We start from the raw sequence: 72,089 nt of genomic DNA on the forward strand, positions 1-72,089 counted from the left end.
AGGAGCATGTCAAGATCAAGATGACTGTACTAATTATTTGTCTGGGACCAAAATATCACTTTATTAATGATACCAATGTTTCTCTTTCTCCCTCAGAATTGTACTAACACTACTCAAGTGCAATGATTGAGTAAACCTAGCTAAGCACGATTTTCTTCACAATCTGTCTTAAAAAATACCGCAGAGGAGATAATAATTTATTATTATAAAATAAAATATTGTAAATTATTAACTCATCTTAATGAAAATGTTGAATACCCTGAATTAGTTCCCAAAATTATTTTTATTACTAATAAGATGCATATATATATACACGCACCAAGTGTCATATCACGTTATCGGGAAACTTTTTTAAAAAGTATTCGTTCATAAATAAATAATCATTCACTCTAGTTTTTGTATTTTAAATTAAATCACCGGTCACGACTAGTTAATCATTAAATGTATGTATCACAGGTTTCGTGATCAAACCGTGTTAAATACCCCAAAACCACAAACCAAACATTGGCCCTTTTCCCCGCTTCATTGATTATAGAAATTATGAGTTTGAATTTTCACGATGAAAAGTTGTTGGTTGATATCAGCAGGTTAGCTCGTTCCCTGTTCGATTTTTTCTTTATTAGAAATAATTCTTATCCATAAAAAATTTGGAATAGAAAATGTTTAGCGTTTTTTGAAATTGTATTACAAATCAAAGTTTATGAAAATTAGTGGTGCTGAATTTAGGAGATATCTTGATTTATCTCATAGATATTTATGAATAAATTTAATTAGTGGATATAATAATTTATCCAATTTTAATCATGGTGCTCCAGTTATCTTTCTAATTGTAGGGAGATTTTGTATCATAACTGATTTTATTTTCGGTAGTGCAAGGTGTCGCAACAAATTTCTCAAAAACTTTTAACAAATAATGTGACTAGTGTATATGACAATTTTTTATTTGCGGATGCATCCTTGTTCATGTGAGATCTCATAATAGCTATATACTACATGATCCAGAATTGTTTTGAAAAAAATATTTAGAGAACTTAGCATTTTTGAATTTTTTTTCTCATTTTAGAATTAAGATAAAACTTGCACATTAAATAAGTAATTATGAAGCCAATTTTAATAACTGAAAAATATAAAAATTAGGACTCTTTGATTTTTTTTTTCTCATTTTAGAGATAAGATAAAACTTGCACATTAAGTAATTTTAAAGACGAATGTAATATTTGAAAATTATGAAAGTTTGGAAATACTTAACTATGCCAGAAATATGACATAATCTATACAATACTATAATAAACAGAATTAGACATAATTTGGTATTTCCTTTTTTGATTGGTTTGGTTATCCCCGTTTATGACCGTCAGATTTTTTTAATCAAGTGATCAGGACCGTTAGATTCAAATACTAAAAGAATATATACTATTCAAGCTTCCGGGTTCGAACCCTGCCAACAACAAATATTTATATTATTATTTATACACTATTAAAACTCTCAGGTTCGAACAACAAATATTTATATTATTATTTATACACTACTCAAGATTCAGGTTCGAATGCCGCCAACAACAAATACTTATATTATTATTTATAAATATATCAATAAGGTAATGTGTTGTAAAAGACATGCATGTACTTTAACAAGACTAAGACAATTTGTCAACCCTAAGCAAGTTATATTGTTATCTTAATCTATATTTTGTACTTGTAACACTTAAAGTCTGTAAAAATGCAAAGGAGCAGACTGAAGTCTTTTTCCTAAAACGGTATCAAGCCTAAGGATTCTATCTGGAAGAAGATCAAGAAGATCATGCCTCAGAAGAATTTTGAAGAAACTTGGAGTTGAATAAATCTGTTTGGAGAAAAATATTTTAAGTCAACATCTCTACAAGTCACAGATTTAAGGTTATAGAAAAGTCATCCGAGAACTCTAGAGAGTACCCGACGGATAAGCAATATTTACTCGATGGATGAGCAATATCTACTCGATGGATGAGCAATATTTACTCGACGGATGAGCTATATATCTACTCGACGGATGAGCTATATATCTACTCGACGGATGAGCAATATCCACTGGGAGTGGGGAAGTCATGAAAGCTACTCGAGAACTTAAGAAGATATCGACAAGCCAATTTAAAGAACTGAAGATTGGAGATATCGACAAGTCATTCCTTCACTAGAGAACTCAGAGTTATCGATAAGTCATAGTGAAGATGTGAAGACTAGAGATCTCGACAAGCTGAAGATCTCTACAAGTCAAACTCAATATGGAATGCTAGAGATCTCGATAAACCTATGTACTTATCGAGATGTCAAGTGTTCTATTAATTCAAACTGGAGATCTCGAAGTACAGTCTCAAAGTACATAATTGCAGATCAGTTCAATATCCAAGATAAACAATCAACAAACAATCCAACAGCTGGAATAAAAAATTTACAAAAATCAGCTTGAAGAGTGTGCAAGATCAGTGGCAAAGATTAACTGACAGAGGAATATTAAAGTAAACACGGGATGCTAAAGATATGCTAAGCCAGAAATGGAAGATTTGATTTTCTATAAATAGAAATGACAAGTGACAGTTTAGAAAAACTAATAGCATGTTTATTATCCACTATGTAAACCAGCAGTTAACTCAGTTATAAAGTTAACACTGGTCCTCTAGTTAGAAGAAATAATTTAGATCAAATCTCTTGTATCACTCTCAAGAAGAAGCTGAGCTCTTTAACATCAAAGAGCTTAGAAATTTTATAGCAAAACAGTCTTAATTTTTAATATAAAAATTAAGTGAGTTTTGAATATTTGTGTTCTTTATTTTATGCAAGTTTAAATTCTGCATGAACACTTTTCTATACAAGATTCAATTTACTTTGATCAACCACTAACTTTCAATAATAGCCTAAAATCAGAAAAACACATTCACCCCACCCCCCCCCTCTGTGCGTGATTCATTACCTAACAAGTGGTATCAGAGCAAAATCTGAAAGTAAACAGATTCAAGATCTTGGAAGAATGAATACACAGAAAATCAGTAGCATCAAAATTCCTACCTTTGACAAAGCTAACTACACTCTTTGGAAAAAGAAAATGATGTTGTTTATCAGGATGGCCAATCTACTTCACATTCAGATTCTCAAGAATGGACCCATCATTCCTATGGTAAGAGTTGAGGAATCTACAGATAGAGACATGGTCATAGCAGCTCATTATGCTCCTAAAGATCCAGCTGAGTATTCAGACCCTGAAAAGGAGAAAGTCTCCCTGGATAACAGCTTATAATTGATATTGATAGAGTCACCTGAAAATGTGATGTACAATAATATTATTAACTGTGACACTGCCAAGCAAATATGGGAGAAGATTGAGATACTCTGTGAAGGAACTGAGGAGGTTAGATCTAATTAAATAAGGATACTGATTTCACAGTATGAGGGATTCATGGCTAAGCCTAAGGAAAGCATTATTGATGTGTTTGAAAGATTCAATAAGCTGATAAATAACTTGCAGCTTTATGACAAATACTATGAAGCTAAAGAAGTGAATCTAAAGTTCTTGCTTCCTCTCCCTGACCATTTGGAACAGAAAATCTCGGCAATCAGGGAAGGGAGAGACTTAAGCAGAATAACTCTGGAAGTTCTATATGAAATTGTCAAAACATATGAACTAGAGATGATTCAAAGGCAATCGTTGAGATCTGGTCAAGGATATGTTGTGGATGGCTCAAGTGCTTTAATTGTAAATAAAAGTCAATCCTTCAATGATGAATTAAGATCTCAAACTTATGTTGCCTCAACAAGTGAGCAGAGAACAAATGATTCACATGAGCAAGTCATACTAGAGTTGGAAAAGGATGAGTTCTACACTCTTGAAGAACTGGATGAGCTAGATCAGTCAATGGCCTATTTAGCTAGAAAATTCTCTAACATTAGAGTAAAGAAGCCAAGGTACTTTATAAATAAAGGACTATCCTTCAACAAAGACAACAGCTGGAAAGAAAAAGGGAAGTACAATTCTGACAGCAAGAGTAGTTACAAAACTGGATCTGTTGACAGATCTAATATAAGGTACTTCAATTGTGATGAACTAGGCCACTTTGCTACAGAATGCAGGAAAGCTAAGAAGGTAAAGAAAGACAAAGCTTACCTTGAACTGGAAGCAAAGTATGAAGCTCTTCTGAAAAAATAACAGAGCAAAGCGTACATTACGGAGGGAAAGAGTTGGGATGATTCAGATTATGATGAAGATGAGGAAGTTGGAAACTATACTCTAATGGCTTTGGAGCAAGGTGAATCATCCTCATCAAAAGCACAGACACCAACTCTTACCACTATTGATTTAAACGTGAATCAATACAAGAAAACTGTTGAAAAGATGAGCACAAAAATATTTCACATTCGCATAAGCATGGTTGCTGCTAATGAAGAAGTTAGCAGATTAACAAAGATAAATAAGAAGCTCAAGAGTGAGAAGCAAGAAACTGAATTGTTGCTAGTTGAGCTTGAAGCTTTAAAACAAGAAAATGCTTATTCAAGAACAAGCTCAAGTGTGCAAATGAAATAGAAGTAGTGTTAAGGGAGAAGCTAGAAAAGAATGAAGTAAAGATGAAATCTTTCAGAAATGCATCTGAACTGGTCGAACAGTATCATTAGAAGAATAAGCCATGTGCAAACATTGTTATTGGCCTTGACTATGATGACATGAGTGACAAAAAGAAAACTGTAGGTGACAAAGGGAAAGCCAAGAAGACTGAGAATGCTCCAACCTTTTTGAAAGAGGTTAATGCACCTATATTCAAAGCATGTGTAGTCAACTTCAGTGAAGAAGAATTGAGTATCAAGGAAGAAATTGCTAATAAAATAAAGAGAAGAAAACTAAAGAATCAGTTCAGTCTTCCAATACTGAAGAGAAACTCATAAACAAACAAAGTCCCAAGACTCATGTTCAAGAAACCAAAACTGAAGATGCAAGAAAGAGAAAGAAAAATAGAAATGGGAAAATAGGGATAAACAAAAGCAATAATTTTACTTATGTTGCAAATGCTCCTAGAAAGAAGTGTGAAAAATGTGACTCTTCAAATCATCTAACTCACCTTTATAAAAAGGTTGTTAGCAAGCCAGTTGAAGGAACTTGCAAATACAATGAAGCAAATTCTAATGATCCTTATTCATTATGTGACAAGTTTGACTGCATTCCTTGTAACATGAAGGTAATGAAGAGTTGACACAAACTGAGAGTAGCCTTAAAGAATCAAGAAATGAGTCTACATCATAAGGAAAACATGCACAACAATCACCGAATTCTGTTTCGTCTAAAATTACTCATTCTACCTCTACTGAACAAGTTACCAAGAAGAAACTACCCAACACTTCTTGGGTTTCCAAACACACTTAAGACTCATTGTGTGCAAGGCAAGTGAAGAAAATCATCTGGATCATAGAAAGTGGATATTCCATGCATATGACTGGTGGTAGAGCCCTGCTATCACAGTTTGAGGAGAAAGTTGGCCCATTGATGACCTTTGGAGACAACAACAAAGGATTCAAAATGGGATATGGCAAGATTGTTCTAAAAATGTTGTCTTTAAATGATGTAGCACTGGTAGCTGATCTTGAAGTGAATCTTTTCATAATTAGCATATTGTAGACAATAGTCTCAAGTCATATTCAACAAAAAGAATGCAGTATTATCAGCATGAAAACCAGTGAAGTTGCTCTGAAGGGAGCAAAGAAAGGAAACTTGTTTGTTGAAGATTTTGACTCAACAAATAAGGATGGTATTTGTTGCTTATTCACCAAGGTATCAGGAGAAATAAACAAGCTCTGACTTAAAAATCTGTCTCACTTGACTTTCAAGAAAATTAACACCTTGTCAAAAAGGAGTTGGTAAGAGACATGCCTAAGATGGAGCTTGCTCAAGTTGAAGTTTGTGAGGTCTGTCAGACTAAGAAAATGAAGAAACTACTCAACAAGAGAATCATGGAAATAGATGCTCATCTCATACACCTGAGTTTGATTGCACACCCTCAGGGGGAGTAAGGGGATCTTCAGATACTGGAAGGAAGCTCAACTTGGGACTATGGTATCCCAAGGGAATCAGTTATGGAGTTGTTGGACTCACAGATACAGATTTTGCTGGATGGAAGGTTGACAAAAAGAGTTCCAGTGGAAGATGTCATTTTTGTCTTTCAAAGACCTGTCTCCTGATATAGCATCAATCTCATTTTTGTACCAGCAGAAAAACAACTAGCTGACATTTTTACTAAACCTTATGATGAAGCAACTTTTACTAGACTTATAAGTGAAATTGGAATGCTCAATTCTTCATCCTAAGGCAAGAACTCAGCTAATATTTTGCAGCAGATTAATCTCCAGTAAATCAAAATTAATTTGATTAAATTGGAAATTAACTGAAATATGAATTATAAATATTTCAGAAATCTCTGCATATTTATTTTTCAAATTCAATTAACTTGGAATTTTTCAAATTCTGAGTAAACTGTTTAGTTGTTAATTTACATCCTTAATATGTAAAATTAACTCAAGGCGGAATTACAATAACCAAAAGTATTTAGAGAACTGAGTTCTCGATAAGTATAAATTGACTTCTCGACAAGTCATTTTAGGACTTCTCGAGTGAGTCATCGATGAGTAAATTTACTGAATTCTCGAGTGACTTCTCGATAGGTTTAAAATGACTTATCGATAAGTCCTTGTAAAGTTCTCTAGTAGTATTCATTCACAGAGTTCTCTACAAAAATAATTTTTTGACTTATCAATAACTCAGAACTGAGATAATTTAAATTGATAAATTATTTTGGTAAAATACCTTTGGAAAATTTATTCTAATTTTATTTTAAATTTATTCAAATAAAAGTTGTAATTAATTCAGTCCACTTTTTGGACAAACTGGGTAATTATTTGACATTTCGATAAGTCAAGTTTAAGTTCTCAATAAGAGTAATTTAAAATGACTTCTCGACATGTACTTCAATTCTCAAATTGACTTCTCGATAGACAAACTCCAAATCTCTATTTTTGAGTTCTCGACAAGTCATCTACTTTTACTATAAATACCCATACTTCTCGATACATACTCTTACTTACAACTTTCGAGATCTAAAGTGACCTAGCTTTCAATCCAAAACCGTTTTATCTCTCGTTTTTCATTCCTTATCAGAAATTTTTCTTACCCATTCATTATCATCAATCATCAATGACCCAAAATATTGCTAGGACATTTATCCCAGAGAAAGGAACCAACTATCTTACTTTCACTGATGCAAACCAAGCTCCTGATAGTTTCAAGGGGTTTGTGAAGCTGCTGTCTGAATCCTATCTTGCATGTGCTTTGACTGCAAATCCAGTACTGTATCTAGACGTGCTACATGAATTCTGGACTACAGCTGTAGTGAGGACTGATGTTAACAATAACTCTCTTTCTTTGGAGGTGACATGCACAATTGGAGGCCAACGAATAGAATTCAATGACCAAGATGTGAATCGAGCCTTGGGGCTTCCAACTGAGAATCTGGTGGAGGTACCAACTCCTGATGAGCTGACTGAGTTCATGGACTTCATCAATTATGGTAGAAGAATCAACCTGTCAAGCTTAAACAGAACCAATCTAAGGAAGGAGTGGTCATTCATCTTTGACTCTATAGTAAGGGCCTTTACTTGTAAAACAACAGGATATGACAATATCTCAAGTGTTGTGCAAAAGCTGGTGTATTCAATTGCCCACAACAAACACCTGAATGTTGGTCTGCTAATCCTGGAAGAACTTGCAACCAGGCTGGTTATGCCTCTGATAGCTAGAGGTAAGGAAATTTTCTTTCCTAGATTTATTATGTCCATTTTAGATAATAAAGTAGCTGACATACACCTACTGAATGGTATAGATAGTACTAAAATAGGCAACTGTAAGCAAGTGTCCAAAATAATATTTGGTTCACTTACTACAAAGAATAAGGTGAATGTAAGTCTGAAAATTACTCCATTTATGTTGGAGAGATTTAGGACTTATCCTTATCATATGCCTGACATGAGATCCAATGCACAATCAAGTACAACTATGATTCATGAACCTGTGGAAGTACAAACACAGGATTACCAACATGGATCTTCTCATGCTGCAACCATTCTTTCACAACCTTTAGAAGCTAGGAAACCAACTACCTCATCTTCCCAAAAAGGTGAGGTCGGTAAAAGGAAGAGAAAGGGGATAAGCCTAGCTGTGATAACTGAGAGTGGTGAGGAGAGTGCTGAAAAAGAACCACCTCTGGTCAAAAGATCCAAAAGGATTAAACAAACTGAGCTGATCACTTTATCCTCCTCTACATCCTCCCAACATGATGCAGTTGTAAAAACAACCAGGAGTGAGTATGCACAGCCTGCACAAGAAGAAATTCAAGTGTATGGTAGGAGAAATAAGGAAGACACACATTGTGAGAGCACATCTCTTGAGCTCCCTCATGTATTCAGGGGGAGCTGCCAACACTCACAACTAAGCAACAATCTATGTTACCTACAATTTGTTCTATTCCAATTCCACTTGAATCTATTTCTCAAGTGCACCAAAAATCAAGTGACTTAGCTCAAGAAGCTTTGTTCACCACCCAGACACCTCATTTAGATGGTAAGAGGCTACATGCTGGGGTAGACCTTGATGACACCATCACAACCATGAGGGGTTCATCAGTCTTTACTGAAGACCTCATGGATACCTCTAATGCACCTTCATGTTCAATATAGTCTTCACAGACTAAAAGGTTTGAGGGTATTACTCCTGGAGGGGAGCTATCTAAATCCTCTCCAATTCAATTGGAGGTTCCTCGTGAAGGAACAACTCCCCTCATAACCCTAGCAGAAATTACCTCTACAGTTGAAGCTAGGAGTACACTTGCCCATTATCCTGCCATAGGAGAGGCAAGCATAGCATATTCAAGTACCAGTGCGTTGCAAGACACACAAGGGTTTGAGGCTGGTGTACATGACAGTATCTCAGTCAAATCCCCTCCAATTCAATTGGAGGTTCCCACTATAAGTGGAGAACAACACATTGTCAAAACCACAGAGCTATCTATGAGTCAAACTGTGATCTCAGTCACAGGAGTTTCTGATGAACCATCCACCTCTCAACCTCAACAACCTCACATACTCTCTCAGTGGCTATAAGACTCTCAACCAACCTCTGTAGATGATCTACTAGTAGAGCAGATCTCTGGACTGGCCAACATCTCATAGCATCTTCTAACTTCAGACATGAGTAACCAAGACTATCAAGCTATCATGCTTGCTTATAATGAAGAGGCCGATGAGCAAAAGGAGAAAATTATCAATGATGCTGAGCCAGATGGGAATGTGGATGCATGGCTGTCTGATGACTTTGCCTTAGAGATGAATCAAGTTCTGGCCAAATTTCGAGAAGAATATGTTACTATTCTGAGCAGCAATGCAAGAGACTTGAATCCAGAAGCTATCTATGATGCCATTATAGATGTATACAAAGCTCAGCTCAAAGCATTTCATCTATTTGGTAAGGCTCTTGAAATCAAACTCACTGGCCATGAAGACAGAATCAGGAAACTGGTGAATGGTAAAATGGACAAGATCATACCATCTCAAGAGCAGATCTCTTCTAAATTCAAATATTTTTCTGAGCAAATGACCAGGATGGATCTTGCCTCCATTGAGAAGGAAGTCAAAAATGTCAAAAAATCGTTCACTAATCTCCATGAAATGATCCGAAACCAAATTACTCATTCAAATGAGACCAAGGTTCAGCTAGATCAACTTCACCAGAGCATATTTAAGCCCTCAGCTTTGCTAATGGAAGGGATCAAAGAGGCTATAGAAGAACACTTTGGAACATCTAGCAACTCTTATCAGGCTGAATCCACTTCAACAAATTTACAAATTCAGTCTCTACAGGGTCAAGTCACAGCATTACAAGACTCCAACTCCTCTCTCACTGCACAAGTTGAGGCTTTGACATCTCTTGTCAAAACCCAACAAATAGATATCCAAACTCTGGTGGATTCCCATAAGCATCTTCAAATACAGAATTCTATAGCTTTAGGAGCCATCATGGGTAAACTTAACATACCACTACATTCTTTTCCTGAACAAGTAAGGCCTGAAATTCCTACTCCCATTCTAATGCCTGCCAACAAGACTAATGGGGAGATAGAGGCCAAGTTGGCACAATCAAGGTCATCTCAACATCAAGTTCAGGGTGCTGGTAAGAAAGCTAAAGAAGTTGATCTTGAAAAGGAGAGTCTTACTAGGTCTGCTGAAGGACCTAGTTTGAGCAGAGAGTTTGAAGAACTACTCAATGCCTTAAAAACTTCTCTCAACAACAATCACTTCACATATAAAAAGGCCCTGGATAAGACAATCAATTTCATAAGAGTGATCAAGGTCAACAAGGACAACTTTATGAAAGATAGGATAGTGGTTAATGCAAATGACTCAGGGACAGACAGATGTATGCAGGTGTCTCTCAATTGCCATGTCTCAAGGAGGGCATCTGAGTTAGATATCTTTATCAGCAAAGTTAGAGTTATAACCCGTGAAGATACCAAGCTACTAACTGCAGTGAAAGATGCTCATGTAGCTGCCTTTCCTGAAGCTTATCTACAGCCAAGTAAGGGTATAACATACATATGTCCAACTACCAAATAATTCAAATTTTTTAATATCCCTAAATAATGTGTCAGGAGCAATGAGAAGCTTATCATGATCCTAGGAACTAGCTTAAAAGCTAAGAAAAACAAGAACCATGATGATTTAGAAATGATAAAGCTACTAAGAAAATATCTGAATAATGCAGAAGTCAACTTGCCCAAAACTCAGTTTAACAATGATGACTTGGATGATGATGAACACAATAAGAATGATCAGAATCTTTCTGGCTCAAATCTGAGTCAATCTAGTAAGCCATCTGGTAGAAAGGGTGGTGAGAAGAAGAAGGAGGATGACAAGAAAGATGAAGAGAAGAAGAGAGGGGAGAGGAAGAGCAGAAAACCTCATGATAATTTAGGAACTCAAACAACCCTAAAAATCCAAATACAACCATCTCAAACCTTACCTCAACCCACAACATCAACTATCTCTAATATCAAACCTTCCCAAACATCTAAGCCAAAATTTCTTTACAGGCAAACTGCCAACTCCCTTCTAAAAATTCCAATCACTTCAAGCCTTACAAATCTCAAGAAAATGACAACCCTACCTTTAGCCAAACCTTCACTAAAATTCAAGCTCAAATCTGTTGGGAGAAAGCCTAAGAAAGTCAAGTCTGTAAAGAAAGTGGAAGTCACTGAAAGGGCCATCTGTAATTGCTTTAAGGAATCTGACTTTCTACCTCTAAATTGGTGCACCTCAGATGAAGACCATTTCCAACATCCAGCTGAGGAAATTGTTAAAATCTGGGTTGTATCCCTGAGAGAAGTTAGAGTCTATTTTAAGGATGGTACATTCACTCTTCTAGACAAAAAGTTAATGGGTTCTTTGACTCTTGCAGAAATTAATAGAGTGTTAAGTTTGTTAAAAGGCAAGGACACTGTTACAAGGACATGGAGATCATCTCTGGTTGAATGGTTGATTGAAAGGGAGGAAACAAAGAAAAGAGACTAGGCTGAAGCTGAAGAAAGAAGAAGAAGAAGAAGACATGATGAAGAAATAGATATGTTTATAAAAAGATCAGAAGAGTTGAAAGCAAAAGGAATGAGTAGAATTTCTAAAGATGGTATATTTCTAAACATCAAAGTTGGTGGATTCTCAAGATTCAGCCTAGAGTATCTGTACCGGGATTACCCTAAGGCAGCAAGGCAAAAACTTGTGGAAGCTCTAAGTGGAACACTCATCATAGAAGAACTTGAAATTCTTGATCACTTCAAGGATAAACTTAGAGAAGAAGCAGATGTAAAAACTGTCTTTACCTGATTCTTGTAATCATGAAATCTGGTGAATCTTATGTTGCACAAGGTGTAATTCTATCAAGCTTTATGTTTTAATTTTATCTTCCATCAGTTTTAAACTTGGGGTTAGTCTTGTTAACATGCATGAATTTGTGTGAAGCAATCTTCTCACAAATTGGGGGAGATTGTTGTAAAAGACATGCCTGTACTTTAACAAGACTAAGATAATTTGTCAACCCTAAGTAAGTTGTATTGTTATATCTTAATCTGTATTTTGTACTTGTAACACTTAAAGTCTGTAAAAATGCAAAGGAGCAGACTGAAGTCTTTTTCCTAAAACAGTATCAAGCCTAAGAATTATATCTGGAAGAAGATCAAGAAGATCATGCCTCAGAAGAATTTTGAAGAAACTTGGAGTTGAATAAATCAGTTTGGAGTAAAATATTCTAAGTCAAGATCTCTACAAGTCACAAATTTAATGTTATAGAGAAGTCATTCGAGAACTCTAGAGAGTACCCGACGGATAAGCAATATCTACTCAATAGATGAGCAATATCTACTCGACGGATGAACAATATCTACTCAACGGATGAGCTATATATCTACTCGACGGATGAGCTATATATCTACTCGACGGATGAGCAATATCCATTGGGAGTGGAGAAGTCAGGAAAGTTACTCGAGAACTCAAGAAGATATCGACAAACCAATTTAAAGAACTGGAGATTGGAGATATCGACAAGTCATTACTTCACTAGAGAACTCAGAGTTATCGATAAGTCATAGTGAAGATGTGAAGACTAGATATCTCGACAAGCTGAAGATCTCTACAAGTCAAACTCAATATAGAATGCTAGATATCTCGATAAGCTTATGTACTTATCGAGATGTCAAGTATTCTATTAATTCAAACTGGAGATCTCGAAGAACAGTCTCAAAGTACAGAATTGCAGATCAGTTCAATATCCAAGATAAACAATCAACAAACAATCCAACAGCTGGATTCATAAGTCTACAAAAAGCAGCTTGAAGAGTGTTCAAGATCAATGGAAAAGATTAACTAACAGAGGAAGATTAAAGTAAACACGGGATGCTAAAGATATGCTAAGCCAGAAATGGAAGATTTGTTTTTCTATAAATAGAAATGACAAGTGACAGTTTAGAAAAACTAATAGCATGTTTATTATCCACTCTGTAAACCAGCAGTTAACTGAGTTATAAAGTTAACACTGGTCCTCTAGTTAGAAGAAATAATTTAGATCAAATCTCTTGTATCACTCTCAAGAAGAAGCTGAGCTCTTTAACATCAAAGAGCTTAGAAATTTTGTAGCAAAACAGTCTTAATTTTTAATATAAAAATTAAGTGAGTTTTGAAGATTTGTGTTCTTTATTTTATGCAAGTTTAAATTCCGCATGAACACTTTTCTATACAAGATTTAATTTACTTTGTTCAACCATTAATTTTCAAGAAAAGCCTAAATCAGAAAAACACATTCAACCCCCATCTGTGTGTGATTCATTACCTAACATAATGATTAAAAAAAAATTATTATAATTTTAAATTACCACAAACCTGTCCAAAAAAAACTAAAACAGAATACAACCCATCTACCATATCATGTAATTAGTCATATGGCTTTAAAAAGTGAAATTGTAGCACCTACACGAGCAACTAAGACTATTAATAACTATGAGAACAAACTACCAAACTTATTAAATATAAGTATTAGACAAAGAAAATTATTACATGCTACCAAAAATTATACTAAATTACAAACTACACATGCAAACTACGAAAGTCCAAACTAATCTCCCATCATAATCCTCCTGCGCCAAGATCTCCTATCCGAGGTCAGGTCATCACTGAGATTTAGGACCCTTAAATCCAGCGTGAGTAGGTCAGCCCAAGTTCGCCTTGCCCTCTCTCCTTCTCGATCTCGATACCACTAAATCCTCCACCCTGTGCACTGGAGCAAATACCCTTCTTCGCCTAATATGTCCAAACCAACACAATTGACCTTCTCTCACTTTTTCTGCAATAGGCGCAACTCGTAATTTATTCCTGAAAAAACCATTTGACAATTTATCCAACATGGAAAGTCCACAAATCCATCTTAACATTCTCATTTCCGCCACCTCTAACCTACACTCTTAGCCTTTTTTATTACTATTATTTTGATATACCGGAAATTATGTCGGGAGGAGCACCCTTTACCCGCCCCTGTTATGTACCGCTATCTCCCTTGCTTTGCTTATGATGTTCGAATCTTAATCAGGTGTGCGTGTGTCTAAGAACGTCTATGATTATGATTATTTATTAGCTAAAAAGTTTACGTAATAATATAATTTAGATATTAGACAAAATATGTGACCCTTTAGCATAATATTTGTTAATAATAATTTTATATATCCTATATCACATATTCTAGATGATATTTTATAGATTCTTTGATCTTGTATTATTAGCTAAAAACATACTTAATTTAAATCTAAATCTAACTCTATATATTAGTACATACTTATATTTTTATTACATTTAATATATGATAAAGTTTTTGTTTTTCATTAATTATTTTGTACTTTAATAATTATGTTAATATACATTTCATATTTATATAAATATTAATAAATCTAAGATAAAATATAATCTAATCTAACATAATATTATATTTTATAATATATATAACTAATGTTTATTAATTTTATTTGGTCATGTATAAATATGTTATTATATTTAAATTATAATATATATTAAATTACGATCTTATTAAATATATTTTATTTCTTTTGTATTTAATTAAATATAAACTAAATCTTGTTGTTAGGCGTAGGTCTTGATCAATGATATGTTTTTTTTGAAACACTCATAAATCTTGTTGAGCTTGTTCTCTTTATCCTTTACGTTTCTAAAAAAATCAGTTGGAGATTTAATTTTTACTGGTATTCTAAAAAACGGAAATTGAAATTATCGATAAAAATATCTTGTAGTAAATAATTGGATAATCGGTATTTAATTGAAATATTAATCGGATGTGTTTAATAAAATATAAAATATTTAATTTATTAAATTAAACATATTAATTTAAGAAAATGCACTGACTAATAGAATTATAAAAATGAATCGATTGAGTATCTTAGAAAGATTAATCAGATAATTAATTGATAAAAATATTGTTTTTTAGAACATAGTTTTTTACATAAATACGAGGAAAAAAGAGTAAAATGCACGAGGCAGGTCACCCAGGCGAATATGCCAACCCAAAGTGCCATTTAATGATCGTTTTTAAATATTTCCCTGGAATGATCATTTCTTTATTAATCTTCCTACTACATTTTTTTAAGAAATTAATTTTCCTACTACTCTTTGAGTATTTGGATAACAGGATGTGTTTTTGAACAAAACAATAAAACTGGACACTGACGTTTCTTTAATACTTAGCGAGACGTAGGGAGAGAGACAGCGAGAGAGATCTCGAGAGAGAGATAGAGTAATAAATAGGAAAGGGGAGAGGAAGGAAGGCGATTGAATAGCTCCTTTGTTTTCTTCATTCCTCTATAAACAACACAACCATTTTCATCTAAATCTCCCTTCACCTTTTGAATTCTCTCACCCTATACTCCACTGCCCTTACTCTCTCTCCTCATTTCTAGAGAGAGAAACAACATCCAAAGCTCCCTCTCTCACTCCTCTTTGTCTCTATCACCTTTCCCTGGTAAATTCTCATTCTACATCCTTCCCTTATTTTTCATGTTCATATGTATATACCTTTTATACATGCTCTTTACTGTTCTATACACTGTGTTGTTTACTGTTCTATATGCATACATAGATGTACATGTTCTCTTGATACTGTTTGAGATATTAGATTTTTTAATTTATGTGAAACTCGCGTGGATTAGGATCAGATTGTTATTATTTTAGGTTTGTGAAGTTTTGATTTTTGTGATTATTGAATTTATATGCTTATATGTGTGAATTTGTTTGGTTTTGGATTATAGGTTGTTATGGGTAAAGGAGGGGAGAATGAAGGTAGGAGAGATGATTCCGGGGCTGATAACAAGTCGAATAGAGTTGTATTTGCTGCGTGGGCGAAAGATGCTCATGAATGTGAGGAGGAGTTGAAGGTGAGACGAGATATTGGATTATCGATTGAGGAAGTTGAGAAGAGGAGACAGGTTTATGGATGGAATGAGTTAGAGAAGCACCCAGGACAGTCGATATTAAGATTGGTTTTGGATCAGTTTAATGACACTTTAGTTAGGATTTTACTTGTTGCTGCTGTCGTTTCATTTGTTTTAGCGTGGTATGATGGGGATGAAGGTGGGGAAATGGAGATCACTGCGTTTGTTGAGCCGTTGGTAATATTTTTGATCTTGATTGTGAATGCCATTGTGGGGGTTTGGCAGGAGAGTAATGCAGAGAAAGCTTTAGAGGCTCTTAAGGAAATTCAGTCGGAGCATGCAGCGGTGATTCGTGATGGGCAGAAGAATTCGAATTTGCTTGCGAAAGAGCTTGTTCCGGGGGATATTGTTGAGCTTAGGGTTGGGGATAAAGTGCCTGCTGATATGAGGGTTTTGATCTTGATTAGCTCTACTCTAAGGCTTGAGCAAGGTTCATTGACGGGAGAGAGTGAGGCCGTTAGTAAGACGGTGAAACCAGTTCCTGAAGATTGTGAGATTCAGGGGAAGAAGTGTATGGTCTTTGCAGGAACCACTGTTGTCAATGGAATTTGTATCTGCTTGGTCACACAAACTGGTATGAATACAGAGATTGGAAAGGTGCATTCACAAATTCATGAAGCATCCCAAAATGAGGAAGATACACCTTTGAAAAAGAAACTGAATGAGTTTGGAGAGGTTCTGACTCTATTAATTGGTCTAATTTGTGCGCTAGTTTGGCTTATTAATGTGAAATATTTTCTATCATGGGAGTATGTTAATGGATGGCCAACGAATTTCAAGTTCTCATTTGAGAAATGCACATATTACTTTGAAATTGCTGTGGCCTTAGCAGTCGCTGCCATTCCAGAAGGTTTACCTGCAGTTATTACAACATGTTTGGCCCTTGGTACGCGTAAGATGGCACAGAAGAATGCCCTTGTCCGCAAGCTGCCAAGCGTTGAAACTCTTGGTTGTACAACTGTCATATGTTCTGATAAAACCGGTACTCTTACCACTAATCAGATGGCAGTGACTAAGCTTGTTGCTATGGGTCTTCAAGGAAATGCTCTCCGGTCCTTTAATGTTGATGGCACCACATACAATCCTTTTGATGGGAAGATACAAAGTTGGCCCATTGGTCAATTAGATACCAACCTTCAAACTATTGCAAAGATTGCTGCTGTCTGCAATGATGCTGGTATTGAACACAATGGGAGTCATTATGTTGCTAGCGGGATGCCTACTGAAGCAGCATTAAAGGTAACATGATAAAACCATGACATTCCGCCCACCTTTCGGATTTTAATATTTCGCCCCGTCCGTCTAAACATTTTACTTATTTTCACTTAAAAAAACTTGAATTGCCTTACTCACTGGCTTAATTTTATTTTACACTTACAATAAAATTTTGTTTCAGGTTCTTGTTGAAAAAATGGGGCATCCTGATGAACTGGATACAAGTTTACCTGAATCTGGTGCTGATGCACAACGTATGTCACTAATGTAGTGTTTTTTCATGTGTTATTGTTTGCATATATGTTTTCTTTCTTTAGTAAACATTCAACTTCGCTTCTACACATTTAAGGTTGTTGCCGAAGATGGGGTGAGATTGAGCGTCGAATCGGCACACTTGAGTTTGACCGTGATAGGAAATCAATGGGAGTTATTGTTAGTTCCAGCTCAGGAAGAAATTCATTATTCGTAAAGGTGATACATATCCTCTCTCCCATCAGTTGTGCTATTTAAATTTGAAACTACAGTAACATATACACAATACTATCTATACAATTTAATCTTTAAACACATGACCTTTTCTCTTCCTGCCACCCTTTTTTTTCAAGTTTGTCTCTGAGTTATCTATACCACATATATTTATTGGATTACCAAATGCTTCATTGCTTTTGGTGTATGTTCTATTAAAGAGTTTTTAAATCTTTACAAGTCTATGTCTATGTATGAGGTCAATGAAGTCATCTTCCATGATACACTTGATCATTGTATACAACTGGATGAGATCAGTTTGCTCCAGGATTGTGTCTTGTTTAAGTATTTTCATTCATATTTTTTTATTGCCTCTGTGAAAGTATTCTGACATCTGTGATATTCCCACAGGGTGCAGTAGAAAACTTGTTGGAAAGAAGCTCTTTTATTCAATTACTTGATGGTTCTGTAACAGAGCTCGACCAGAATGTCAGGAAAGCTATCTTACAGAGCCTTCAAGAAATGTCATCGACTGCATTGCGTGTGTTGGGTTTCGCATACAAGGATGATCTAGCAGAGTTTGCAACATATACTGGTGATGAAGACCATCCAGCTCATGAGCTGTTACTTAATCCATCTAACTACTCATCAATTGAGAGTAAACTTGTATTTGCTGGTTTGGCTGGGCTACGTGTACGTTGCCATTTTTTTTGTATAATTGTCGTATACACAAGTGAGTTTTTCTTGAATTTTTTTTAACTGATGCCTCAATCAAAATATGCTTCACAGGATCCACCACGAAAAGAAGTTCGCCAAGCTATTGAGGACTGCAGAATAGCTGGTATCCAGGTTATGGTCATTACTGGAGATAACAAGAACACTGCTGAAGCTATTTGTCGTGAAATAGGTGTCTTTGAACCTAACGAGGACATCAGTTCCAAAAGCCTAACAGGGAGAGAGTTCATGGATCATCGTGACAAGAAAAATCACTTAAGGCAGAGTGGAGGGCTCCTCTTCTCTAGGGCAGAACCGAGGCATAAACAAGAGATAGTAAGGCTGCTCAAGGAAGATGGTGAAGTAGTTGCGATGACTGGTGATGGAGTGAATGACGCCCCTGCCCTCAAACTGGCCGACATTGGTATTGCAATGGGCATAGCTGGTACTGAGGTATATCTTATATCGTTTTCTCTGGTATATTGACTTTTCTTAAGTTTTGCTTTTTATCTCGTTCTATTAAAAATATGATTAGGAACTTGTGATTTTAAAAAAATGAAAAAGCAACTTGTCATCTACTTAATGTAGCGTTATGTTTATTCTACAGTACACTGTCATACAACGATGATATCTTTTTTTTGGGTCATGTTTATTGCGATTAACAGTAGATTATTGCTATATCTGGCTCAGTCATTGGTTAGCAATAGGGATGACCTAAAATAAAAGGTTTATTACCTTTAATGCGTCTGGGTTTAACTATCTCTGGATTTTGTCCTATCCTCTAATTTATACATCTTTATCATTATCTGTTTCAGGTTGCCAAGGAAGCTTCTGACATGGTTTTAGCGGATGACAATTTTAGTACAATTGTAGCTGCTGTTGGTGAAGGCAGGTCTATCTATAACAACATGAAGGCATTTATCAGGTACGTACAATATGTTTCTTTCAGCTTTTCTTTTTTTTCAATGATTCAATGAATGGAAATTGTTAATCAATTCAATTGCAATAATGCTTTCTTAGGATAGAATGTGTACTCATAATTATTTATGATTATATATAATCATGATTATAGTAACCAATGTTGTCATTCATGTAAAACAAATTTGATATGTGGTGATCATCAGATGGTCATATACACTCAGACCTTGGTTTCTTACCATTTCATGTTTCTTATATTATTGTAAAAAGCCGGTAGTGTTGAGAAATTAACAATGAGGACAGTGGCGGTCATACGCAGCTAGTTCAAGTAATTCTTTACAAATGAATTTTTGAATTATAAATGAGGTTTATTTCAATATAAGGAAAGAAAGAGTGATCTCTTTCGCATTTTAAATATAGGTATACATAATCATAATCATGAGAGGAATTTGATCTTTGTAGCAGTCCAGACCTAGTCTTTATGACCTCACGAACAATAGCTGATTGCCAAGATGATATACATGAGGGTTCCTCATCTTAAAGTCTGACCTTAGCACATGAGGCAAATAAGAGTTTCGAAGAAAACCACTGTTTTTTGTCTGAGTCCTAGAGAGTAGAGACTTGACCGTTAAAGTGTGTTCATGGACTGTTATCCTTGGCTAAAATCATTACCTTCTGTTCCGTAAATATAAATTAGCTCCATATCCATCAAATCATATATATATATATATTTTATAGAATATCCAGGGGGTATTCCCGAAGGAACAGAGCCGCAAGAGAAATATATACGCTTTCACAGTAGTATCTCTTTCCCTCCCTCTTAAAACTACAGTGCATTTACGGCAGATTTTGAACTGTTGAAATATAATGATCCTGGGGTTAATTAAGTCTATTTATATTGGATGAACCTGTAACCGAAGTATCTCTCTCATTCTTTCTTGGATCTAAAAGGCAGCTGGACAGGTTCTGAACTGTTGAGACACTGTGTTAGTGAACATGGACTTGATCGACCCTGTATTTTTGGAAATAACTTCTTTCCCAGTTTCTGCTCTTAAAGCTTGTGCAGTTTTCTCTTCTGCTTGATTCTATTTATGTAGTATAATAATTCCTGAATGGGCACTTTTATTGATTGCGCCAACCTTGTATTTTTTATATATACAGGTACATGATTTCCTCAAATATTGGGGAAGTTGCCTCTATATTCCTCACAGCTGCTTTAGGTATACCAGAAGGCCTTATTCCTGTTCAGCTTTTGTGGGTCAATCTGGTTACTGATGGACCCCCAGCAACAGCTTTAGGATTTAATCCGCCTGACAAGTACATAATGAAGAATCCTCCTCGCAGAAGCGATGACTCTTTGATCAGTGCATGGATATTATTTCGTTATCTGGTATTATTTTATCTTAGTACTTTCTCCTTTAAGGAAACACTTTAAATGTCTTAATTGTTTTGGTTCATTGCTTACTTTTCCTTGATGTTGTCTATGTAGGTTATTGGACTCTATGTGGGAGTAGCTACTGTAGGAGTATTTATTATATGGTTCACACAAGAATCGTTTTTAGGGATTGACCTAAGTAAAGATGGCCACAGTCTTGTCTCTTATTCGCAACTCGCCAACTGGGATCAGTGCACATCCTGGGGAAATTTCTCAGCTTCACCTTTCACTGCCGGATTTCAAGTATTCAGTTTTGACGCTAATCCTTGTGATTATTTTCAGACTGGAAAAATCAAAGCTATGACTCTCTCTCTGTCTGTATTGGTTGCAATTGAGATGTTCAATTCCCTTAATGCCCTTTCTGAGGATGTGAGTCTCTTGAGTATGCCTCCTTGGGTCAACCCGTGGCTCCTCTTGGCAATGTCAGTTTCCTTTGGACTGCATTTCTTGATCCTTTATGTGCCTTTCCTTGCTCAAATATTTGGCATTGTCCCACTGAGCCTGAATGAGTGGTTGTTGGTGGTGGCCGTTGCTTTTCCTGTGATATTGATTGACGAGATTCTCAAGTTTGTGGGAAGGTGTACAAGTGGGGTTCGGTCGTCACGATCGAAGAGTTCATTAAAGCACAAGGCGGAGTAAGGTTGAGGTGAAGATACAGACAGAGAAAAGTTCCCACTGGTCTAATTGACCTTTGTTATTCTTGGTCCTTTAACCCTTATGTTAAAAACAGCAAGGGTTAGTAAGACCACGAAGATATATTTAATTGATAAGAAGACATTTATAGAACTACTGACAGGAATTACTGGATCTTAGTTTATGGAAGATCACTTAATACTTAAAACGGAACCAATCAAATTTTGATTTTGTTCTTCATAATTTTGGCTAACTGAATATCTATGTGACTTCATAATTTTTAGGCTTTCTGTCCTGAAATGAATGCAACTGTGCAGGTTTCATTTCCTGGTTGCAAGTATCCTAATATCTTATTTCAATATTTTTGTTAAGATTTTGACATACATACCTTGTGCCTTTATTTTAAAATCGTCATCGAGTCAATTTTTAAGTATTTTTTAAGGCATTCATATTCTCATATATGTGTCTCATGAAACCCTAAAAGATCATAACAACGAATTACTGTTGATGAAAATGTGAAATGAGTTTAGGAAGTCATTCGATGCATTAATTTAAATATTAGTTAAAAAATATATTCCTCCAACCGTTAACATGTTAGTAATAATTTTAGAAATCCTCTATTCTGTCTGCTAAAACATTCACGTCAGCTTAACTACGTTAATATATTCCTATATTTATATCACACTTAATACATACATATATAAATATATTAAAATTCTTATTTTATATTTAATATTTTAAACTTTATTATATTTATTTTAATATACATTGCATATTTGTATGAATACAAATAGATATAAAATAATATAATATTATGTTTGGTTATATTTAAATATGTTATTATATTTCAAATGTAATATATATTAAATTGCTATTTATTTAATATATTTTCATTGAATATATTATTATATTTTAACTGGTATTTAACTAAATATATACTAAATTTATTTTAACATATAAAATTTTCATATATATAGTAATAAAATAATTTTATTAAATATAGCGCACCATTATAACTAGTACCACTAGAGGAAAACCTCTTACAAACTCAACAAATTTTTAAATACAGTAATAATCATTTAGCTAAACATTTTAGCTATTAATTTTGGAGATGCTCTAATAGCATCCCACTTCAGCTGTATACGTGGCATTTCAGTCTTCAAGTTCTTAAACTCAACCACCATGATCCCAGAACAATCTAAAATTGAGCAGATTAATTGTGCAGCAAATTACAATCACTACACAGAATTGACAAACTTTCTGGGAACATACGGCAAGCATTTTTTTTTAATTCAGGTACTAAAAATGATCCGAATTATCTAAAATTCACAACCAAAAACATTTCAATTACTTGCAAAAGGACCATATCATTCATTCCATAAACCATTTTAACAGCATACAAGTTTCAAATACCACCCTCTTACAATACTACATCCTAAAACTTATAACATAACACAAACACACGTTGTTTTCTTGACAGCAAGACCTTTAAACAACAACAATGCTAACTTTAACCGCCGAAACCATAAAGAGTCCTGCCCTGCCTCTTGAGAGCATAGACAACATCCATAGCAGTCACAGTCTTCCTCCTAGCGTGCTCGGTGTAAGTAACCGCATCACGGATAACATTCTCCAAAAAGATCTTCAACACGCCTCTGGTCTCCTCGTAAATGAGTCCACTGATACGCTTCACACCGCCTCTTCTAGCCAATCTTCGAATAGCAGGCTTGGTGATCCCCTGGATGTTGTCGCGGAGAACTTTACGATGCCTCTTGGCTCCTCCCTTTCCCAGTCCCTTGCCTCCCTTTCCTCTTCCTGACATTTCTTCGCTTCTTAGCTAATCGTAAATTCTGTGAAGCATTTCATCAAACAAACTGTGAGCATTCAAATATAAAAAGAAATGTAAAATAAAACTGAGCATATACATAGGAATGAATACCAATTCAGAGCAAGTACGAGATTGGAAATTAAATACAATAACAAAATATGAAAGCAAACCTTAAAATTGAGACGGAGATATGAGTGAGCGAAAAGAGAATGAGAAGGAAGTGGATCTGAAGTTGTGTATATATAGTGTGACGAGTTTTCTATTCGATCCGTGTGACTTTGTGAGAGTGATATATGACCGTTGATGGATATTAGTGGGCGGTGGGGATTAGAGATTGAGAGCACACGGATAGGTGACCTGGCGGGTTAGTTTATCGCTGAAATGTTAAATTTTGAATTTTTTGGTTTGGTGTAGCAAAAATGCGCGCGGGAGGTAGGAAAACAGTGTGAGGCTCTTAACGTGCTGGTTTGAAAAAACTTAAATTATAATTTAAAATAAATAAGTGATTCATAAAGGATAATTAGATAAATATTTATAAGTTATTTAAGTGTCTGAATAATTTTATTTATAAGCCATAAGTTTTTTTTACTTAAATGAACTAAAATCAATAATTTTTAAATATGATTATTTTAATTTGTGAATTTTAAATTAGATTAACATTTTAAAACATATTTTTTTAAACCAAAATTAATAAAAAAACGGGAAATCAAAATAAGTTGAAAAAATGTATGTTGTTGCTGACATTCAACTTATCAACTTATAAATTATAAATTCGACTTATAAATTGGGTCGACAAACACTCAATGATGATGGAGGTGTTTTGGAGTAATTGAAATGAAAGATGCTTGTTCCTCTATCACTGAACTGATCTTCACGTAGTTTTATCTTCATTTCCTTGGTTCTTCAAATCTCTGCCAGATAATACTTCTCAGTCTTGAAGTAATCATCAGCAACTTCTTTTGTACAACCATATTTCATGTTGAGAAACGCATATCTCTCTTGCTTCTGTTGATCATATTTCCTGTAACAGCTTGGAGCATGGAGTTGTTGAAATATGCATTTAGACTTTCAATCACCTTCTGTTGATCAACCACAAATGCCCTGTAGGTTGTAAACTCCACTGAGTAGCCATGGAAAATATTCTAACTGTAGAACATTCTCTCCAAACACTTTGAGGTTATCCAGTGTTTGCTTCTGTTGGCCATTAACTCATTAGTGGTCTTCATGTATACATCCAGATCAAGGCTTGATCTTACTTATTGCAGACTGTTTTGACTGCTCCAGCTCTTTGGTATTTAGAAAGTCTTGATTAGCTTGATATTTCCCTTGTAGCTTTAATCAAGTTCGGGTTATTCCTTTGTACCACCCCATTCTGATACGGAGCTCCCAGTGCTAAATATATCTCTATATTTGCTTCCAGTTTGATCTCCTGATATGATCAATCACCATCTGTAATGTCTTGTCTTGAGAATGCACGAACAACAACTTTGTTTCATAAGAGTAGTCAACCACCATCACTAAGGTATATCTTTACTTGATGTGATGTTGTCTTTGACTTCTCTTTCTGACATGCCTCACATTTACCATCTTCTGAATTCTAGATGAGGCAGCCCTCTCACAAACCCTTTTCACAAAAGAGTTCCTTGAGTTGATGTTCAAGGGGCCATAGCTAAACTTTTGTCAGATGAATCTTTACAGTAGAAACCATTGACTTCACCTTTTCAGAGTTTCCTGTCTAGCCACGAGCATATCCTTTCCTTACTCTAAGAAGAGCAAGCTTCTCAATCTTCCTGCTTCAGATGAGACACTAATCCTTCATTGAATTGACATTTTGTCCTTTGATGCAGAACTGTCTGATAAGAGGATTTGTGCCTTGATTCTCCTGCAAGGAAGTTGCTTCAACTGTTATCAGTGACTCCAATGATTAGTTGTTATCAATGATAGCAATTGTTGAATCCATGATGACATCCCTTTTCTGTATAGCTTGTCCCATAGTGAAAACCTTTGTTGTCATCTCCAAAGATTACTGACGGAATAGCTTTTATTGATCACATTTGATTGTGAGGCTCTTTCTTTGATCATATGCCTTCAGTATGAATTACCAAGAATACATATGAATCAATTGACCTGTTATGTCCTGCACTCACAAATGGATTAACAATTTTTGGTACCCAACTTATCAGTTTGGGTCCAGTTGGATTAGAGATTTTATTATTAACAGAGATAACAACAGCTACAACCTTATCATGCTAATTCTTATCTTTGACTGGCCATTTTCTCCATTTTAATACCCTTGACAAATTTGTCTCTAGGCTAGGGGAAAATGGTTCCAACCTTACATAAGGAGGACTAGCAGTCTTGGCCCTATTGTAATCCTAAATATGCTTCTTCTATAATTAATGCAAGTACTAGGAGATGCATTCATGGTATAAAGAATAAGCGAGCATTGAGTTGGGAATACATGGCATTCATTCAGAAACATTATGCATAAGAATTAAGCAAGACAGGCATGATATGGAACAAACATAATTGACAAATAAATCACTAATTCTATCTAGTCCAATCCTGTTGATGTATCTCATCTAGCTATCTCAATCCAAATATAAACTAATACATCTTAACTAATAATTTAGATCAAATGAATAAATCATATTGTAATAGGTTATATGAGATAAACATAAACAAAGATCTTATATGCTGGAAAAATACATACCTCACTAAAGCAATTAATCATGTTCAACAAATATTCAAATGCATATTTAAGATCATCTAAAGTAACATACACAAATTAAACATCAATCCTAGTTACCAGAAAAATAATCTAGTGAACTAGTTCAACATTATCTATGTGTGATGCTATCGTGCTTGTGCGAGTGTTAAACATTTAAACACTATGATCTTATCATGCATTGTTTATTGAGAGCAAAGTATTGCAGTGGTTCAAGAAATTGAAACCTGAAATATGTGAGTTGGACCATCTTCAGAGATTGCTATGAAATCAAGATATTCATGATTCTCGTCAGTTGATCCATCCCAACTCTTTCCCGTACACTATAAGTCTTGATTGGCTGCTTCCCTTAGAAAATATTCCACCTTTGTCTCAACTCATCAACTGAATCCCTACTCATCCTTGTTTGTCAAGCTTCTTGTTCTGTTGTAGCAAAACCCCTAATAGTTACTTGACACATATTGTTTGTCACACATGTAGCTATCAAATCTTGTTTATGTCCCAACCTCAGTTTGTAACCACCTCTTGAACTGAATCTGTAAGAATCTCTGCTTCAGAATAGATAGGCTTGATCCTTGGATATAGCTTATGTACTCCTTGTGAATCTGATACGACCAAACTTCCCTGACATGTGAGACACTGCCCTGACGTCCAGTTGTTATTCCTAATGAACTAACAATGAGATTTACAGAAGGGGGGTTGAATATAAATCTCAAAACTTTTTCAAGTTTTGAGCAGTTTCAAAGGCTATGTGTTTAAGATAAACAAATGTATGAATTGCTTTAAGCTAATACTGACAGATATATATTCAAACACTAATGTAAAGAACACAACAGACCTTAAAAACTTTTCTGGTGGATTGTTGTTCCACCAGAGATGGTATTTCAGAAAATCTGTGATTCAAGAAGTTGATCACAGCTGCGTCCTAGTACAAACTAGATAATTTTTCTCTCAAGATTTTTCTAAACAGCTCTGGATTTTTTTTTTCTAATTACTAGCTGCTACTTGGTTTATATATCACCAAGTGTACAAGTGAAGACAAAGATAAAAAGTATAATAATAAAATAAGTTCTCCACTTGTTTCTTCTCCATTTTCTCCAGTGCATTGTTGACTATTGCCTCTTTATACTAGAGTAGAACGGCTGCTTTTTCTGATGTTCCTGAAATAGGCTACCACATCTCAGTTGTCTCTGTCAACCCATGTGCCTCTGTTTGTAGGTACAACTACCACTTGTCAACTGCTATTTAACAGAACATCCGTTGAAGCCTTCATCCGTTGATGGCTTTATCCGTTGATGTGTTAGCAGTTGAAGCTCTATTCATTGATGCACTCATCCGTTGAAGGATGTTATCCGTTGAAGCTTTAGAGACATCCGTTGAAGCTTTGTTTCTCATCCGTTGAAGGTCTTTAAGTTATCCGTTGACACCATTTCATTTATACAAAATTACAAGGCATGAAATACTTACAATTGGCCTTCCTATCTGCATATCCTCTAGTAGTCAACATGACTTATAATTTCCCTCAACATTTAAGAATTTATATCTCAAATTCAGAGACTGAAATGTGCTACAACACTAGACTTATTTCTAAGTAAAGCTACACCATCAACGGATAGCCAAAATGGTCTTATCCGTTGAGGCTACAACCACTAGATTTCTACTTAAGTGTTTTGTTAAACATATCATCAAACTAATGCACATATATTCCTAACAATCTCCCCCTATTTATGTCTATAAGAATTGTAGACATAAATTCAAGGTTAACTTGATGATAACAAAACACTTAACAAATATATGAACTGAAACTAAGTAGAAATTCAAAAGTGCTGCAAAAGTGTATGTACTAGAAGGTAATTGAAGATTTATAGTATTTCCAAGGATGCTCCTCTAGCCTGAGCAAATCATCTTTTTCTTCTTTGATCCCTGGTTTTCTTTCCTAGCCCTTTGTCATTTTCCTCAATTTGGAGTTGGAGTTGTCTGAAGAATTCAGCTTCATCTTCATCACTGATATCCAACTTAGATTGCATTTCTTTGAGAGTTTTATTGCTGGCAATCTTGAGTGGGTCTTCAAGTCTGAAAAATCTTCTGACTCCTTTATCATCTCTGAATTCCATCAACCAATGAGGTGATTTGTGAATTGTAGTTCCCCTTTCTTGAATGAGTAAGTTTCTGGGCAAGGCATTGGGCTCCCTCCAAGTTTTCCTTATGTTGGCAATCTTGTTGAGAATTTCAGTCTTGGCAGTCCTGGTAAAGCCAGAATCCTTTTGTATGGCTGAAAAGACTCTGATCAAGGTAGAGTAGCCTTCATTCAGAATCCTGTAGAGAGGCCATGTTCTTTCCCCAGCTCCTTTGTATCTGAACACCAATCTCTCTGGTAGCTGTCTGTAAGCAGCAATTCCCCTTACATCCTCCAGCTCATCCAGATAGAGTTCAATGTCTGAAATTTCTTTTATATCACAGATGTGAACATAATCATCTTTAGAAATGGGTGGCTTAGGGTTAGGTTTATGTTTTTGAGTGAATTTCTTAGAGTTTAGGGGAGGTGTAGATTTGGATTTTCTTTTCTGTTTCTTTGGTAGTGGAAGAGTGGTTAAAAAGGTAGGCAAATTGATGGTGTCCCAATCAATAGGTTCCTCTTTTGGGATGATTGGTTTACCATGGATGTTTATAGTGGGATCAGCAACAAAGGGTTCAGGTATGGAAGGTAGAGATTTAGTTTCTTCAGTGTTGCCTTCACTCCTTCTATGTGCCTTGGCCTTTCTTCTGTTTCCCTTCTGCCATTCCTCTTTTTCCTCCATACTTTCACCAAATATACTCCCAAAAACCTCATCTAAGTTTGCAATCTTGTCTTCACCCCTGACTTCAATTCCTTTCTCATTTTCAACTAGACTTGACTTTAGCTTTTGTTCAAGCTTTGCTTGTGCTCTTTTGTCAGCCTTGAGTTTTTCAGCTTCTTTCTTTAACATTTTGGTTTCTTCCCTCTTGGCTATTGAGAATTTGGGATGTCCTTGCATCACACATATGCTCTTTCCCTCTCTAAAGATAATAGCCATGTTTCTCCTTACTGCCTCATCCATGGTCTCCTTGTGTTTTATGATGCTAGTACCCAAAACTTTGTCTTCATCAGGCTTTGGAAGAGGAAAGTCCACTTCTTTCATTTGAGCAAAGTCTAGAGGGTTCTTTGTGGAGTCCTTGCCGGATCTAGTGTTGGGCTTGAGAACCATAGGTTTTAGATTCTTGAAAGAAGTCTCTCCAACCTTATTTCTCCTTTCTGGCTTGTGCTCCATATTGATTGGTTCAACCTTTGAGCTATGTTTCACAGATATTGATTTATCTTGTGTAGAACCAAACAGCTGTTGCATCCTTTCATCAATTCTCCTCCTTTGCTCTTTCACTTGAATTTCAGCTGCTGCTAGCTGGATTAAATCAATTCCATCAGGCTTTCCTTTGATTTGAATGATTGGAGAAGTAGTGATGGCAGGAACTAGCACTTTAGATATTTGGATTTTTGTAGATGGCTCTCCTTCCCCTTCCCTTTTACTCTCCCCCTTTTTGTTATCATCAAGGAGAGGGGTCAAGCCCTGTGCTTTTGCCAGCTGCATAAGTAGATTTGTTTGAGATTGTTGGTTGTGAAGAATGGTGGCCACAGAATCTTCAATAACTTGAACTCTGTCTTCCAATTTGGCCAGCCTCTTTTCAGTATGTGATTCCTTTTTCAATCTCAACAAAATGTCCTGCATTGTACCATAGGGCATGACTGAATCCAATTTTTCAGAATTGTAGGATTTCAAGTCAGCAATATCCTTTCTGAGTTCATCCACACTCAGATTCTGTCTTACTTGCTGCAACTTCATGAGATGCAGTGAGTCCAAGTGAGCTGTAAGGATAGCCTTTGTACCAGCATGAGAAGTTTTCTGAATGGCCTGTTTGATAGTACTGATTTATTTGACTAAGGAGACATTGAATTGCCCTGTTGTAGACTCCTTTGTGAAGGCCCATTCAGGTAAATTTGGAATAGAACTAGGGCTTTCATCTCCCCCTAAGTTCATGCTTCCATCAAAAGAAACAGAGTCATCATCATCAGAATTTACTCCAAATTCCTCAGATGACTCACCAGCTGTAGAAGGCATCTTGTTAATAGCAGCTTTATCCCTTTGAAGAGATTCTGTTGTATGTACTAGATGTAGTGTCTTTTCTGCCTCCTCATTGCCCTGAGCAGCCAACAACTGATAGGCTGACACAGGATGAGTAAAAGTGTCAGCATCCAAGGAAATGTTATCAATAACAGCTTTGTAATGTTGCTGAAATTGTCTTTCCTTTTCAGCATCATTCACAATCATTGACTCACTAGCAATGGCTGGATCCATCCTTATTTCTGCTGTACCTGCCTTTCTCTCATTTTCTCTATATTCTTGCATCAGGGGCTCCCCCTGGCTCACACTCCTCACTTCCTCACCTTCACCTACTAAGGTGGTACTCCTCACACTTACTTTTGCCATGCTGGAAGAAATAGCATGCATATTTGAGCTCTCAATCTCTCCTTTTGCCTGGGTGCAACCCAGCCTCTCACTCAAATTGTCACTCCCTTCCCTCAGTCCTAGAAGTGATTGTACAGTAATCAAGTCTTCTACACTTGTAATTGTTTCAGTTGTGTGTGTAGAGACTATCAACGGATGAGGAATAGCCGTTGAAGGTGAAACTGATGGTATCAACGGATAACTGCTGTTAAGCTTATCCGTTGAAGAACAACCACTTGTCAACGGATGAGTGATATCCGTTGAAGAAGGAAAAGAAGTAGAAATTGAAAGTGATATAACTGTTGAATCTGTGTAGATTGATATGAGTTTTGGTGACACGGATCCTTCAATTACATCTGAAAGAATTTGTGGGTGATCCAACAAATCATCTAAAAGATGATGATCACCTGTATTTGAGTGGGGCTCCTCCCTGAGTTGTAAAGAGGGAGAATCAGGAATTGATGGGAATAACATATCCACATCTAGAGATGGTGAAGAAGTGTGTGGTGATTGATGTGTGTTAATTGTGAGAGAATGGGGTTGTGACTCCACATTTGTTGGAGCCACATCAAACTGAGTTTGAGAAGGCATAGATACAGATGGATGTATCTGTTGAAAGGAATATGTCCTAAGTCCAATCAGGTATTAGGATTTAGGAATAACTTTTATGTAATCTGTTTTGATTTCATTGATATTAATAAAGACTTGTTTTGTTTTTATTACGGGCTTTATCTATTTAAGTGTTTAAATAAGATATACCATAGTTTAGAGTAAAGCTTTTTATGGATTATGATGAGATCATAATAGTGAGACCTAAAAAGATGATAACTCTAAACTTAAATAGTTCCTGGTCATAGGATTACTAACTGGTAATTATTAATCCGCAAAGATCGGTACATACTATGCTTGCTTCATTATGAAGGATGTCTGTTCTCATAGACATTTGTGTGGTGACACTATAGCTAGTATGTAGGTGCTTATTATGGAATAAGTTCACTGAACATGACTCGCCAAGCTGAACAACTGATGGAGTTCACTCACGTGTCAGCAGTTGTTCGCTTAGTGATAGTTGTACAAGTATCCTTAGACTTGAGGTCATCATAGTCATCTTGTGTACACTGAACTATGCTTTGGTTTAGTTCTTAGTCTCCAGGGACAATTATTAGGGCTCTTCTGGGTATAGGAATTTGTACACGAAGATAGTGTATGATCAATAAAGGATCTACCCCTTCCAGTGAAGGAAGCGAATGTTCAAGGCTGATCCACTTATGCTAGTTCAGGAATCTCTGGCCAGAGTAAATGAAATTAGAAAGGAGTTTCTAATTTGCATAGAACTACGCATAATAGATGGTAAGCAAGTGATTGAATTAGATAGGCTTGACACGAGATCCATGCCTTGTATTTAATCAGGACATTGTAGGGTAGAAGGAGTTTATTGTACGGTAACTATTCACTGACAGGTTCTTGGTATTCTAAGCAGTGAATTCATATTATCCGGATAGTCGCGATATGTTGAAAAGCATCACTCACGATGTAGAATAAATGTGATTATTTAATTAATCATATTTAATAAATTAGAGAATTTATATAAATAATGATAAAATAGTTTTATTATTATTTATTTCTACTACCGGCTTAATATTGAACCTACAGGGTCACACCATAAAAAGAGAATGATTTTATGGTGGAGGAATTAATTAATAATGGCTAATAATTATTTATTTGTGAAATAAATAATTAATTGGCAAATTTAATAATTGATTAAATGAGATTTAATTGATTATAAAATAATTAAGAAAAGTTCTTAATATTATTAATTAAAGGATTTAATTTTTGGAAATTAAATCAAGAGAGAGAATTATTTCTAAAGTGTTTAGAAAAAGGATTAATGATTAAAAGGTGTTTTAATTATTAATGAGAATAATAAATGGGATAATAATAATATTATTTATGGGAAAATTTCAGCTGAAAATTTTGCCTATAAATACACTATTATAGACCCTAATTTTATTCTAACCTTGAAACCCAAGAAACCCAAAAGTTTCAGAAAACCAAATTCTCTCCACCTCCTCCTCCTCCTAAAAGTCGTTTTCTTGGTGGATACCGGTGGAGTGCTTCACACTTGAGGAGCAACTGCTAAGGATCTCTGATCGTTGTCTCCGAATTAATTTAAAAGGTTAGATTCGATCCCTCGAATTTTTATTCACGATTTATATGCTTTTATTTGGATTTTGTGTGTGTAAAAGTGTTTTTCCACGCCCCGCTGCGTTTAAAAATCCAACAATGGTATCAGAGCATAGGTTGTATGCATATAGATCTGTGGTAAAAATTTCAGAATTTTATGTGCTTGTATGAATTAATTATGATTTTTACAAGTTATATTATGGATTAATTTTGTCTGATGAGAAATCGTTTCTCAGAATAATTTTGAATGTTGATCTGGGTTCTACAAGTGTTGTAGATCGTCTGGGTATTTTTTTCATAATTTTAGGATGTATAGATTTTTTATTATGAATTTTTGAAGTTCTTACAATTAAAATTCGTAATTAAAAAAAAGGTAAATATATGTATATATAGTATATATATATATATGTTTGTATATCTGTACAAAGTCTGCCGTTGTTTCTGATTGCATGGAGAAAGAAAAAGAACAGGTACGGCTGTCTGTGTCAGGCGCGGAAATCGAGAAACGGCGGCTGCTGCAAATTAAAAAAAAAAAAAAAAAATTATAGGGGTGTAACGCATTCCGGGAATGCGTTACACACCTGTGGCGCATTCACGGAATGCGTTACACCCTTTAATGGCTTAAAAGGGCTGTAACGCATCACCAGAATGCGTTACAGGGATTGTAACGCGTTCCTGTCATGCGTTACAGCCCGTCTGTTGATATTAAAATTGATTTTCTGGGAGTTTCGTAACTCCGTTTTGGGCGTGCAATATACCGTTGGATTCGTTTTTCCGAGACGGATCTAATGGAGTGATCAATTTTAGTTTATATAAAAGTTTTGAACTGTTTATATTTCCATGAAGTGTTTTTAAGCTGTTTTTGACTGTTTTAGTTGCTTTTAAATGCTTCATGTGATACATAGAGATGTATAATGCTTAGACGAATGTGCTAGATGATGTAACATGCCTACCTTGATGTTTATTCATGTTTATATATGTGATATATGCTTAGTTTATCATGCGATGATAGATTTAGGTGAACTTGAATGAACATAAGGCGTTTGTTAGACAACCTAGTATAGTGAAATTGTTTCATAACCTTAATAACAATATTATGAATACAATCATGAGATTCTTGTGTTTGTGAAACACGTAATTGAATATAAATTTTCGATATGAGAGAAAGGATGATTCTGTCAACAACAGATTTCTATCTGTAAGAAAGGGTTATTAAGTGACGCCTCTTGACAATGCTCCACCCGATCTGGGAATCGTCTGATTATTGATTATTGATTTGAAATATTTAATTTAAAAGGAAGAATCTCTTTATAATATGATTATGATTGTAACGTAATATAATCCCTCTAAAATTAAATAATATCAAGTAGTAATTGGCCAATGATACAACGGGCTTGTGTCGGTCATAGCCTTCCAACATGATAGAAAAGTAGTTCTTATTTTTGAATCATTGTCGGTTCGTGCTACAGCCGAGGGCTTTGATTTCGAAATAAGAAATACTTGTCTATTACATAGAGATGTGTACATTGAATAAGAATCTAAAGGTCGGTACGTGCTACAGCCGTGGGCCTTTGGGGACTGATTCAACTGTACGGAATGTTGGGTTTGACTTGACTTAGAATATTGAGTTTGTCGTGCTACAGCCGAGACTCAATTATTCAAGAGGCTAAAGTTTGATTAGGGAATAACATGAGATGTAATTGACAAGAGTTGTCTGCCTATTGAACATTGCATGGCGGTTCGTGCTACAGCCGGGGTCGTGTAATGGAATGTAGGATCCCTATTCCCACTAGCATTATGAATGCTTAATTTTTCACGTAGGGGGTTGAATAAATTAGGAAAACTAGTGGGAGCCACTTATGAATAAAGACCCAATTCATATAGTGTTTTTAAATGAAATCGAATATTTGCTAAGTGTTGTTATGTGTTTATCATTTACAGATTTACTTTGTACGTTATGTCTTCTGCACTATCACTCAGGAGCATACTGGATGCTCACAAATTGACTGGTCCTAATTATGCTGACTGGCTTCGAAACTTGAGAATTGTTCTCAGGATTGAGAAGCTGGAATACGTGATTGACTCACCTAAGCCTACTGAACCTGCTAGTGATGCACATAATGATGAACACGTTGTGTATCGTAAGTGGATAGATGATGCAAATGTTGCTCAATGCATCATGCTAGCTTCCATGAACATTGAGCTACAGAAGCAACATGAGCATATGGATGCTCACACTATCCTCATGCATCTACAAGAGTTGTATGATGTGGCGGGGAGGACAGCTCGATATGAGATATCGAAGGAGTTGTTCGGTTGTAGGATGTCTGAGGGATCATCTGTGAATGACCATGTACTTAAGATGATCAATTTGATTGAACGTCTTGGACAACTTGGTTTTGCCATGGATGGGGAGTTGAGCCAAGACTTGGTTTTGCAATCGCTTCCGAGTTCGTTCTCGCAGTTTGTTGTGAACTTTCACATGAATAAGTTGGATGTCAGCCTGCCTGAACTCCACAACATGTTGAAGACTGCGGAATCGAATTTTCCCCCTAAGAAGAGTTCTGTTCTTCTAATTGGTGAAGGTTCCAATCCTAAGAAAATGAAGAGGAACTCTTCCAAGAAGAAGAAAGTAGGTGAGAAAACGCCGGTTCCACCAAAAGCTGAAGACCCCAAGAGCAAAGTTGTTTGCTTTCACTGTAACAAGGTGGGGCACTGGAAGAGGAACTGTAAGGTTTACCTTGCAGAATTAAAGAAGAAGGGTAGTGAGACTACCGCTTCTGATTCAGGTATGTTCATGATAAAAGTGAATATGTCATTTCTACTTGGGTATTCGATACCGCCTGTGGTTCTCATATCTGCAATTTGTTGCAGGGACCAAGGAGAAGTAGGACTCTTGAAGAAGAGGAGGTGATTCTACTGATGGAAATGGAGCAAGAGTTGCTGCTGAAGATGTAGAATCATTTCATTTACATAAGCCTACGGGCAAGACTATTGTTTGAAATAATTGTTATTTTGTTCCCTCGATTGTGAGGAATATTATTCCCATGTTAGACTTGGCTGGATTTTTCATTTATTATTGAGAATAATGAATGATTTATTCTTAGAGATAATATTCATTATGGACGTGGTACTTTAAATAATGGTCTGTATATATTTGACATAATTTACTTCAGATTGAACAAACTAATAAAAGAAAAGGGATGATGAAAACCTCACTTTATAGTGGCACTGCAGTCTCCATTTAGTAGACATGGAGAGAGGGCTGCAGATTTGCTAGGAATGGTACACACAAATGTATGTGCACCAATGTCTAAGCAAGCCATAGGTGGATTTTCATACTTCATTACTTTCATAGATGATAGATCTGGATTCGGATATGTGTTTGATGAAACACAAGTCTGAGGCCTTTGAAAAGTTCAAAGAATATAAGTATGAAGTGGAGAAACAACCAAACATAGTATTATAACTCTTCGATCAGATCGAGGTGGTAAATACTTTAATGGAGTGTTTCTAGATTATCTCTAAGTAAATGGTATAGTCTCCCACTGGACTCCTCCAGATTGGTATCTGAAAGGAGAAATCGAACTTTGTTAGACATAGTTCGGTCCATGATGAGCTATGCAAATCTTCCAGTATTCCTATGGGGTTATGCATTGGAAACCTCAGCATATTTACTGAATAAGGTGCTTTCCAAATCTGTTCCACAAACTTCGTATGAGATATGGAAAGAAAGGAAACCGAGTCTTAAACACGTTAAGATTTGGGGATGTCTAGCTTATGTCAAGAAAGTTGACCCAGATAAGCTGGAATATCGATCCGTAAAATGTAGTTTTGTGGGATATCCTAAAGAGATTTTAGGGTATTACTTTTACACCGATCATCGGGTGTTTGTATCCAGACATGCTACCTTCTTGGAAAAGGAGTTTATCCTTGAAGGAAACAGTGGGAGCAAAAATTGAACTTGATGAAGTTCAAGAAGCACAAACTACTACGGATCAAATGGAAACACCTGTTCTGACTGAACAACCTTTTGTGGAATAGCCCATTCATATAACAGGGAGAGTGTCTCGCCAACCTGAGAGGTATTATGGCCTTGTCATTGAGAATGACAATGAGTTGTTAAATCATTTGATGATGACGACCCTGTGACCTATAATGAGGCTGTGAAGTAGTGTTGACTCAGAGAAATGGCATAGTGCCATGAGATCCAGAATGGAATCTATGTATACGGTATACAAAAGATAGATTATAGCAGATGGCCAGGTGGAGACCTATAAGGCCAGGCTTTTGGCAAAAAGGATTCAAACAAAGGCAATGGGATTGACTTTGATGAAACTTTTTTTTTTCTTGTAGCCCTGTTAAAATCAGTTCGGATTTTGCTTGCGATTAATGTGATTTAAAGCAAGCTTCTCGAAAGATGGAACATTCGTTTTGATGAGATAATCAAAGAGTTTGATTTTATCAAAAAAACATAGATGAACCATGCGTCTACAAAAGGGTTAGTGGGAGCGCGATAACATTTCTTATATTGTATTGAATTAGAGTTGACACACATGACAACATAGCAGACCCACTCACAAAGCTACTTTTTGAAAGTCACTTTGATCGTCATAAAGATGAGATGGGTATAAGATACCAGAGTGATTGGCTTTAGTACAAGTGGGAGATTGAAAGGAATATGTCCTAAGTCCAATCAGGTATTAGGATTTAGGAATAACTTTTATGTAATCTGTTTTGATTTCATTGATATTAATAAAGACTTGTTTTGTTTTTATTACGGGCTTTATCTATTTAAGTGTTTAAATAAGATATACCATAGTTTAGAGTAAAGCTTTTTATGGATTATGATGAGATCATAATAGTGAGACCTAAAAAGATGATAACTCTAAACTTAAATAGTTCCTGGTCATAGGATTACTAACTGGTAATTATTAATCCGCAAAGATCGGTACATACTATGCTTGCTTCATTATGAAGGATGTCTGTTCTCATAGACATTTGTGTGGTGACACTATAGCTAGTATGTAGGTGCTTATTATGGAATAAGTTCACTGAACATGACTCGCCAAGCTGAACAACTGATGGAGTTCACTCACGTGTCAGCAGTTGTTCGCTTAGTGATAGTTGTACAAGTATCCTTAGACTTGAGGTCATCATAGTCATCTTGTGTACACTGAACTATGCTTTGGTTTAGTTCTTAGTCTCCAGGGACAATTATTAGGGCTCTTCTGGGTATAGGAATTTGTACACGAAGATAGTGTATGATCAATAAAGGATCTACCCCTTCCAGTGAAGGAAGCGAATGTTCAAGGCTGATCCACTTATGCTAGTTCAGGAATCTCTGGCCAGAGTAAATGAAATTAGAAAGGAGTTTCTAATTTGCATAGAACTACGCATAATAGATGGTAAGCAAGTGATTGAATTAGATAGGCTTGACACGAGATCCATGCCTTGTATTTAATCAGGACATTGTAGGGTAGAAGGAGTTTATTGTACGGTAACTATTCACTGACAGGTTCTTGGTATTCTAAGCAGTGAATTCATATTATCCGGATAGTCGCGATATGTTGAAAAGCATCACTCACGATGTAGAATAAATGTGATTATTTAATTAATCATATTTAATAAATTAGAGAATTTATATAAATAATGATAAAATAGTTTTATTATTATTTATTTCTACTACCGGCTTAATATTGAACCTACAGGGTCACACCATAAAAAGAGAATGATTTTATGGTGGAGGAATTAATTAATAATGGCTAATAATTATTTATTTGTGAAATAAATAATTAATTGGCAAATTTAATAATTGATTAAATGAGATTTAATTGATTATAAAATAATTAAGAAAAGTTCTTAATATTATTAATTAAAGGATTTAATTTTTGGAAATTAAATCAAGAGAGAGAATTATTTCTAAAGTGTTTAGAAAAAGGATTAATGATTAAAAGGTGTTTTAATTATTAATGAGAATAATAAATGGGATAATAATAATATTATTTATGGGAAAATTTCAGCTGAAAATTTTGCCTATAAATACACTATTATAGACCCTAATTTTATTCTAACCTTGAAACCCAAGAAACCCAAAAGTTTCAGAAAACCAAATTCTCTCCACCTCCTCCTCCTCCTAAAAGTCGTTTTCTTGGTGGATACCGGTGGAGTGCTTCACACTTGAGGAGCAACTGCTAAGGATCTCTGATCGTTGTCTCCGAATTAATTTAAAAGGTTAGATTCGATCCCTCGAATTTTTATTCACGATTTATATGCTTTTATTTGGATTTTGTGTGTGTAAAAGTGTTTTTCCACGCCCCGCTGCGTTTAAAAATCCAACATATGTGCAGTGTGTGCACCCTGTGTAGAAGATTGGGTTCTAGCCCTCTTTCTTCTAATAAAAGCTTTTGTTGGTGAGTGTTTGGCTTCTGTGTCCCTCCCTCGTTTGATCTGTGTTCCTGGTTGGGAACTATTTTCAATAGTTACATCCTTTTGGGAGAATGTAGCTAGGGATGTGCTAGTAACCTTTTCAACCACCACAGCTTTTTGAGAAACTGTGGTTTGGCTAGCTTGGGAAACACTTATCTCTCCTTCCTTATCCTGGGGGTTTCTTTGATGTTCACCCCTCCCCTCACCACTCACACCATGTTCACTCCCTTCAAGGTTAATGGTAGATGTTACAACTGTTGTCTTTTGAGAAACAACAAAGGTAGTTTTCTTTGTCTTTGATTTTGAAAGTTTAGTTTTGGTGACCTTGGTAGGAATCTGTTGGGGCATTGTCACAGATTCCATGGCCACACTAGAAGATAAAGAAATAGAGGGGTTGGAAGAAGTAGGAGTTGTAGAATCAATTACCTCACTTACCTGAGGTGCATTCATGATTGGTAAATATACCAATGGTACACTGCTGTTGAGATCCATTCTCAATAAATCTGCAAGAACTCTTTTCTCTTGTGCCCATCACTTGAGTTTGTTATTCTCATTGGTTATGACCAAACCTTCAGTAACATGGTTAGCCAATAACATAAAGAATCTAGCATAATAGATGTTATTAGGTCTATTAGCTTTGTTACCTAATCTAGTACCCAATTCTAGCATAACATAATTGCTAAAGTTAAAATACCTATCAGAAACAAGCATATAGAGCATATTAACAAGAGATGAAGTTATGGCATCAAAATTGCTAATTTTCCCAGAGAAAACCTTGATAAAGGCATCCCCAAGAAAACTCCATTCTTTCCTAAGGCCTTTTCTTTTAATACTCCCTAAACTAGCAGAGTTAAGAGAATAACCTATGGAATCTAACATGCTGGATACATCATTATCAGTGTGTGGTGTCATGGCATTGTTCTCAGGCAATTTAAAACATGCTAGTAAATCATCACAGTTAACACAGTGATTTTTACCTTTGAGAGTGAAAGAGATGGTCATATCTATGGAGTTGAACTCAGCAGTTGTCCAAATCTCCTCAACTACTTCACAGTAAATCGTTGGGGCTTCCAGCATTGCATAGCTAAGTTTACAGTTTTTGATGAAGTCCATCATTTTGTGATAATCTGAGTGGGCTTCATTCTTTGCTACCAAAGCTATGAAATTGTTCTTCTCATAGATGAATCCGGATTGAGACATAATCTTTACTACTGGTGCCATTGTTGTGAGTAGAATTTGCAGAGAATAACTTGAAGGTTTTGCAGAGAGAAAATGGTAAAAGCTTTGAAATTTCAAGAAAGTGTAAAGTAAAAAATGAAAAATCAGAAGGGCTTATATACTTTCTCAAATTAAAAAGCATAAATGAGATATTAAACAATAAATATATGTAAGTGAATTTCAGCCGTTTAAGAATAAACTGTAAGTATTCTAAAAACTACCTTTAAAACAAATACATACAGCTGTATGTATGAGTATCAACGGTTAAGACAATAGAATCAACGGCTGTGAAACACTTGAATCGACTGATGTGATATTTCAACGGATAAGGTAAACTGTCATTCGTTGAAGAGAACTTCAGTTTTATCCGTTGACGGATAAAAATTCCAGAAATGTATATGATTTTCAACGGATAATGAACATCCGTTGACAGAACAATTTTGACTTTCAACGGATAGGGAATATCCGTTGATGGAATAATCTGTGTTAAAAATCAAATTTGTTCTTGCAGCTAATACATTTCAGACTTCAATTCAAATTGCAATAAGGACATGAATTTTAAGAGTAATTAAGCATACCTAGCTCACTTACCAATCTTGTGAATGTTGATTCATCAAGTGGCTTGGTAAATATGTCTGCAATTTGTTGTTCACTTGGAACAAAATGAAGTTTCACTGTACCTTTCATCACATGTTCCCTAATGAAGTGGTACTTGATATCAATGTGCTTGGTTCTTGAGTGCTGCACTGGATTTTCAGTAATGGCAATGGCACTTGTGTTGTCACAAAATATTGGAATTTTGTCAACAGTCATACCATAGTCAAATAACTGGTTCCTCATCCATAGTATTTGTGCACAGCAACTACCAGCTGCAATGTACTCAGCTTCAGCTGTTGATGTGGAAACAAAATTCTGCTTCTTGCTGAACCATGATACAAGCTTGTTCCCTAGAAATTGACAGGTGCCTGTTGTGCTTTTCCTGTCTATTTTGCAACCTGCATAATCTGCATCTGAGTAGCCAATTAGATCAAAACCAGACTCTCTAGGGTACCAAATTCCTAGATTTGGAGTCCCCTTGAGATATCTGAAAATTCTTTTAATGGCCACTAAGTGAGATTCTTTAGGGTCAGCTTGAAATCTAGCACAGAGACATGTAGAAAACATTATATCAGGTCTACTAGCAGTTAAATATAAAAGTGAGCCAACCATGCCTCTATAACTTGTAATATCCACAGACTTTTCAGCCTTGTTTAATTCAAGCTTAGTGGCAGTGGCCATGGGAGTTTTTGCAGGTGAACAATCCATTAAGTCAAACTTCTTTAAAAGATCATAAATATATTTAGTTTGACTAATGAAAATTCCACTACTAACTTGTTTTACTTGTAACCCAAGAAAGTAAGTTAGCTCTCCCATCATGCTCATTTCATATTTACTTTGCATTAATTTAGCAAACTTTTTACAAAGCTTATCATCTGTAGATCCAAATATAATATCATCTACATAAATTTGTACAAGTATCTTAGAGCCATTAACATTTTTAAAGAAGAGAGTTTTGTCAACAATACCTCTTGTGAAATGATTATCTAGAAGGAACTTTGACAAAGTCTCATACCAGGCTCTAGGTGCTTGCTTTAGTCCATAGAGTGCTTTCAACAGATAATACACATGGTCTGGAAAATTTTGATCTTCAAAACCTGGAGGTTGGCTTACATAAACTTCTTCCTCCAATTCCCCATTTAGAAATGCACTCTTGACATCCATCTGATAGACTTTGAAATTGGCATTAGCTGCATAGGCTAGAAAGATTCTGATGGCTTCAAGTCTTGCAACTGGAGCAAATGTTTCATCAAAATCTATTCCCTCTTGTTGAGAATAGCCTTTAGCAACCAATCTGGCTTTATTCCTTATGACAATGCCATTTTCATCCATCTTGTTTCTGAATACCCATTTTGTGTCAATGGAACTCTTGTTCTTTGGCTTGGGTACCAGCTTCCAAACTTTGTTTCTCTCAAATTGGTTCAGCTCTTCCTGCATAGCTAATATCCAATCTGGATCCATTAAGGCTTCTTCCACTTTCTTAGGTTCCTCCTGAGATAGAAAACTACTATACAGATATTCATTTTGAGTAGCTTTTCTTGTTTGCACTTTAGATGATGCATCACCAATGATCAGTTCAAAGGGATGATTCTTGGTCCATTTCCTTTGAGGTGGAAGATGTGCTCTAGATGAGGTGGCCTCAGTATTGTCGTGATGTGAGACAGAGTGTTGATCAGTTGAAACTCCCCCTGAGTTGTTTGTCCTTTGCAGGAAACTTGGAGTTCTATCAACTGATGATGTAAATCGATTATCCGTTGATGAACTATGATCAACGGATGCTTCATTATGTACTTCAACGGATGATGCACTATGTCTTTCAACGGATACTGCATTGCCTCTTTCAACGGATGCAGAATTCTGTGCATTATCCAAGGGCATATCTTGAATCCCTTTTGAAGTGTCATCTCCATCAATCTCCTCTTCACTATCATCACAATATATCTCAATATTGTCAAATTTGAGTCTTTCATGGTGTCCCTCATCTGTTAGTCCATCAATCTTTTTATCATCAAACACAACATGCACAGATTCCATAACAATGTTGGTTCTTAGATTGTAGATCCTATAAGATTTTCCAGCCGAGTAACCAACAAATATCCCTTCATCAGCCTTTGCATCAAACTTCCCTTTATGGTCAGATTGATTTCTCAGTATAAAGCATTTACATCCAAAGACATGAAGAAAGTTTAGAGTTGGTTTTCTTCTCTTGAACAACTGATAAGGAGTCATGCCTTTAGCTTGATTGATCAAAGAAATATTCTGAGTGTAGCAGGCACAATTAACAGCTTCAGCCCAGAAATATGTTGGTAACTTTGATTCTTCAAGCATTGTTCTAGTAGCCTCAATTAAAGATCTGTTCTTTCTTTCAACTACCCCATTTTGCTGAGGTGTTCTTGGAGCTGAGAACTCATGCATGATTCCATTTTCTTCACAGAACAGCCTCATTGTCAAATTCTTGAACTCAGTTCCATTGTCACTCCTGATATTCCTAACCTTCAAGTCAGGATGATTATTGACTTGCCTGATGTGATTGATAATGATTTCACTTGCTTCATCCTTTGATCCAAGAAAATAGACCCATGAAAACTTTGAGAAATCATCTACAATCACCAAGCAATATCTTTTTCTTGCAATTGACAATACATTGACTGGTCCAAACAAATCCATATGTAGCAGCTGTAATGGTTCATCAATTATTGTTTCAAGCTTCTTTTTGAATGATGCTTTCCTTTGTTTGCCTTTCTGACAAGCATCACACAAACCATCCCTTGAGAATTCAACAAGAGGAATTCCTCTAACTAAGTCCTTTTTGACTAGATCATTCATTGTCTTGAAATTCAAATGGGATAGCTTCTTGTGCCATAGCCAACTTTCAGCTGAACTTGCTTTGCTGAAGAGACAAGTAATAGATTCTGCATCTGTAGAGTTGAAGTCAGCTAAGTACACATTTCCTTTTCTAACTCCAGTTAGAACCACTTTGTTGTCTTTCTTACTGGTGACAACACAGGCTTCTGAATTGAAGGAAATTGTATTCCCTCTATCACATAGTTGACTGATGCTCAGTAAGTTGTGCTTGAGACCATCAACTAATGCAACTTCATCAATTATGACATTCCTTGTTGAAATCAAGCCATATCCCATAGTAAACCCTTTGCTGTCATCTCCAAAGGTTATGCTAGGGCCAGCTCTCTCCTTAAACTCTGTGAGCAGGGAGAAATCTCCTGTCATGTGTCTTGAATAGCCACTGTCCAAGTACCATAGATTTCTTCTTTTTCCCTGCACACCATAAAATCAATCAAGTTGATTTTGGTACCCAAGTTTCCTTGGGTCCATTCTTGTTAGCCTTTCTCCTAGACTTCATTCCTCCTGCATCTTTAGACTTAGGTAACTTTGAGTCAACCTTGATCTTAGATGTAGTTGGTTGAGGTGTAGGGTTAGTCACAGAATCATTTAGCACATTTGGAATTTGATAAGGCATGGATTGTATCTTCCTGATCCCCTTCCTTAGCTGCTTCCTCTTCATCATCTGAAACTGGCTTTTTTGCCCTCTGTTTCTTGTATCTCTTTGTTGATTTGGATTCCTTGGGAGTTTCAGGAATTGTCATTCTTCTAAGCCTTTTGAGAAGCCTAGATCCCCTAATTCCAGAATCCTTTTGAGAAGTCTCTTTCTTAGCTTCACCTATAACAGGTTCTGAAGAAGGAACCTGTTCCTCAGTATCAGATTCATCTCTCAGTACAGTCCTCCTTCTCTTTTGAGGTATTTGAGGAACAGTCTTTGTCCTCTTTGGCTTGGAGGATGAGGATTAAACAGTCTATGAAGTGGAGAGATAGGATTTGAGATATGTCCTGAGGGTAGGTTGAGTAGTATGAGGGGTAGGTGCTGAGGATGATGGTTTTTGGGTGTTTGTGGTTGGTTGAACATCAGAGTAAACAGATCTATAAGTATGAGGATCATCATTAACTAAGATCTGTTTTACAGACTGAGGAATCTGTAATGGTCTAACCACTGATTTCTTAGTGTCAGCATTTACCAGGTCATTAAAGTATCGTTTTGCAACTCTAAAAGGTGGGGTTGAGGAACTGACTAATTGAGGTTCATCAGTACAAAAAGTATATATAAGTTGACAGAATCTAGAAAAATAGACAACATTCCTATCCTCTGTCATCCTATCCCCAATAAAACCAATTATACCAGTTGCAAAATCAAAATGAGTTTGATGGATAATAGCATACCCTATGTGACTCAGAATTGGGATAGCATCAAAATTCGAACATTTGTTCCCAAAAGCTTTGGTGATGCAGTCGAAGAAGAAACTCCATTCTCTTCTGAGATTAGCCCTTTTTAACTGCCCAAGCTTTGCCAAACTCTTTTCATATCCCAAATCAGCCATTAACTCCTGAAGTGCTGATTCCTCTGGAGTTGAAAAAGTACAATCTTCTGGGAGATGTAGAGCCCATCATCAAAGTGCCCAGTCCGCCAAAATGTCAGAACTTGTTGGCTCGAAAAGACTGAAGGTTGGGTCAGTGCATACCCAATCTCACTGTGTGCAAGAAGATCTTGCACAAAATGCAATTCAGATGGAACTTCAGCATGATCAAGAATTGCAGCATAGTTGTTTGGAACAAACTTAGCTCCATCAATGATTAAATCCTTAGGTGCCATGTGAAAAATTGAGATTTAAAAGTGCCTGTTAGGTGTTTGATAAAATGTCTGTATGAAAAACCAACGTGAGAGAAAGAGAGAGTAAAAGCAAGTAGAGAGAAAAATTATGAAGGAAATAAAAGATTAAAGAAATCCTTTCTCTGTCGTACTTATACTCTAAAAAAAATGTTACCGTTGGACACCTGTCAGACATGCAGTAATAACGGATAGTTATTGGGCGCGAGAAAACAGTAATCATTACTTGCCCACTTGCCTGTTTTCAAGGAAAAACCGTTCCATTTACCCAGATATTCCATTAATCAAGGTGAAACCGTTTTAATTCAAAATTGAAACCGTTCCCACTGATTTAATTATTTTTCACTGCATCATTAATATTCTGAAAAGAAATCAAGTGAAAATGACCAAGATAAATCATATGATTAAGTACTGATAAAGGAAAGTCAGAACTTAAAATAAAACAGAATTTATATGGTCATCAGAATATCAATCAGGATTTATCAATGCATTACAAAATAACTTAGAGACAAAATCTTGAAATAAAAACAGATTTCATTAATATATCAAGAGAATACATTCATGAAATGGAAATTACATCAGTACTTATACAAGATTTCCCTAAGCTACTAAACCTAACATCAACAGCTTTAGTCCTAGCTAAGAAGCCTGACAAAGCTGATGATGAAGAAAAACAGGAAGAAGACAAGATTAAATCATTTCTTCTTCTTCTTCCTACTCTCGACAAACAGAATGACGAGTCGGATGATTCGCTCTTGCTGGCGGAGAGCTTCCAGCCTTTCCTCCTCCAATCGCTCTAGATGGCGATGGTAGTCCATATAGAAGAACATGAGTTGGGTCAGTACCTCCTGTGGGACAGAGTCCTATATCTCCTCAGGAATGTCCGTGACGTGCCATTTCTGCTGCCATTCGGCACAGCTTAGCTCCATATTAAAGTTTTGGTAGTTCAAAAACATGTTGTATCTGACTATTGTGTTTTTGAAAGAAAAAGTATGAAGGTAAGTTTGTGAGAAAGAGTGTGATGGGAAGGCTGATGTGAAGTGGCTGCTTATATAGGCAAGAGAATGCCAGGAGACGTAAAAGTATTTAATGCTGACATGTAGAATTAATTCTACCTCGTTTCCCCAGACTTCGAAAAAGAATAACATTCATTGGAAAGAGAAAACATGGTTGAATGCGCACAAGACACAAGTAAAAGTTGACTGTTTAAGTACGAGTACCATGAATCCTAACCATAGTGACCAATAATCTTCCACTTCACATGTTCTAGTTTGTACCGAGGCTGTTATCAAATTTTATCCACAGATAAGTCAAGTAAAGAATTTAGACTGTAATATCAGAACTTAGACTTATTTCAGAACTTAACAGTCATCAGAACATAATTTCTTAACTCGAAAAAAGAATGCCTATCTAAGTAAATCCTCATACAAGTGCTGAGTTATACTCTTCAGAACTTAATCGTAAAATATGCAACCAGAGCTTGGCCTCAGAGTTAGTGAAAAATGACACAATGACTGTTTATCTAAAACAACATAGACCACCACAGTAATTTTCATCATTCAGATGGAGTGATTAGTGTGTGCATCAAGCTAAATAGCAGAGAAAGAGTAAAGTCTGATTCACTTCAGTATATCTTAGAAATAAGGCATAACTAAAATTTTGCTAAAGAGCTGTCACTATCCTGAAACCTACTGATGAATGAGTTCATGCTTGAGTCCACCTCAACTGTTTTGTGCTAATTTTATGCATCTTTTTAAATTCTATTTTACAGTGGCTCCTCAGTGTAAGTGAGTCACGACTGCTTATCAGAATTTATGCTATTATCAGAGTATTTCTCCAGTAATCATAGAGTGTGAAAAGTCACCAAGAAAATATTTTGCTTTTCTAATGCATATTTACTTAATACCAGCAATACACTTGGGTCTTCCCTTTCACATTTTTACTCTAGATCTCAAAGGAGTACCTGATTTTATTCTTTGAACCTTTTGATTTTTCTTTTTATAAGTGAGGTTTATCAGCACTTAGTACATTCAGCAGTTTTACTAGTATCAGAACTTAACAGATGAGTAGCATTATTCTAATTTGTGACTTAGTAATAAGATAAACAAAGTAAACTTAACTAAGCTCAATTATCAGAATTTGCTAGTGTCATAAGATTTCCACAGAAATAATTACTTCTTACATGGGATCATTTGTTTATTGAAGACTAGTAAGTCAGTATCTAGCACAGTTATCCTCATAGGATTGAATGGTTACTTAGACAGACATATCACTTATCAGAGTTTAGAAACATATATCAGACAGCAGTCAGTACTTAAAAACATTTGTCAATTAATCACAGAATACACAAAGAGATTAAATTCTGTAAATACTGATCATAAAGTCTGATAATACAGAAGAAGACTAAGCAGATTTAGAGAAAGAACCTGAAATTATTCCAAGTTCATTTACCAATCTTGTAAAAGTGGCTTCACACAGTGGTTTTGTGAAGATATCTGCTAGTTGTTGATCTGTTGGAATAAAGTGCAATTCCACTGTACCTTCATCCACATGTTCCCTTATGAAGTGGTACCTGATGCTGATGTGCTTTGTCATGGAGTGTTGAACTGGATTACCTGTCATAGCAATAGCACTTTGATTATCACATTAAATAGGGATTTTGAAATATGTTAACCCATAATCCAGTAACTCATTCTTCATCCAAAGAATCTATGCAAAACAGCTTCCTACAGCAATATACTCTGCTTCAGCAGTTGATGTGGAAATTGACTTTTGTTTCTTGCTGAACCAAGAAACCAATCTGCCTCCAAGGAATTGGCAGCTTCCACTTGTGCTTTTCCTGTCAATTTTGCAACCTGCAAAATCTGCATCTGAGTAACCTATTAGTTTAAAATCTGATTCTCTAGGATACCACAATCCTAGATCAGCTGTTCCTTTAAGATACTTAAAGATTCTTTTCACAGCTGTTAAGTGAGGTTCTCTTGGATCTGCTTGAAATCTTGCACAAAGACAGGTAGCATACATGATATCAGGCCTACTAGCAGTTAGATAGAGTAGAGAGCCAATCATACCTCTGTAGTCAGTAATATCTACTAATTTACCAGTATCCTTATCCAGTTTTGTTGCAGTGGCCATGGGAGTGGATGCACTTGAACAATCTTGCATTCCAAATTTCTTCATCAAGTTTCTGGTGTACTTTGTTTGACAAATAAAAGTGCCTTCTTCATTCTGCTTGACTTGAAGGCCCAAAAAATAGCTAAGTTCCCCCATCATACTCATCTGATATTTTGACTGCATTAGTATGGCAAACTTCTTGCAAAGTTTATCATTTGTAGACCCAAAAATGATATCATCAACATAAATCTGGACCAGAAATAAGTCCTTTCCATGGTTGAGGTAGAATAGTGTTTTGTCTATTGTTCCTCTGTTGAATCCACTTTCCAGAAGAAACTGAGCTAAAGTCTCATACCATACTCTAGGAGCTTGCTTAAGTCCATAAAGTGCTTTATCAAGCCTGTAGACATAATCTGGATGTTTGGAATCTACAAAGCCTGAAGGTTGTTCAACATATACCTCCTCCTCCAATTCTCCATTGAGAAAAGCACTTTTCACATCCATTTGAAAGACAGTAAACTTTTTGTGAGCAGCATAAGCCAAAAATATCCTTATGGCTTCTAACCTAGCAACTGGTGCAAATGTTTCATCATAATCAATTCCCTCCTGTTGAGAATATCCTTTTGCAACCAGCCTTGCCTTATTCCTTATAATTATGCCATCACTGTCAGTTTTGTTTCTGAATACCCACTTTGTACCAACAACAGATCTATTCTTTGGTCTTGGCACTAGGGTCCATACTTTGTTTCTTTCAAATTCATTTAACTCTTCCTGCATTGCTTGCACCCAATCAACATCTTGAAGAGCTTCTTCCACTTTCTTTGGCTCAGTCTGAGAGAGAAAAGAATTGTAGAGACATTCATTTGAAGTACCTGTTCTAGTTCTGACACCTGCATTAGGATTTCCAATTATCAAATCAGGTGTATGTGATTTTGTCAACTTCCTTGCAGATGGAAGGTTTTCTCTAGAACTGGATGCTCCCCCATGATCCATGCTGTCTTCATTTTCATTTTCTGATGCTCCCCCTGAAACTATGCTCTCTGAGTTGGATTCTTCAGTATTTAGATTTTCAGCACTATCAGAACTTGGCTTATCAGAACTTGACGAATCAGAACTTGAAGAGCCAGATGTATGTTCTGATGTTTCTTGAGATGTGGTAGGATCTTGAATATGCTTCTCCTGCATAGGTGCATCTTCCTTTGACGTAGTCACCACAGTTTCAATAACATTAGAGTTTAATCCATTAGAATTTACAGTATCAGGACTTAGACTGTCAGGATTTTCAGTATCAGAGTTTGAGTCTTCATTTTCAAATCTCAGTTGATCATGGTCAATAAAATCTTCAAGACCAGTAATCTTCTTGTCATCAAAAGAGACATTGATGGATTCCATGACCACTTTTGTTCTCAAATTATAGACTCTGAAGGCTTTTGTGGAAAGTGGATATCCAACAAAGATTCCTTCATCAGCTTTTAAATCAAACTTGGATAGCTGTTCAGGATGAGTCTTGAGAATAAAACACTTGCATCCAAATACATGAAAGTATTTCAGATTTGGCTTCTTTTTCTTCACCATCTCATATGGTGTTTTTCTATGCTTGTTAATAAGTGTTGCATTTTGAGTAAAACAAGCAGTCTGCACAACTTCAGCCCAGAAATAGGTTGGAAGCTTTGCTTCTTCAAGCATTGTACGTGCAGCTTTAATGAGAGTTCTATTCTTCCTTTCAACAACTCCATTTCGCTGTGGAGTTCCAGGAGCAGAAAATTCCTGCTTTATTCCATGGTTTTTGCAGAACTCTTCCATTATCAAATTCTTGAACTCAGTGCCATTATCACTCCTTAAAATTTTCACAGAATCTTTGTCCATTTTATCCAAATGTTTGACATGATCAATCAAGATAGATGCAGTTTCACTTTTTTTGTGCAAGAAATACACCCATGTGTATCTGGTGAACTCATCCACTATGACCAACGCATACTTCTTCTTTGCAATAGACATGACATTTACTGGACCAAATAGATCAACATGTAGTAGATGATAAGGCTCAAGAATTGATGATTCAGTCTTGCTCTTGAATGAAGATTTTCTTTGTTTGGCCTTCTTACAGGAATCACAAAGGCCATCAGGAGCAAATACTGACTTTGGCAGTCCTCTCAAAAGATTTTTCTTGACCAGTTCATTTATATTGTTGAAATTTAAATGAGAGAGTTTCTTGTGCCAGTTCCAGCTTTCTTCAATTGATGCTCTACTCATCAGACAGATTGCAGAACCATCAGTACTTGTTGAAAGCTTAGCTTCATAAATGTTACCACGCCTGTATCCTTTCAGAACAAGTTTGCCTTTAGATTTACTCACAATTTCACAGTGTTCTTCAAAGAAATCAACATGATAACCTCTGTCACAGATTTGACTTATACTCAGTAGATTGTGTTTAAGTCTTGAGACCAGAGCTACTTCTTTAATTATGACATTTCCAAGATTGATATTGCCATATCCCAATGTTTTTCCAATGTTGCCATCTCCATAAGAAACACTTGGGCCAGCTTTCTCCACAAAGTCTAATAGCAGGGCCTTATTTCCAGTCATATGTCCTGAACATCCACTGTCCAGAACTAGAATATTTTTCCTGTTGCCCTGCAATCACAAAGACCACTAATTATTAGTTTTAAGGACCCAGACTTGCTTGGATCCTTTGGCCTTATTAAGTTTGTTAACATTTGCAGCGGATTTAGCATCAGAGTTTATGTTAACATTTTTCTTATCAGAACTTACACTATCAGACTTTGAATCAGAATTTACACTAGAAGGAATAATGGAAACTTTCTTCAAAGAAGGTTTTATTTGATAATAATCATAGTACAAACTATGATATTCCTTATAATTATAAATGGAATGCCATAAACTACCACAATGAAAACAAGGATTCTGTGGTTTGTATCTAACAGACTGACTCTTAACTCCTGATTTGGAAGGTAAGGAGTTAATATTTTTATTCTTCCTGCAAAAAGAAGCCAGATGGTTAGAACTTCCACAGTTATGACATGTTTTCCTAGGAGCATCAGGAACAGGTTTATAATCATTGCTTTTATTCACACCATCCTTTCCATTCCTATTTTTCCTAGGTGATTTTACCTTGTTTGCATTCTTAACATCTTTCAGCTTATGCTTAAGCTGCTTCTTTGTCATTAAGCCTATGTTCACTTCAGCTGTCTTTTCCTGTTTTAGTTTGTCAGAAGTTAATTCCTCTTTAACTTCTGATTTCTCATTTTCAGACTTTACAGTTACAAACTTAACAGGTTTTAACTTTGGCTTTTGCTTAACAACAGGCTTAATTCTTCAGTTCCTTTATCATTCTTATCTTCTCCATAACCTAAGCCCTCTTTCCAGTTTCCACTACTTAGCAAATTTTGAGTTGTTTTGCCAGAGTTAGTCCAAGTCCTGATAATCTCTCTTTCCTTTTCTAACTCAGTTTTTAGAGATTCATTCATTTTTAGCACTTCATCCCTAACATAAAAAGCATCATCTCTATCCTTCTGAGTTTGATGGAACATGACTAACTCTTTTTCTAAGAAATCATTTCTTTTCTTAAAAGCAAGATTTTCAGAAGTTAATCTTTCACATGTTAAAGTTTGATCTCTATAACTAACAAACATGGTTGTAAGATATCTTCTCAACTCATTAATATTATCAGTATGAAAAGCATAAGTGGTCTGAGGTACCTTTGTTTCAGCAGCTTCAGAACTGCTCTCAGCACTTTCTTTATCAACATTTGCCATCAATGCATAGTTCTCCTCACTTTCAGAGTCTGAGGAGTCTGTCCAGCTTTTCTGCTTTGTGACAAGAGCCTTGCCTTTGTCACTCTTTGCCTTCTTACAATCAGAAGATATGTGGCCTTTCTCACCACAGTTATAGCATTTAACATTGGTATAATCTCCTCTGTCAGACTTTCCTCCTCTGCCTTCAGATCTTCTGAAATTCTTCTTATTAGAACTTATGCCTTTCCTGGAAAACTTCTTTCCCTTCCTGAACTTCCTGTATGCAATCTTTGTGATTCCTTTCACCATAAGAGCACACAGCTTCATCATCTCCTCATCAGCATCAGTCTCAGGCAAGCTTTCAGAATCTGAGTCATCATTACTTTCAGAACTTGATGACTCAGTTTCAGACTTTATGAAAAGAGCTTTACCCTTGTCTTTCCTTGAGGAAGCTGCTTTGAGGGATTCTTCTTCATCCTTAAGAGCAACTGTCCTTGACTTTCCTCCTTTCCTCTTGCTTCTTTGTTCCATCTCAAGTTCATGAGTCTTGAGCATTCCATAGATTTCATCAAGAGTTGTTTCATCAAGATTGTAGTTGTCTCTTATTGTCGTTGCCTTCAAATCCCAACATTCAGGAAGAGCTAACAGGAATTTAAGGTTTGAATCTTCAAGATCATACTCTTTATCAACCAATGACAAATCATTCAAAAGTTTGACAAATCTATCATATAAATCATTCAATGACTCATTAGTCTTTGAGTCAAAATGTTCATACTCTTGAGTGAGTATTGTCTTCCTGTTCTTCTTAATTGTGTCAGTTCCCTGACACCTTGTTTTCAGAGCATCCCATATCTCCTTAGCAGTCTTGCAGTTGATTACCCTGTTTGACATTACATTATCAATGGCACTATGCAGTAAGTGTCGTACCTTAGCATCCTTAGCAATTGATGCTATATCTTCAGCAGTATAATCACTTTTCTCCTTTGGAACCGTCTTTGCTGCTTCACCTGCAACTGCAACAGCGAGCTTGGTTGGTTTGTGAGGTCCTTCCTTGATTCTATCAAGGTATTCTGGATCTGTTGCTTCCAGGAACATGGTCATCCTTACCTTCCATATGGGATATTCATATGGTCTCAGTATGGGAACTCTGATAGTCTCATACCGACTTTGAATTTGTGTCTTTGGAGGTTCTTCAGTTTTGGTAGGCTTAGTTGGAGTTTCTGTGTCAGACATGATTGTGTTTGGATCTTTAACTGTATGTGTGTTAACAGATCGGCTCTGATATCACTTGTTAGGTCACACACACTGTAGAGGGGGTGAATACAGTGTAAAATACAATCAAATCGAACTTTAATATATTAAGTAATCAGAAAACAAACTTTATTGAAACAATAAACTCTGTTACAGTATGGAACTGTTACCTCTCAGTGATGAACAAATATCACGAGAGCTGCTAGAGTTACAATGAATAATATGCTCGATTATAATAACACTTTTAGTGTAAACTCTATGTCTGTGTTTATATACTACACAGTTATAAGATAATCGCTAATTGATATGGAATATAATTCTGCTTCCTAAAATATATCAATCAGATATCTTTTCTTCCAAGTATTCCATTCTTCACGGAACTCCTTCTTCATGCATATCTCTTCTTATGTTTATCTCGATCTTCTTTCCTTTAATCAGCTACTTTCCTTAGCTGATCGTCCTTCAGCACTTAAGTTCTGATATCTAACTTCTGATGATTATCTCCTGATAATATAAGTACTGATATCCTTAAGTCCTGACTTCCAGTATAAGTACTGATCAACAGTTAAGTACTGATTTGTCCTGTTAAGTAAGATCTGAAATCTAAACATAAATTATATTAGCCATGACATTATCAAATATATCTAACACGTAGTATTATTAACCTGTCCTGTTCTAGTGTTGTTATCGTGTTGAGTTATCACGTAACTGTTCATACAGCTACGCAGTCTCACCAACAGTATGAGTTTGATCCGAGTTAGACTAAAAATCGGGTTTTATTCGACTAATGAAAAATCAGCTTGTGAATAAGTTTGATTATTTGTACTTGGTCGATATCTTGGTTAAAATGTATGACTTTCAGAACAATAATTTAGATTAGTCGGGCAGTAATAAATAAATAAAATATTAAAATATGATTTAGCATAAATGATATATTAAATGTAGTGCATTTCATTATTTATTATAAAGTATATTTCCAAAATAAGAAAATCAGTGCTGCAAGTTTTATTAAATTAGACAATATTTATTTTTACACCCACATTTTTAAATTTTTATATATTTCTTTTCATGAAATTTTTCTTACTGTATTTTATTTGTTTTATTTTTTTAAGAGAGAATGTTTTTTATTAATTTTAAAATATTTTACACTCTTATTCATTTACCCACTGTTTTCCAATTTGTTGCACTTATTTCACATATATAAATCCACCGAGTCAACCTAAGTGTTAATAATTGATAAGTGAGACGAATTATTAACAAATTTCGGGGATCGGGGCGGAGTTCAGGATTAGTGTCTTCCCACCCCATTTCCCCGATCCCGATTATATATATATATATATATATATATATATATATATATATATATATACTAGTGTTATTACCCGTGCAAGGCACGGGGTAACTTTATTTATTAAAAATATTGCTATATTTTAAGGTAATTTTACGATATTTGTGTTATTTCATACAATATTGTGTGGTTCATGTTACAATGACTAATGTAACGACGAATATCACTAAATTTATATTATGCCGCGAATATAAAGTTTAGAATGCACTCTTATCATTGAAAATAATGGTTTTCTATCAAGTCTCAATGATTTTTTCAATTGGAGATACCAAAAATACTATAATATTTATGTATCATATTTATCAAAATATGGGGGCAAAATAGTAATTTTTTTTACACAGTCGAGCTCAAACTTCAAATTACTCGGCTCATAAGGCTCACGAGTCTTATCGAGCCGATACTATTTTTTTAATATAAATATATTTGTATGTAAATATTTAATATTTTATTAATATTTTATATATTTAATAGAAGCGATTTCGAGCATAACCTATCATATTTCGAGTTTTTTTCAATATTTAGTGAAATTGATTCAAGATTTCGAGCTGGACTTGAGGCGACCAGACTATTTATGACCCAAGTTTCAAGCTTGATTTAAGACTCGGTTGAAATCGAGCTCGTGCTCGAGCCCGAACATTTTTAATCGGGTTCGAGTCTGAAAGTTTTCGACTCGACTCGGCTTGATTATAGCCTTAGTTGTTGTACACAACTATAAAGTTAGTATTTTGAAGTGAGTTAATTACACAAGTCTCGATAATTAATAAATTATTATTATATGGTAACATATTTTCAACAAGTTAATATGGTAACATAATATCAACAAGTTATTTATTTAATGGTTGTAAATTTTTTATAAAATAAATAAATTATAATCCCGTTATTGTACATGAGTATAGAGTTAGTATATTGTAGTGAGCTAATTACCAAGTCTTAAAATAATTTTATTCTATATCAATATTAGCATCTACCTCAATTGATTGAAGGCACATGTTTGGACATAAGTGTTACAGGTTCAATTCTACAAACCAACAATATTTTTTCATATTTATTCAAATACGGGCGCAAAATAGTAATTTCGAATTTTATGTTTCTCCTAAAAAAATTGAGCCTATCGAACCTTTTATGACCCGAGATTCGAGTTTGAAATTTAAGGTTCGGTTGAACTCGAGTTCGTGCTTGAACTCGAACATTTTTAATCGAGTTCGAGCCAAACAGTTTTCGACTCGACTCAGATTGATTATACCTTTAGTTGTTACACGAGTATAAAGTTAATATCTCGAAGCAAGTTAATTACCGGAGTCTCGATAATTAATAAATTATTATTATACGATAAGATATTATCAACAAGTTAATATGATAATATATATTATCAACAAGAAATTATTTATTTGATTTATAAATTAAAAAAATAATTATAATCCCATTGTTGCACATGAGTATAAAGTTATTATATTGTATTGAGCTAATTACCCAAGTCTTAGAATAATTTTATCATGTATAAATATTGAATTATATAGGTTTAGTCACCCAAAATAAAGAAATAAGTATATAACTCAATAGTTGATGTTATCAAAATATAATCAAATGAGCCTCTATCTCAGTTAGTTGAAATCATATATTTGTTATAAGTGTGTCATGGGTTCAATTCTCCATGGCAACATTTTTTTTTCATATTCATTCACATACGAGAGCAAAATACTAATTTCGAATTAAATGTTTTCTCACGAAAGTACGAAGTTATTTATTTAATATATCAATTAAAAAAAATAGTTTATTTAATGTATCAATTTTAACAAATAATTATAATCCCGATGTTACACATGAATATAAAATTATTATATTGTAATCAGCTAATTACCCAGTCTTAACTCAATAGTTAATGTTATCAAAATATAAACAGAATTAAATGTTTCCCCACGAAAGTAAGAAGTTATTTATTTAATGTATCAATTAAAAAAATATTTTATTTAATGTATCAATTTTAAAAAATAATTATAATCCCGATGTTACACATGAATATAAAATTATTATATTTTAATCAGCTAATTACCCAGTCTTAACTCAATAGTTAATGTTATCAAAATATAAACAAATGAGCATCTAGCTCAACTGGTTGAAGTCATATGCTTGTTATAAGTACCAGCATAAATCCCGTGTGATGCACGGGTTCCCATTAATATTTTAAATTCTTATTTATCCAGTTATATTATATTTTGAAAATATTTATATAAATTTATAATTAAATAATAGAATAACATGTGGTCGTAATTTAGTAGAATGAATAGACTATTTCTAGTAGTTTAACAATTTAGTAGTTTAGCAGATATATAACACTATTATTTATATCTTTTAATAATACGATAAGTTGTATTCGTAGTTTAGTAGGATAAATATACTATATTTAGTAGTAGTTTAATAATTTAGTAGTTTATTAGATATATAACACTATTATCTATTTTTGTAATAATCAAAATTAGGGAATTATCGTTGAACCAAACCGTTGAACCAAATTATCTCTATTCCGGCTATTATAGTATAGTATAGATATATGATAACATATTTATATATTAAATTAAATTAATTATTATAAAAATAATTTAAAATATTATAATATTTTCAAAATAATCTAAAATTATGTCAATCAATTTTTTTACATTATAATTTAAATATTTTTTAATTTGTCATTTTTTATATTGTAAATCAAATTTAATATGATTTAATTTGCGATAATATTAATGTCTTTGTATAATACGAATTAGCAGATTATGTTTTCTGAAAAAAAACATATTAAAAATATAAAATTATTATTTTTAAATATATCCAGAATTCGCGCGGGAATCCCTGTTCAGGTGAGTATCGGAAAGGAAAGAATCTTCGTTCGGGGTGCCAGGTGAGTTCGCGGATCGGGGATAACACTTCGTGACCCCGAAGTGACCCGATGCATATCTCTACAAATAAATTACAGATATTTTTGTTAAAATAATGTAGTTTTAACGTTTTTAGTAATTAGTTTTATATTTATCTTAAACTAAGTATAGCGAGAATTGAACTTTACGATAACAATTAAGTTTTCACCACTTAAGTTATCTACATGTACGAAAAGGAAAAAAAGACAATACAATGATGATCTTTATGTCATCTCATTTTTATTGCATATTTATTTATTTAAAATTTTTACGAAATGTAATTAAATTTATAAAAACATAATATCAATTATTACGTAATTGATGTATGAATATAAAATAAAGTTAAAATAATAATTTACCGCATTTAAAAATTATTTTTTTTATAGGCACAATTTCGTTTGAAATAATATTTTGATATAAGTATGGGTTTTTAGCTAGTAGATTTATAAAAGTTGTATTAAGCTTGTTAAATTTTGTAGAAAGAACTAAGATAAAATTTAGGATTAATTATTCATGATTACATTAGGGGAGAAGTTATAAAAACATATATACAAAGTTACAAATTCAAATTTCATATAAAAACACTGATATGTAATTGCTCAATCACATGGTTGTATATTGAACACAGGATACATGAAATCCTCATATACTAGTGTGGTCCTGCCAACAATGCTTGTGCCCTTTTCTCGTACTTGAATCCATTAGACTTTGACTCATCTGCAGACCAAATAAAGATTCCATGAAGCTGATTTCGCGTTTTTAGCGTTTCGCAGGCAGTAAAAAAACCATTTTCTGGTGATAAACCTTCACCATCAGCACCAGTGTTTAAACCAACTATAATCTTTCCACCTTTGTAATTTGACATTTGAGTTTGAAATACCCCAAAAACCTAGGCACATCTGTTTGTCGTTCATAAGCATAAAATTGGAAGTTCACGTAGTCGATATGGTCCCCGTATTTCTTCCACAAAGCCATATAATGTTTCTGAACTTGATCATTGTCAAAAGGAGCGATTGAAGCAAAAGATATAACATTGTTTTCCTTGAGTGTCATTATAAGCCTCCCCATGCAATAAGCAAATTTATTTGAACCAGCTTTGAAGTGCTCATAGTTAACATCGATACCATCCAAATGATACATTTTAATGATACTAGTAAGTGAAGAAACAGCATTAGCGACCCATTTCTTTTTTTTTGAAGGTTCGAAGTAAGCAGGATCATCCCCGACAGTAGCACCTCCTAAGCTCAACGCAAATTTGACATTCGGATTGGATGCCTTAACGGATAAAACATCGTCTGGAGAGATTATCACTGTCCCAGAACACATTGAATTTACCATTAGTGGGAGAGGGAGTTGGTTTGTCGGTATAGTCGATGGCAAATGAAAGAATGAAGTGGAAGTTGGTGTTCGGGTTTATAGGAACATCTTTAAATTTGACGTCTTTGAACTGAGCTCCAATGTACTCCCTAAAAAGGTTCGAGTTCATTGAATCAACCTCCTGGACAACCAGAGCTTGAATAATAGTAATATTAAGAAATGGTGTAAACGTGTATGGGCTTTAATATATTTCTAGGTGTATTGGATAGTATAACTTCTGTGATAATAAAAGGCAAACACACAACTAAAGATTTTGTTACAACAGGCAAGCTGCAGCTATTTTTCCTTACACAGGCTACAACCTTTTCTCTCTGCTTCAGCTCTTACTATTGTTTTTCTCTCTGCTGTGTTTCTATTTCACTTCGGTGTATCTATTCAACACATATGAGCAGCACTATTTAAAGGCTTTAAAATTAAGATACATATCATGCTCTAGATCACCTCTGTATCATTTAATGAGTAATGTGACTAAGATGTGAGTAATGTTTGTTATCCAAAAATTTCTTACAAAATTACACGATATAACAAGTGGCTGGCTATCATACAATTATAAGAAACTTCGGGGACCGAATTAATTTCTTTAAATAATTTTTAAAAATCATAATAATATGAATGTTATGTCAAAATTTCTAATTTTTACTCAAAAAACTTAATCTAAACTATGATTGCTCAAGATACGCACTAAACACGAATGTGAGTAATACATACGAAGATGTATGTTTTATATATATCTGGGCATAAACATGTCGAACATGCATATTTTTATAATTTTCTTTTAATATATGATACGTATGTTGAACCTTCGTATTCTACAGTGATCACGCATAAGATTCATAGATTCATGTATATAATTCAAACAAAATAATAGTACGTATAAGAACGGATACTTATAATTTTACTTATTATGTAATAACCCGGTGCACAGTTAGATAATATAAGTGATTAATAGTTTATCCTCTGATATAACATGTTTTAAGTTCAATTCTCGTTCATTACGAGAATTTATGAGGACATATACTCATTTGTAAGATTAAAAATTATATTTGTCAAAAAAATAAACTAATATAATAACCCGCATTTCTCGGCAATTACCTATCAAAAAAATATCTACCTAAAATGTCATATTCAATACAAACAGAATTTATTTATAATCCTTATATATTTTTGTACATGAATCCAAAATAAAAATACAAAACAACTGACTAAAATAACTATATGGACGGCTGCTAACGCGGTCTCATCAAAATCCGGTTTACGCGTGATTAAATGCGTAAGAAAAATAATAAGAACTAATCAAATAACTTGGACGAATAAAATATATATATTAACATAATAGAAAATAATAAGAATTTATCAAATAACTTGTACGAATAAATATATTAAAATGACTCTTTTTGTCATTAATTGACACTTAATATTATAAGTAGATAAATATTAATATTTAGTTATAAATTTATTTATAGTATATAATTCATGTCTGTGCAGTGTAATCGGAGTATCAACACAACACGTACAGATAGTACATTTTTTGTGCTAGTGTTTTTTGTTATCAGATTCCCTAATCTGTCGAAAAAAAGAAAATATCAAAACAAAAAGTCGTGATTATTCCTTAAAAAAGGCGTGATATGTGACTGTTACAAAATATGCTTAATTTCTTTGAGAAATGAACGGATAGATGCGAGATAACTATGTGACTAGGAATGGCTATAATTCAAGCTTTGACATGGTCATAACTCACGCGGAAGAAGCTATCTAAAGTCATTGTTATAAAAAGTCTTCACAAGGCCAATAATAAAAAGTCTCCCGAGCCAAACAAAAAAGTCCGTCGAGCCAAAAAAAAAGGTCATCGTTATCAACTTAAAAAAAGCCCTATTATGACGGAAACTTAATAGGTTAGTTTAAAACTAGTGTTCAAATATTAATATGGAGAGAACGGCTAGAATATTAATATAAAATCGTAATAAATGGATTCTTTTAAATCTTGAGATTTTAAAATAACTAATTACTTTGTTGAAAAATGTGGGTAGTAGTCCCACATTGTCAAGTCAATTTGAGGCACTGCGCGCGACAAGTTACACTTGGAATGTGTTATCCTCCGAGAGAGTTTTCCGAGATATTTTGAATCACTCAAAATGACTAAGAGATGCATGATATATGATCATCTAAAATTAGTCTCTTAGTTGTGAAAATTTGTGTAGAATAATGGAAGTCCCACGTAGAATTTGCAAAGGAGAATGCATAGCTTTATCCAGTAAAACACTTATATAGTGTTCAAATTTGTTACTTATGTATTGCTCCAACACCTACGTGTGCGCAGGGCGTGCAAATCTTGGGCTTTCAAAGGGCAATCCGAGGCTTGCGAAGCCTTCGAAATTACCCGCGTGTGCGACGTACGGACACGAATGTAGCAGGAAATTGACCTGAATAATTATGAACTAGTTTTGCTAAATTTAATTTTCACTGGACTTGGGCTTTTAAATTCTTAATTCGTTTTTGATTACAAATTATTATAATTGATTTGGCGTAATAATAATCTGATTCAGTTACAAATTTGATTATTAATTAACGCGGTTTATTTAATTACGCGTGAATTAGCGCAAACGTTTCCCTCGAGCCTATATATTATCATATCAGGTTTAGGGTTTATTATTCATTTGATATATACCACACAACTGCCTCCTAACAAAACCTTACTCTCTTCCGGTGATAGTTTCTTGCTCCGTTCTTGTTCGCCGAAGGCGTTGCTCGTGCAATAATGCCGTTTTCTCATTTTATCCTGGGAGGCTAACGACTCGCACATATGGTGAGGGTCGTAATAGCTTAAAGGAGACATTTATACGCTGGACTCGAGAATTTCTCCTTTCATATCCTTTTATTGTTCTTTCTGTTATTCTTATATTTTGTATGTATTAATCGCAGATTATGGATCACAATCTTAAAGCTATTAATATTTAATATATGTGACTAATACATCTGTCTCTGCCTATTTTGTTGAGTAACAGATCTATGGACGATAACACTGTGAACAATACGATGAACATGACGGCTGATCCCAACGCACAGATCGTTGGATCTGATATGGTTCACCAGCAGGCGACTAACCCTAACACACATATTGCAGTATATGATGGGGGTCAGACACCTGTTGGATATGTGCCTTCGGGACATGTGCCTGTGGGATACACTGTCATTGGACAGTTTAGTATGCCTCTTGGACAAATATCGGCGGGAGTCACTCCTCCGATTATACATGTGGTACCTACTGGTGTGCATACACCGGTAGTACAGACGCACGTACCATTTGTCACACATGCGGTGCCTGCTGCACCTGTTATGCCAACTGTGCCTACTGCACACGCTGAAAAACCTGAGAAGTTCAACGGAACGAACTTCAAACGTTGGCAGCAAAATATGCACTTCTATCTGACCACATTGCATCTGGATCGCTTCCTGAAGAAAGAGGTACCATTGCTCACTGGTGAGAGCAACACATAGACTTTGTATGTTGTGGATGCTGGGAAGCACTCCGACTACATATATCGAAATTATGTGCTGAATTGTTTGGCTGACTCGTTGTATAATGTGTATAGCTTTGTACCATGCTGAAGGAATGATCATTAGTGAATCTTTTCAAGTTGCTGCTGTGATTAAAAAGCTGCCACCTGCATGGAAAATGTTCAAGAACTACCTTACGCACAAGCGAAAGGAGATGACCATGGAGGATTTGATCCTCAGACTTCGTATTGAAGAAGACAACAGAGGATCTGAGAAAAAGATGAATGTTGCTACTGAGAAGGCAAACATGGCGGAACATGTTGAAAGCTCCAAGCCAAAGAAGGCCACTTCTGGTAAAGGGGCAAAACTGGCACCCAAGGGAGGGATTTCAAAATCGAAATTCCAAGGGAAGTGTTACAACTGTGATAAAGTCGATCATACGTCTTCTGATTGCAAGAAGCCCAAAAAGGCCAACAAGAAGAAAAAAGCAAACATGGTCAATCACATGTTTAAAGAGATGGGTGACATAGACCTCTGTGCTACGGTCTCTGAAGTGAACCTGGTCGGCTCCAATCCGCGTGAGTGGTGGATTGATACTGGTGCTACTAGGCATGTTTGCTTAGACAAGGTAATTTTCTCTAACCTTAAGGCTTCCGATGTTGGTGATAAGCTTTACATGGGGAATTCAGCGACTTCCACCATTGAAGGTGAAGGCACGGCGATTCTGAAGATGACCTCTGGGAAGAATCTGACTTTGAAGAATGTATTGTATGTGCCTGATATTCGCAAAAATCTTGTGTCTGGTTCTTTGTTGAATAAGTATGGCTTTCGTATTGTAATTGAGTCAGATAAAGTTATTTTGTCTAAGAGTGGTATGTTTGTAGGCAAGGGCTATGTAACCGATGGGCTATTTAAGCTCAATGTTATGTCCATTAAGGACGATAATAAAATGAAGAATTCTTCTACTTACTTGCTTGAGTATCCTAATTTATGGCATGCTAGATTAGGACATGTAAATTATGACACTTTACGAAGGTTAAGTGTAAAAGTATACACACCATAATTAATAATTGATACAAAACATAAGTGTTAGACTTGTGTTGAGGCAAAATTGACGAGATCATCATTTAAACATGTGGAAAGAAATACCAAAGTGCTAGACCTAATACATAGCGATATATGTGATTTAAAATTCGCTCCAACTAGAGGAGAAAACAAGTATTTTATTACATTCATAGATGACTATACAAAATACTACTATGTATTGCTGAAAAGCAAAGACGAAACTATAGATAAATTTAAAATCTATAAGGAAGAAGTTGAGACAAAACAAACTGAGAAAATAAAAATGATACGAAGTGATCGTGGAGGTGAATATGTTGAACCCTTTGGGAATTCTGTTCACAACATGGTATAATCCATGAGGTCACTGCACCATACTCCCCTCAGTCAAATGGAGTGGTTGAGAGAAAGAATCGCTGTCACACCCCCAACTTAAATAGCAAAATAAATATAGCTATTACATCATTTTAATGAAGAATACACAACCAAAATCCAAGATCTTACAGTTTAGGGTTTGGAACAGCCCAACACTACCAACCATTACATCTGATTATAAATACCGAGTCCTCACACAACTATTATTACTTATTCTACCTGAGCTCGAACATAAGCATCAGCATCACAGGTCTTACGGGCAGTCTGCTTGAATCTAACCATAGCTGCTAGCTGTAATATAAGGGTAAAGCAAGAAGTGAGCCAAATGCTCAACAAGTGCTAACAGTACGACACATAACATAAATTGAGATATACTTTTAAGAATGATAATGGAAAGACATAACCAAAGGTAACAAGAGATAAAAACTATGTGAGATGGCATCATTTTGCTTGCATCAAAACAATTTTAAAATCATGTCTTAATCAAAATCATTTTATGACGCTACGGATTACAGCCGGTGATCAGCCGCGAAGTAATCCCGAACCTCGCTGGGTTCTAAAACATTAATGGGAATCCCTAGGCAACTTTTAAGCCTAATATAAGTGTGGAAATGACTCGCGTCTCAGTCCAGATCCACTATTCAAGAAAACATTTATCCCCCTTTGGGACTAAAAACCCACATTTTAATCATTTTTAAAACTGATGTCGATTTATGACAAAATCTCTTTTGACTGTAAACATTTTTATCAAGGGATTCTAGATCAACTCGAAACACGGGAAACAAGGTACTGAATATCAAAGTCAAGATTCACAAAACTATTCTCTATTCAAGTAATTGAATGGTTTTTATATATCAATGATTGAACAAGAGGATTTAGTGAGGCTAATGGATAATATGAAGGGTAATGCCAATTTGGGCTCAAAGCAATGGTTTCTCATCAAGGTTCAAGTGCTGGATCATCAAGAAGGTAAGCTTCATGAATACTAAGGGTGTTAAGGTATGAAGAATGAACTTTAACTCAGGACATATCAGAATTGTCAAGCTTTAGGATAAGAAAGAGGGTATCAATCAATGAGGAATCAAGCTGGTAAGTATCTGACTATAGAATTCAAAGTAAGGTTCTATAGGGATTCAAGTATCAGGATGAGATATTAATACTTAGGAAACATCAACATGTTAATCAAGAGGATCCATCAAGTAATATATCAACTCTTCATTTTATCATGGCATTAAACTATCATGAAAGACTTTTGAACTACTTGCAATACGTACTCGAGGGTTCATGGCATCTCTATGTAACTCAAAGATAAACAAAAGATACGCTTGATTGAAATATATCAAAATGACTCAGGATAATTGCATCAATATATAAGAACTATTTGTAGTAAATACGAAGGTCAAGTTGAATCACTTGCCTTGAGATAGGCTGGTCTGGTCTGACTGGTAGGAGCAACAACTGGAGCTTCACTCGACTTTTATGGCAAGTTTTCCCTCGTCTCGAGATCCTACATAAATAATAATAATAATCCTCATTATAATATATTCTCACCAACTTAACCTATTTACAACTCGAAATTAAACACGGATGGCACTTAGGCCTAAATGCACTTAATTTATATTCACTTTTAAATTACAATTGCACACACATAGCCACATATTCACATATCATATATTAACACCAAATAACACCATATATACCATAATGCAACACTAGGCTTGGATGATCTCGACTCACAACTTAAGTCACTTGGTCGCTAAACTAGACAAGGTCTTCTAATTTCGGTTTCCTAACTCGATGTGTCTTTCCTAAATTATCCAAAACCTATTGACCCTCACTTGTGCCTTTTGCTCTACTGACCTTATACTATCTTACAACTATGGTGGTCGACCTAATACTCACTTCTAAGTATTCTAAAACTATGCGATAAGTGATAGTGCTCACTGGTGCAAATTTCAGAATGACAACTATGGTTTCTTGAGTACATTAGACACTCTTAAACTACAAGTTTTCCTTCAAAATTTTTACACAAGACTCTCCTGACCTAAGGGCATCTCACAAACTTGATGTGGCTCAAGGGCCTGGCTTGGGCCTTCTTGGGCCTAAGCTAAAAGTCCAAGGTTCCCCTGTTTTTCTGGGCAGAAAATGCCCTGACTTGAATTAACTTGTGACACATGGTTCTAGCTCATATCCTATGAACTATGGTTGGAAAAACTCCTCTGATATACCCTCTAACTAAGGCCCAATTGGGCCTAATGAGGGCCTACCCATGACATGGTCAAATCTCCCTATTTCTAAGTTGCAACAAAACTGTCCCCTGCTGGACAGATTTTATGATTCTACTTGTGCACCTAACCAAATGACATGCAAACCTCCAACCAACTCCTAAAACCTTTTATATACTCCCAATAATAACTTCTGGTAGCTTGGGCCTCAAAGTGCACACCAATGACATGGTCAAAACTCACTCTAAACCTCAGGGTGCTATACTGATTTTTCTGCAGAAACTATAACTCTCATTTTCCAAGGTTTTTACTTGACAAACCCAACTAACAACAACTAAATACTTAAACCAAGGCTTATACATGGTATTCTACTGAACTAACTCCCTTTTTCTCAAAATAACCTTGGTGAGATCATCCTTACCTAAAGTACAATTATGGCAAAATAAAAGAGACTACACTTCACAAATCACAAATCTTCATGCTTTTGAAACAACAAGATATATATTTTTATAAAAGATAACCACGAATTATTACCATGCAACAAGAAGCATAAATCAATATTAACACATTATTCCTACTGAAATTAAGGCTCACTAACAAAATCTTTCCAAATGATCAAAATCTTACAACATTCTAAGAGAAATCCACATGCATGCATGCCTTCGGGTTTTTCAAACCAAAACAACACATTTTCTACATATGTTCTATCATAACATTGATATGCAAGCCTAGCATAAGGTATACCTAGATGATCACTTAGCATGCAAAGAGTTTTATCAAGACTTCACTAAGATTTTCATGTTATCATCACAAAAACACACAAAGTGGAACATGACAACCAAAACACCATCCATTCGGCTCCTATCAAGTCATGGACGAATGGATTAGGGTAAAAACAACAATTGCATGAGTGTAGCATACTCATGTCTAGTCATTCTCAACCCTTTGCTACTATAACTCATGGTGAAAGCCTTGAATTCACAAGAATCAAGGATATTCACTTGGAGTTTTAACAAAACACCACCATGCAAGGTCAACACATAAGTTTTTATACTCTACACTCTTAAGATATACAAGAACAACATGTAGGGAGTAGGATTACTTGATAATAGGATGATTATTTGAGTGAGAAATGAAAAAAGAAGGGGATGGGGGCTCGGTTTTTGGAAATTGCCGAGAGGGGAGGGGAAAAAACCGAGAGGAGGGGGAGGAAAGGAGGAGTGTGGAAATGGTGGGGTGAATGTGGAGTAATAATCATGTTAGTTTGGTTTTTATTTGGCCAAAAGTGAGTGGATTTGAGATTTTACAAGAGTAACCTTCCAATTATAGTTAGGTAGATTTGCATGCAAGGGTAAAGGGGTAATTTGGTTAGTAGAATGAAAGTGAGTGGGGTTGGAAATGTCTTCCTTGCCCCTAAGTTGAATTGGAAGAGTATTTGCATGCAAGGGTAGCCACGTAATTTGCTAATTATAACAAATAAAATTTATAAAGATTTATTTTTATAAAATAAAATACAAGTTCAAAAATTATAAAATTTATATCATAAAATAACTTGGATTTTTAGAGACTTTATAAAATCATTTTCAAAATTTGTGAACAAAATACCTTTTAAAAGAAATTTTTTCCAAAGCTTAGAATATTCCTTATAAATCAGAAATAAATAAATTAAATAAACTCTTGCTTTGAAAAATCATATACTACACAAAGCAATTTATAATGCAGAAATTTTCACTCACACTAGCGTACAATCATTGAATATATTTTTATTTGACTTTAGTATTATACTCAATCCATAAATAATATTACATAAAATGCCGGTCGTAACAATCGCACTCTCAAAGAAATGATGAATGCGATGTTGCTAAGCTCTGGACTTCCACAGTCGATGTGGGGGGAAGCCATCTTAAGCGCGAATAATATTTTAAATATCAATATGCGCATGAATAAGGATGTAAGTCCTTATGAAATGTGGAAGAAAAAGAAACCAAGTTACCATCACCTGAAAGTGTGGGGGTGCCTGGCAAAGGTACTGGTCCCTACACCTAAGAAGGTGAAGATTGGTCCAAAGACTGTGGATTGTATCTTTATCGGATATCCACCACATAGCACTGTATATCGGTTTCTCGTATATGATTCCAAGATTCCTGACATTCATAAGAATACGATTATGGAATCTAGGAATGCCTCATTTTTTAAGACGACGTTTCCTTACAATCCAGGAAACGAACCTCTTACAACATCTAAACGAGATCATGAGTCTATAGATGATAATAATGAGAGTGAAGAAAGTGAGGACGAAAATGTGGGGGTAGTGAGCAGGAGAAAAAGACAATGTACGGAGAAATCCTATGGGTCCGACTTTATGACATATTTGTTCGAGAAAGGTGACCCGAAAACCTATAAGGAAGCGGTTACCTCGCCTGATGTCCCCATGTGGAAAAAGTCCATTGAAAATGAAGTTGATTCAATTCTGCAGAATCATACTTGGGAACTAGTTGATTTGCCAAACGGTTGTAAACCGTTAGGCAATAAGTGGGTTTTCAAGAAGAAGTTGAGAACTGATGGTACTATCGACAAGTACAAGGAAAGACTTGTAATTAAAGGATATAAGAAACATAAATGTCTTGACTACTTTGATACATATTCTCCATTAACGAAAATAACATCTATAAGGATGACGTTTGATATCGCTGTAATGCAAAATTTAGTAGTACATCAAATGGATGTGAAAACAGCTTTCCTAAATGGAGATATAGATGAGGAAATCTATATGGAACAACCTAAAGGATTCGTTGTCCCTGGTCAAGAGAGGAAAGTCTGTATGTCACTGTATAGCTTCAAACAAGCGCCTATAAAATGGCATGAGAAATTTGATGAGGTCGTGCTGGCCAATGGTTTCAAGATCAATGAAAGTGATAGTTGTACCTATTAAAAAGATAATGAAAGCAGTTATGTCAAGGACAATGACAATGGTTATGTCATGATGCCATTGTATGTAGACGATCTACTTATTGCCGGAAGTAATGATAAAGTGATTAAATCTACAAAGGACATGCTAAATGCAAGATTTGACATGAAAGACATGGGACTAGCAAATAGGATTCTAGGAATCCAAATTTCTAGAATATCAGAAGGACTCGCATTGAGTCAACCTCATTATGTTGACAAGATCCTTACGAAGTTTCTTAAGGATGACTTTGAGAAAGCTAGGACACCTGTGGATATGACTTTGAGAAAGCTATCCAAGAACAAAGGTGTAGCAGTTTTCCAGTTGGAATACTCGAGGATAATTGGAAGTCTGATGTACCTAATGAGTTGTACCAGACAATACATTGCATACTCAATCAGCAAGTTGAGTAGGTTTACGAGTAATCCGGGAACTGATCACTGGATAACGATCATAAAGGTACTGAGGTACTTAAGAGGAACTCGAGACTATGGACTGCACTATGGTAGATATCCAGCAGTATTAGAGGGATATACTGACGCAAACTAGATATCTAGTAAGAAGGCTCTAAAGTCTATGAGTGGCTATGTGTTTACAATAGCTGGCACGACAATATCATGGAAATCCTCAAAGCAAATTGTGATAACTTATTCCACGATCGAAGCTGAGTTTGTGACACTAGATAAATGCGCCGAAGAGGCTGACTATCTACATCAATTTTTAGAGGATATTCCAAGATAACCAAAGCATGTGACTGTAATAGGGATACACTGTGACAGTCGATCTGCTATTGGTAGAGCACAGAGCATGATGTGTAATGGAAAGTCTCGTTACATACGACAACAACATAGTTCCATTAAACAATTGATCTCAACCGAAATTATCACTATTGACTATATACCGTCAAAGGATAATATCGCGGATCCGCTAACCAAAGGGTTATCAAGAGAATTGGTTGAGAAATCATCGAGAGTGATGGGCCTTAAGCCTTTTGCTTAACGACGTCATGGTGGACACCCAACCAATGCTGACTGGAGATCCCAAGAACTTGGTTCAATAGGCCAACTGAATCATGATGACCAAATCACTGTGGGGGAAACCCCTGGCCTGTTCCTATGATGAGGAAACAGCGAGACCCGTATGGTACGAGGTTAAGCCTTTGTGCTTTTAATGATCTTTTGGCGAATACATGAAGTTCAGGAGTGAACGCATGGAATTCAGTTCAGTAAATACGGGTTACTCTATAAAATAAAGATCACCTATGTGGGAGAGAAGTGGGGCCGCTTTAAAGGAGAATTGTGAGGCACAATTCTTTAGAAACTCCTATAGAACCAGGACGATGTTCCATGGCCAAAATGAACATACTCATGAGAACTGAACGAGTCAGAAAGGATATAGTGATAAATATATCATCGTTTACATAAACGGTTGAACAGTTCAAGGACAAGCACGTCTACTATCTACCAGTAAAGTCGGTATGCTTATTCGAGCGAAGGTTCAAGGAGCATTATCTACCTATCGTATGCTATATCTGTTCGAAGAAAATATCACCAAGTCAAACTCCGTGTCTGTCTATCTGGTGTGTGCTACTGAAACGTCAATCTCATCCATGTGAGGGATTGTTGGAAAATATGGGTAGTAGTCCCACATTGTCAAGTCAATTTGAGCCATAGTTTGAGTGGATGAATGTCGCGTGCGCGCGATAAGTGACACTTGGAATGTGTTCTCCTCCGAGAGATCTTTTCGAGGCACTTTGAATCACTCAAAATGACTAAGAGATGGATGAGATATGATCATCCAAAGTTAGTCTCTCAGTTGTGGAAATTTGTGTAGAATAATGAAAGTCCCACATTGAATTTGCAAAGGAGAATGCATATCTTTATATAGTAAAATATTTATGTAGTGTTCAAATGTGTTAATTATGTATTGCTTCAACACCTACGTGCGCGCAGGGGGGTGCAAATATTGGGCTTTCGAGGGGCAATCCGAGGCTTGCGTATCCTTAGAGCTTGCCCGCGTGTGCGACAAGCGGACACAAATGTAGCAGAAAATTGGCCAGAATAATTACGGACTAGTTTTGCTAAATTTAATTTCCACTAGGCTTGGGCTCTTAAATTCTTAATTCGTTTTTGATTACGAATTATTATAATTGATTTGGCATAATAATAATATGATTCAATTACGGATTTGATTATTAATTAACGCGGCTAATTTAATTACGCGTGAAGTAGCACACACGTTTCCATCGAGCCTATATATTATCATATCGGGTTTAGGGTTTATTATTCATTCGATATATACCATACATCCACCTCTTAACAAAACCCTACTCTCTTCCGGTGATAGTTTCTTGCTCCGTTCTTGTTCAACGAAGGCGCTGCTCGTGCCACAACGCCATTTTCTCATTTTATCTTGGGAGGCTAACGACTCGCACATACGGAGAGGGACGTAATAGCTTTAAGGAGACAGTTATACGCTAGACTCGAGAACTTCTCCTTTCATATCCTTTTATTGTTCTTTGTGTTATTCGTATATTTTGTATGTATTAATCACAGATTGTCGATCACATACTTAACATGAT

At 35.3% G+C, this 72,089-nt stretch overlaps 2 protein-coding genes and 1 pseudogene across 2 annotated transcripts; 1 reads left to right on the forward strand and 2 right to left on the reverse strand.

Moving 5' to 3' along the window:
- Nucleotides 1–15,320: 15,320 nt before the first annotated feature.
- On the forward strand, nucleotides 15,321–21,757 carry LOC141707319 (calcium-transporting ATPase 1, endoplasmic reticulum-type-like). Its single transcript, XM_074510409.1, has 9 exons — nucleotides 15,321–15,625; nucleotides 15,912–17,333; nucleotides 17,491–17,563; nucleotides 17,659–17,780; nucleotides 18,186–18,467; nucleotides 18,564–18,941; nucleotides 19,304–19,413; nucleotides 20,568–20,796; nucleotides 20,896–21,757. Exons 2-9 carry the CDS (start codon nucleotides 15,918–15,920, stop codon nucleotides 21,478–21,480), a joined length of 3,195 nt encoding a protein of 1,064 aa, XP_074366510.1. The 5' UTR covers nucleotides 15,321–15,625; nucleotides 15,912–15,917; the 3' UTR covers nucleotides 21,481–21,757.
- Nucleotides 21,758–22,821: 1,064 nt separating this feature from the next.
- LOC141707320 (histone H4) lies at nucleotides 22,822–23,628 on the reverse strand. Its single transcript, XM_074510410.1, has 2 exons — nucleotides 23,473–23,628; nucleotides 22,822–23,324 (listed from the first exon to the last, which is right to left on the reverse strand). The coding sequence occupies exon 2, from the start codon at nucleotides 23,294–23,296 to the stop codon at nucleotides 22,985–22,987; it is 312 nt and encodes a 103-aa protein (XP_074366511.1). The 5' UTR covers nucleotides 23,297–23,324; nucleotides 23,473–23,628; the 3' UTR covers nucleotides 22,822–22,984.
- Nucleotides 23,629–58,558: 34,930 nt separating this feature from the next.
- Nucleotides 58,559–59,757, reverse strand: LOC141705913 (chitinase 2-like; annotated as a pseudogene).
- Between the last annotated feature and the right edge of the window lie 12,332 nt (nucleotides 59,758–72,089).

Source organism: Apium graveolens, chromosome 2 (genome assembly GCF_009905375.1).
Source record: "Apium graveolens cultivar Ventura chromosome 2, ASM990537v1, whole genome shotgun sequence".
Lineage (NCBI taxonomy): Eukaryota > Viridiplantae > Streptophyta > Magnoliopsida > Apiales > Apiaceae > Apium > Apium graveolens.

Excerpts from the sequence above, each read along its gene's own strand:
- LOC141707319 (XM_074510409.1), top strand. The coding sequence starts at position 15,918 with ATGGGTAAAGGAGGGGAGAATGAAGGTAGGAGAGATGATTCCGGGGCT. Across the intron at positions 18,942-19,303 it reads TGGGCATAGCTGGTACTGAG|GTTGCCAAGGAAGCTTCTGA; the intron begins GTATATCTTATA and ends TATCTGTTTCAG. Across the intron at positions 20,797-20,895 it reads GGATATTATTTCGTTATCTG|GTTATTGGACTCTATGTGGG; the intron begins GTATTATTTTAT and ends TTGTCTATGTAG.
- LOC141707320 (XM_074510410.1), bottom strand. The coding sequence starts at position 23,296 with ATGTCAGGAAGAGGAAAGGGAGGCAAGGGACTGGGAAAGGGAGGAGCC.